General features: G+C 38.1%; 3 protein-coding genes across 4 annotated transcripts; 2 read left to right on the top strand and 1 right to left on the bottom strand.

Moving 5' to 3' along the window:
* Positions 1-20,659: 20,659 nt before the first annotated feature.
* Positions 20,660-37,889, top strand: LOC140541736 (protein sidekick-2). Of its 2 annotated transcripts, none has more exons than XM_072664497.1 (20): positions 20,660-20,729; positions 26,381-26,559; positions 28,267-28,530; positions 28,735-28,886; positions 29,658-29,811; positions 29,914-30,103; positions 30,279-30,373; positions 31,240-31,426; positions 31,507-31,604; positions 31,941-32,094; positions 32,854-32,972; positions 33,074-33,235; positions 33,947-34,063; positions 34,186-34,214; positions 34,460-34,565; positions 34,666-35,230; positions 35,525-35,685; positions 35,763-35,832; positions 36,333-36,531; positions 37,042-37,889. In XM_072664497.1, exons 2-20 carry the CDS (start codon positions 26,460-26,462, stop codon positions 37,465-37,467), a joined length of 3,348 nt encoding a protein of 1,115 aa, XP_072520598.1. In that variant the 5' UTR covers positions 20,660-20,729; positions 26,381-26,459; the 3' UTR covers positions 37,468-37,889. The 2 variants fall into 2 exon arrangements, with proteins under 2 accessions (XP_072520598.1, XP_072520597.1); XM_072664496.1 differs by having other exon boundaries at positions 33,071-33,235.
* Positions 37,890-38,838: 949 nt separating this feature from the next.
* On the bottom strand, positions 38,839-59,004 carry ptgs1 (prostaglandin-endoperoxide synthase 1). Its single transcript, XM_072664498.1, has 11 exons — positions 58,777-59,004; positions 58,579-58,665; positions 55,738-55,854; positions 51,903-52,043; positions 45,214-45,357; positions 44,851-45,032; positions 44,143-44,226; positions 42,359-42,605; positions 41,262-41,548; positions 40,361-40,508; positions 38,839-39,829 (listed from the first exon to the last, which is right to left on the bottom strand). The coding sequence occupies exons 1-11, from the start codon at positions 58,781-58,783 to the stop codon at positions 39,474-39,476; spliced, it is 1,800 nt and encodes a 599-aa protein (XP_072520599.1). The 5' UTR covers positions 58,784-59,004; the 3' UTR covers positions 38,839-39,473.
* Positions 59,005-61,850: 2,846 nt separating this feature from the next.
* lhx6b (LIM homeobox 6b) lies at positions 61,851-66,641 on the top strand. Its single transcript, XM_072665310.1, has 8 exons — positions 61,851-61,862; positions 61,998-62,120; positions 62,702-62,823; positions 63,144-63,358; positions 64,683-64,765; positions 64,880-64,975; positions 65,308-65,422; positions 66,544-66,641. The coding sequence occupies exons 1-8, from the start codon at positions 61,851-61,853 to the stop codon at positions 66,639-66,641; spliced, it is 864 nt and encodes a 287-aa protein (XP_072521411.1).
* Positions 66,642-72,089: the final 5,448 nt, after the last annotated feature.

The raw sequence follows: 72,089 nt of genomic DNA, 5'->3' as shown, positions 1-72,089 counted from the left end.
ATGCTAACGTGTGAAAGCAATTAGCACAGTTGCAAGGTGTATAAAAAAAAATCCCGGTACACGTTTATTACCAGAAGTTTATTTTTTGAAGGAGTTAATCATGCTAGCATAAAGGGGTTCATTGAAATACTGCGGTTAAAGCTACACGGTAGTCGAAGTGAACGCAAACACTTACCAAAGAGTGTCAGGTCTCATATTTTCTTACAGCTCTTCCCACTCTACCAGTTCTAAGCCACACAAAGCATGTGGCTGAGGGCCAACAACAATTCAGCAAATCTTTTTTTAAACTGTTGATGGGGTTCATTTTTAAATGCCCAGAAAAGACACTAAGCTAGAAAGACTGACAGAGCGTTTCCCACCCAGACACAAAAATTAGATTCTCCTAAATAGTCAAGACAGAAATATGATCATCAGGCAACTAAAATCCTAAAAAACTTTGATTTTTTTTTTTTTTTTATGAGATCATTTTATATTATTTAATACTGTTATGCTGTATGTTCATTAGACATATGCTACCTAAATTAAGCTATTTTATTTCTTCTAAATTCTCATTTATTTTTACTAAAAATATTTACTGGAATTTCAACATGAAAAACACTCTATGCCTAGAACCACCATGGAGAAAGGGCATAAATTACCATGTCAGTACACTTATTTGATTATGTTTGCTAATTTTGTGACCTTGTCAAACAATTACCAGGCAATCTTACCTTTTTCTTCAGTTACTTGGTTCACTGAGTAAGTAATGGCACTTTAACTTGGCCAAATTAACTATTTTTTTCCTGCAGTCCCCGCCATGCAATTGATTCAATATGTGCGGTGGTTACCATTTTTACTTGGTAAAAATAACAACCTGCGCTAAAAGAATGAAGCCTCAAACAGGCCTCTATGTTAAAAGGATTTACCTCTAAAATGTTTTATACATGAACAGGTTCACACTTTTGCTCAGTTCATGTTTGACTTCGATCATAGACCCCCCCCCTCCACACACACCCTCCCTGACAGATGACTAACAATCATCATTATGGCTGAAACGGTTACCTGCGAGTCAGGCCATAAATCTTGTTAAAATAACTAAAACCGTCTCGCTGCTTTTTCCCCGTCAGAAGCAACCTGTCTTGAGTGCGGCCCATCTGTACATAGTTAGCGCCGTGCTCACACAGATGGCCGCCAAACGCTTTCAAAGTTGCACCGTCCGCACGTCTAACCTTACAAAGCAAACTAATTAACAGTAAACGCATCACAGAGGAAGACGCCGTTTGAAAGGATTTTTTTTTTTTTTGCTTTTTTCGCCAGGGCTCTAATGAGGAGAGCGAGCGAGTGGGGTGCCCAGGGTGCCCGAGGTTGTTCCTGCAGCTCAAGGTTTACGGTCCCCTTAAAGACCCCAAATAAAAAGTAGAGGCTACCTAGTGCTTCGGCCTCTGTTATTGCAGCCCAAACTTTTAACAACCAGCTTTGAAAGGCACAAGGTGGAGTGGGTGGGACCCTAAGGTGGGGGTGTTAAAGACGTGCGAGTGAGGGTGATGGTCTAAGTCACATGTTTTAGTAACTGAATGGTTGATGGGAGGTTTTAAGACAAGCTGCGATTTAACGTCCTAATGAAATGCTCTAGCGAACCGCATCCCAGCACCAAAGCCAAATAACAAAAAAAAAGAGCTACAATCAGAAACAACAATAATGCATATTACACAAAAGGTCTAAAAATCATGGGCTAAAATGTCCTTAAGGAAAAGATCCAACATGTAGACTGTGGGCCTTACACCACCACTACGCACCAAGAAACAAGAAAATCGTGTTATTTCACTGTCCGTTGAAGTTAAAAATGTTAGAAAACAGTGACCGTTTTAGACATATTAGGTTTGACATGTTGACAGCGTCAATATGTTTGCTGCTTTGTCAATCAATAAGACAGCACTCAGAGAACCTCCGGAAACTCAATTCACAAGAAGAGAACTCCTCAGACAGCTAATCAGACAGAACCTGCACAGGCCAATAGGAAATGTAAAACATACTTGCTGCCAAAAGTAATCATATTCCCACTGTTTATTTCATTATTTAAAAAATATGTTCAGACAGGTATAAGCCTAATAATAGCAATCCCAGGAAAAACGACTAGCTTATCAGTGGCATTTACCCAAAATGCACAGCTCCTCGACTAAACAAAATAATTAATGTTCAACTAAATTTAATTGAATTGACCTTAATTAAGTCAGAGAAAAACAATACACAGAGATTCTGTGCTCTTCATAAATGGGGGCACTTGTATTAATTTCTTTTCAGCACTGTTTAGTATGCACCATTCAGTGTTTATTAGAATTTATTTATATTTACATTTCATTCAAGAATAAAGTTCTTTATTTGAGGTATTGAAGAAGATTTGTTTTAATAAAACAACTAAAAACAGACAAAAAAACAGTAGCACCACAATCAGTCAATTACAGGATTTTTTGTAGGACTTCTTTACTGCAGGTATTACAGGTTTCTATAAAACACCACAACAGGGATATATAGGGATTATAAATCATTCTATTACATTAATACAATTTATTATTATTATTATTATTATTATTATTGACATTGTCACTATCTCACTGAAGTACCACAGCTCTTTGTTGTAAGGGGTTATTTCATATCCAGATCTTAGTCACAATTATCTGATAAAAGCATCCCAAAGGCCTAGGCCACAAGGAGTGCTGCTTATTCTCTTGACATATTATTTTTCAGTTATTATATATTTTCCCCTCTCGCCACACAGAGAAAATTGAGAGCGTATGCTGTGGAACTTTGTTTCCCTTTCGCCTCTTTCATTGAGTGCCACTTTTGGAAGAGGGAGGTGAAGAGGAGGGGGTGCTGCAGAAGGATAGAAAAACAGAAAGAAGCGGTCTCCGCGTGTCAGTTTGCCGGTTTTACATTGACCATAAGTAAGGCGTTCCTTCCTGTTCACCTCTCAAGAGCGAGAGCCCCGCGGCCATGTGTAAGCAATCATGACAGAGACATTCTTTTAGCATGTTTCCGTAGCAGCTCTACGGCGGGAGTGAGGGAGAGGCGAGGTAAACGTTAACACGTTGTGGGCTTGGAAATCCTCATGAGCTTGTCTCATTAGCAGCTAATTGGCACGACTTTCCTCTGTCTTTTGTTCCACGTTACGTTTGTCTGTCTTTCTTCTTCAGACCCCCCCTTCCCCTTCAGGACGATTGGGAGTTGGGGGTTTAGAGCACATATTTCAGAGCCTGCTAGATGCAGCAGGGGAGTAGAGTCCATATTACTGTAACATAAACACTGCTGTCCCACGATTAACCTCGGAAAGCAACTGAGTGCAAAATTGAGCACTCAACCTGCACGACCAAATTAGCTTGAAGATAGGAGAGAGACGGAAAGAGAGAAAGGCCTTTCCCCTCCGTGCTCATTCACTGACTTCTCCCAAATGGCTAATACTAGAAAAAGAAAAACATCAACATTGCTAAATGGTGAACCATTACTACAATTTCCCTACCAGTTTGACAGAGGGTATGAATGGCCCACTGAAGCCTCTACTCTGCCTGCCAGGCTGATTACCACTCACTGCAATCAGGCTAATTCCAAAAAAAAAAAAAAAAAAAAAAAAGACATTTTAGCAACTACATATAAACCTTCAGTAGGTTCCTGTGTTGTTTTGAAGGAATATTTGGAATGTCTTTGTCACAAGATTATTAACCGAGAGAGTAGGCCTTTAGCCCCTGAGTACCTATAGACCTGTACTAGAGTTCAGCTACACCACGTCTGACAAACGCTAACACACTTATTTTTAGACAAGTGTCCATTTTCACTGACATGAAAGCACATCATCTGTGTTCATCACTTATTACAACATAATCATAAAAGGCAGACTCATCGTGTTCTTCAGTGGTTTCAGTAACCAACCAACGACCGACAAAAACTATGTGGTGGTGGTGTTGTATTACTACCATTTCCATTTAATTCCTAGCTATTCACAGTGGATGTTAACTTGCCTTAGGAGCCAGACTCAGGACTATGTTGTCTGCATCTCGTTTTGTACTTTGCTCAGTAGAAAACCCTAGTTTTGCGATGTTTATGGAGTGCATCAATTTCCTTCCCCTCTCATGATGTTGACTTAACACGCACTTAAAATACACACACTTAGCAATTTAGCATACATAAAGGAAAGTGCACTACACAATGACTTACACAGACTACAATGACAGCACACTGAAAGTGCTTGTTTTCAATAGGAAGAGAGAAGAGAGAGTGGAACGATGGTTACAATTACCTATGTGCTCTTGAGAAAAACGGCATTGTGCGAGGAAACGTGGAAAAGAAAGGAAGCTGAGGTCAGAACCTCTGGCTGCAAGGTTTTCTCTGCTTTGAAACACCTGAAACGAGAACCAAACCTGAGCTCAGGGGCCTTAGGTTAAAGAAAAAAAAACTGAAATAAGAGGAAAAAGCTAGGTCTTACCGTGTCAGTGCCTCACCTTTTCCTTTATCAAAAGGGGCGGCCCCCATCTGAGTAATCGCATGTGACCGGGAATACATTTTTTGATGCGTCCGGAGAACTCAAAAAGCATAAAAAGGGTAAGGAGGGCCCTGGGGAGGTATGGAAAGGTAGAGGTTGCACATGTCCATGGGCTCTAGCTCACCACATCAAGACCCTGCATTTAAGTGGTATTGACATTGACCTCTCCAAGACGGAGCAAGTGAAACAGCTCTAACAAGGTTTTAACACTGTAAATGCTTCCCTACAAGGATGTGCTAGTACGGTTAGTGTGTCCCAAACCGAGTTCTTCTGCCCTCACTCTGCACTAGAAGGTAGGGTTGGGTATTTGTAACAATTTTACAACACGGCTATACAAGCTTCACGACATGTTTAACAAATTTGGCTAAAGTTATCCCTAAATAAGTAATACCTAAACACATTAGTCTTAAGGTTTGTTGGAATGCTGAGGAATTGAAGTATTTTCCTTGTTGAACTTCCACTTATGTTGCACTTTGCACTGTATTTACATAGAAAAGAGTGAGACAAAAAACAGTTTCTGTCATGAATACATCTCCCATCACTTAACTGATAACTATACTACCAAGAGCTCCTTCGCAATATATCAGCTGTACTGAATAGCCAATCAAAACACACCAGGTGCAAATACTCCAAGGTATTTAAAGTTGTTTTGAATATAATTTTAGTCATTATTGATAGGCAGATACTTTATAAAAAAAAATTTAAAAAGGGGGTAAAAAGACTGGCCATACGGTTTGGCATAGCCTGCGAGGAAGGACATATGGAGGAACAATGGCTCATAATGTGTAGACTAATACATCTAGCCTGAGGCAGAACATATGCATTGCCGTTAAAAACATTACATCACAGCTAAACCAAAAATTGCCACACATGATACACAGATCGTCAAGGCTCTCTCTCAATCTCTGCCTGAAAAAGTAGCCTTATTTATACCTAAGGGTGACAACATGACAATTTGTTATTGTTTTATGATGAATTACAATAAGATAATACACATATTTGGGCATATCATGGATATTACAGAGCCTGTACATAACAGCAATCAGTGTATAATAATGGCTTATAATAACTGCACAGTCCATTTCATATATACACATATTTATATATTGTGTCACACATCACAGTTATACAGAACATGCTGAACTCTTAAAATACTAAGAACTATTAGAACAAGAAAATTAGAACACTAAGTCATTTTGATAATAGTACTTAAAAAGATGTGTGTGTGTTCAGATTGTGTTGAGTGTGTGTGTTTGCAGATTGTGTTGCGTTTGCAGGGTGCGCGCAAGGAGCCTCATCTGTTCAGCAGCGTCTGCGGGGCTCATGCCGCTGAGGGCGGACGACAGGGTGTCACAACAGCAGACAGTGATGGATGCGCCACATTCCACAAGCAACTCGGCCAATTGGACACATTAACAAGAGGCACCTGCTTTCCTCCCCATACAAATCTATTAAAAGATAACAGCAATGGCGGCTCCCGATGTATTAGTAAATTATAGCACTGCCTTCACCGCCCAGAGAAGGGTTCTACTGCGTATTCCATGAGCAAACAGTGGCATCTAGTGTTCAAACAGGTTCTTATTTCATGATGGATTATAAAAGTGCTCAGATTTGATTGAAATTATATTCCCAGGATGATAAGAAATGCATCATTGTTTCATGCTGAACCTTTTTTTCTGCAACACATTTAACAAGTTATTTAGGTTCCTTTAGTTTTATTTCTATTTCTAATTTTGTTTCTAATTCTAATTTGTTTAGGAGAACAAAATGCGCACTTAAACATAATGGCAGGTAAAATATGTATATGCGACATGAAAGAATCAACTTGCCTCATGAGACAAGTACGAGACTGGTATGACAAAGCCCCAGGCAAATTTTAATGATAAGACTGAAAATCATTATCCCTCTGATGGTGATATGACTGGCAAAAGGCATATGTGGTGGACACATGTGGTATGTTGTCCCTGAGAATCAGAAAAAATTAGGCTAATAGGTTTTTAAAATGCATTGCCTTCTCTGTGTTCTTCTATGGCACTGCTTGCTGAAAAAAAAAAACAAGACTCAGCTGTTGCGCAGGCTGAATTTCCTAAAAATTCAATTTCCTTCCCAATTTCTTCTGCTGCAGCAATCAGGCTAGATTTCATAAAAGAAATATCAAAAACATTCAGCAGAAGTTGAATAGTAAGAGCTACGATATGAATCAGCTCACAGATAAAATGAACATTTGTAGCTTTGTCCTCAAAATGTGATCCTCTAATGCTTAAAATCATATAAGAAAACAATCATAAAAAATGATCAAACAATCTAAACAACAGTCAATGATAATGTAATCAATGTTAATGATATATATTTACAAAGACCAAAACACCACAGTACTGCACTGGCAGTCACAGCTGAGCATTGTTTCAAGTCCCATATTAACACCATCCTGAAGAGAGACACTTCCTGATTAATGTGGTGGGTTACGTTAACCCCTGCGGAGCTGGCCAGATTACATTTGCACATTCAGATGAGGCACACCCACACCCAGCTCCCACTCCTTCATCACTGCACGCTCGACAGAGAGTTCACACAGACACCTGCCTGACTTAATCATAGAAATATTGTGGAAAGCTACACCATGATTTTTGACTTATGGCTGGCTGCAAGTCCCAGACAGCATAACTGGCCTTGACCCTCCCTCTTTCCCTATCTTTCAGTGCAACATTAGCCAGTTTTGGGCAGATTTGGGCAGTTAGTATTCTCCTACACTCTACCTAATCGCTGTCCAGTGAAGTCCTCTGATGATGTGACTCCGGGCAAACACATGGTGAGAAAATTGTTAAAACTCCCCAAAGGTTAAAAGAACGTCTGTCTTGTCCTGTAAGTTGGTGCAACGCATGCCTCGGATATGACTGTGCTCTTTTAGACGACAGGGTAGTTTGTCTAGTTCATCAAAAATCGAACAAAACTGTGACAACAATCGAAAGGCAAATATCCTTAGTTGCTTCATATGGTAGCTTCATTTACTTCTCCTACGCTATTGATCTGGTTTGGGGAAAAATGAATTACAGACTATTTGGAACTACTCAGTACAGTAACACTCACGCTACCGCAAACTTAATAAAGGCATATAAAACTACAGGTTTATCACAGCTGTCTGTCCAGGCCTCTCTGCAGTGACGCTGTAAATCCTACGGCTCATGCTGTAAGTAATGAAAAGTAAATGATATGAGTGCACCCTCAAATAAAAAAAGTTAATACAAGGCTAATCTACCATTTAAACGAGTCAAGCATTGCACCGCCTGAGCACTGTCCAATGTAGTAGAAGGTGACGGACCCAGCAGGAGTGGTAAATACCTTCACAGTTGGCAGCGAGCTTAAATGTCCTCCTTAATGAAATTTACGGTCGTTTGAAAAGTGACAATGCGCAAAAAGCCACCTTTTTTTAAAACGCTCCCCCTTTGCGGTCCACTAAAACCCAGCAGTAAATCTGGTCTTGTATTGCGGCAGATGGCTTGTGTTGTCAGATATCATGCAGTGACAACGCTTTTTACCATCATTGTCCTGACAGAAATATGATATGGGGAACTGCAGTGTCACATCACTTAGTATGATTTACCTCACGCCGCCCAGCGCCATTTTAATCAATCACATTTGTCACTTTTTTACTGTAATGATCTTAAGGCAGAGGGATCCAGCATTAAGTGGATGAAGAAAGGCTTATCTGCAACTTGATTTATGATGCCCCTCCCAAAATGTACTGGAGGTTCAGTATTCTACCTAGAAACTGCAACTCTGTCAAAGCGGCTAATAAGTAATGTAGTAAATCAGCCAGGCCAAAGAAGGAAGGGACACTTTTCTCTTCATGTAATTGATCTCCAAAGCAATGCCAAACCTATATAGCAACAGGGACTTCCACTTTTAAAAATAGATTTTCATCAAAGGTCTGTAGATGTTTCTTGATTCTAGGGATCTTAGTATATGTCCTTTACATTAAACCATTTATTTATAGAAACAGTTCTGTGACAAACCATTTACTAAAAGGTGGTTAAAGGGACTAAAACTATGGTTTTCTATGGCATCACTCAAAAGGGTTTACGTCCTTAAACATTTAAATAGTGAGGTGAGGCTATGATCCTGTGATGACAGACTACACCGACTAGGGACAAAAAACATTAGCTTGATCCTGTCTGGTGAAAGCTGAAGTGCATCAGTTTCCATCAGTTTGGTTTTAATGCTATATATATGGACTGCCCAATGCTAGATGGACAACTATTTCTTGACTAACACGTTTACTCATACAATTCAAAATGTAATAAATATGGTTATTTGCCAGTGCTAGGAGTGCAACCATACAGTATGCTGCTGTATCGTGTGCTGTATCATTCAACAGTGGGCCTCTCAACTCAATGCAAACAGGTACCAAAAAACACATTTGGCAACTTTAAGCAAATAAGGGTTAATTTTAGTACTATTGCATGAATTAAATAAAAGGTTCACAGTGATGGTAGTGAATCCATAGACTTTCTCTTTACCTTGAAATCAGGAGCACCAATTAAAAGCATTTCTGCTTGTAGTTTTTAATACTGAAAGATAAGATAATCCATTATTAGTCCCACAGTGGGGAAATTGTCAATAAAGCTCTAATAATCTAATGTAACTATTCACCATTTCATATTATATAAGGTCTATTTGAGTACTTCCTTTTGTAGCTTTGAGTAAGTTGCTCTGCATAAGAGCATCTGCTAAATGAATGAATGTAAATATAAACATTAATGGAACAAGAAAGTCTAACGTATATCAAAAATATGGAAATAACAGTAGAGTCCAATTGCTCGTAAAGCACTTAATGAACTTTGTGTCTCATTCAAGGTTCATCAATATTTGTTTGCCCTATGTACATGCCCTCTATACTAATTACAGCTTGACCCCAGTAGCCCCGCTGGCCTCTGCGTTCACTGCCTCATTCATAGCCAGACAGAGTTATTATGCTTTTATTCCCACAGAGGGTGCATCGGAATTTTCTGAAAGAGCAAACCCATAGGTTACCTATTACAGAACTATACACAATCAATAGCTAATTTCTCTGCATTGATTACCATTTGGACGTTTAACATGCACCCTCTGGCCAGTCTGTGTGTTTGCTCTATGCGTGTATATGTGTGTGTGTGATGCTCCCTATTGGTCCCTGTGAGTATTACATTTATCGATCTCATGCAGAGGACTAAAAATGTCAAGCTGTTCATTAATCTTAATAAAGACTGCTCTTGACCACAGTGGGGTCTATCTCTGTTTTTCCTTTGGCAAGGATGTAAGAACAAACACATTTCATCAATGTGCATGTTTTCCATTCACAGACTTGATTACTTTTTCAATTAAGATAACAGGTTTAGTGATGGTGTAATAATTTGGTGGAAATGTTTTGACATTAAGGAAAGACTTGACCATAGAGGTCTACTTTTCACTTTATGAATAATTGATCAGGATGAAGTACAGGCTACATGATCGATCTAGCTGCAATACATTTCTTTTGCTGCATTTAATGCTTTCTACAAAGACTCAATACTGATAGCACAGAATTAAGTTAAGTAAAGAATTAAGTAAAACAATCATTTGAATGCTGGGAATATTAATGCCTACCTTGTGTTAAAGGAGCACAATAATAAACCCCCATTCAAAAAAACTTGTCTCTGCATCCTACATCCAAACCATCTATGATTTAGACTTTTTTGACATAATTTATATCTGGCAGTTGTCCTTTATATTGGGCCAAAATGATAAATGGGCCAACAGTAGTATAAAATGACCTGGAATAAAATCTTTTTACCTTGACTTAATTGGAAATTAAATGAAATATGCAGTTGATCAGTGTTTAAGCACCAACAACATCCTCAATATGCTTAGAAAAGCATAGCGTGTCATGATATTGTCCACCTATTTGGTATTGTATAGATTTGCCCACCTCTTATTTCTTTGGGTTTCCTAAAATCTTAGCACAAAGATGCTTTTGGAACAGAACAGTTTTACACTGTAGTCAGCATTACACTGAACACTCTCTCTACCCGCTTAAAAAAAAAAAAAAAAAAAAAAAAAAGCATAATTGTCATTACTGTAAGAAACCCTCACATCTCTAAAACAAGAACGTCACTGCCCATGTAGTTAAACTAGTGCTACAAACTGGACATTCCCAAACATAAAGCTGCTGTTTACACAAAGAGACAGACAAGTCTGTGTAGGGGTGAATGTTGACCACTAGATGGAGACACTGCCTCAATCTTTTAGCCCATCACTCTGGCAGATCATCTTCTGTAGAGTAGGTGCACCTTTTTAAAGGCCCTCTCTGCTATAATAACTTGTGATACTGATCAGAATGTACTGGGGGAGCACTAGCCTATTTTATTAATATATATATATATATATATCAATTTTATTCATAGTCAATACATACTGAAATGTAGTATCATGAAAATCATATATTGAAATCATATTTCTTATCATTTTGCAGTATTTCTTATATTAAAATAATGCAGCAGATTTATTTGCAACTAAGGGGCCTGATCTTATGTGTACTAAGCACAACCCCTGGCAAAAATGATGGAATCACCACTCTTGAAGGAAGATCTTTCAATTGTTTAATTTTGTAGAAAAAAAGTTCATTACAGAGACATGCCACAAAAACTTTTCCAATCTTCTAGCATTAAGAAAACAATAAATCAAAAATTGAAAAAATGAAAATATTATGGAATTGCTCTGTAATTTGCCGTTCTAAAAAAAAAACCTGAAACAGATTAAATCTGCTAAATTAAAAAAATAAATAAATAAATAAAAAGAGTGAGAGAATTATTTCTTCAAGAAGGTAAAACATCACAAATGGTGCAAAAGGTCTTGGTTGTTCCCAGTAAGCTGTGTCTAAAATCTGGACCAAGTACAAACAATATGGAAAGGATAAGGTAGAGAGGCATACATGTGGAACAAGGAAAACATCAACCCATCAAGATAGAAAACTTAAAGCAATATCCATCTTGAAATCAGAAAAGGGCACAACAAAACAAATGAAAAAACGGGCTGAAACAGGAGTCAATGTCTGTCCGAACTGTAGGAAATGGCCTAAAAGAAATGGGATTTACATACAGAAAAGCCAAACAAAAGCAATCATTAACACAGACAGACAATAACAATCTCCAGTAATGAATCACAAATTTGCATTGGGCAAGGTGATTATGCTGGAACTTTTGTTTGGTCTAATAAAATTTACAAAGACGACTGAAGAATGTGCCTAAAGAAAACATGTACATTTCCACAGTCAATGAGGATGTGGGGCTGTTTGTCAGGTAAAGGCAAGGGGGGATGACAGTCATCACATCTTCAATAAATCCCAAAGTCTACACTGAAATTTTAAAACATTTTCATTTATTATCTTTTTTGTTGTTCTTTTTTGTTATTCCATCAGCTGAAAGGATGTTTGGCGATGACTTTCAAGATGATAATGCATCTTGCCATAAGGCAAAGGACGTGAAAACTTTCCTTCAAGAAAGACATATATGTCAATGGCATGACCTGCACACAGATCTCAATGCAGCTGGAAATTGAAGATTTTGTGATTAACTTTTTTCTACAAAATTAAACAACCGAGACCTTCCTCAAAGCGTAGTGATTCCATCACATTTGCCAGGGGAGGTAGAATATGTCCTGAATGGGAAGAGGAGTATCTGATGACATCTGGGATAATGCATTGAGAAGAATCAGTGGAACATCATCTTAAGCCTGGATGAGCTTAATTCAGTTTAACGTGATTCGTGTGATCGCCGTCATGCTGCCAGGGCCGATCTGACTTGCACGTCCTGCACATGTCCCAGACTCTGGACAACAATTTTTACATTTCTGTCTGAACCATCTGATGTTGATGTCGGGGTTCCAGAAAGCGGTGCTTCAGTGAATTATACAAAGACAGACACTTTGGCCTTTGCTACTCTCTTGGCACAGGGAACAACTTAGCTGGGCTGGAAATCAGCATATGCGCCTAAAGTTTCACACTGGTTCAGTGACTTCTTACTACTTCTTAAATTAGAAAGGCCAAAGTAATCACTTAGAGGTTCAGCAAAATTAAAATAAAAATGCAAACCATCACTTTAGATGAAGATAAACTTTTAATAATTAAAAAAATAATATCAGGAGCAGCTGTTTCATATTTTCCACAGTGTTTTAATTGCCATTTAGTTTTCTTATTTGATCATTATTGTAGCTGTATCTATTGTTGTAGCCTAAAGGTAGTTTTGGAGGAGTACTGAAGGCTGAAGGGAGGGGTGTAAGGGTTTGTTTGATGGGTAAATAAATAAATAAGCAAGCAAGCAGGAAAGTCTAGGGCTTAAGTGCTGATTTTTCTAGCCAAATAGAAAACTATTACACACAAAAAAAAAAAAAAGACAAGGCTTCAGAAATATTTCCAAAAGCTTCGGAAAGACTCACAGTCAAACGAAGTGCGACCTTAACCCAAGCTAAACCTGCTAAACTGGGGTCATCTTACTTACCAGCTTCTTCTACAGCTGAACTGCCCCAAACCGCTGCGCCGTTTTAAGGAGCAATGACAACAAGCGCTCATCTTCAGCCTTTCCTGAACACACGAAACTGTGAATAAATAACAGTACTGAAGTGTGTCCGTGTAGAAACAGCAGTGAACTGTGTGTTTTAGTGGTAAAGAGGGGGCGGCAGGGGGGTCGAGTGTCTCTACACCGTCAATGTTGCTGGCGCTAGCACTAGCTGAGTAGCTAGCTATGCGAGAAGCACTCACCTGCCCAACTGTCCTCTATGTCCATTATCCTCTGCCGCTAGAACTGTAAACTCAGTTCTGTGGAGATATGCCAAATGTTTGTGGACACTCCTGTTAATTATCTATATCAGGTACTTTAAACTGCGCCCGTTACTGACACGCGCAAATGCCCTCGCGCACAGCACGTCTAGTACCTGCAGAGGCGTCAACAGAATAGGCCCATCTAGGCCTTTTAGGGCACATTTTGGCACAAGGCCCAAGGCCAGGTGTGGGCTAGAGGGGTATGAAGCAATGAATGAGCAGGTGTCCAAGTACTTTTGTCCATAAGTGTATGTGAAGTAGTCAGTACAAATACTGCAGAAATGTTGGCTATCTATACTTACTGGAGTACTTATTTTTTTTTTTACTTCTACTCCTTACATTTTCACACAATTATCTGTACTTTCTACTCCTTAAATAAAAAAAGCTATTACTCCTATTTCATCCCGGCTTGTCATTGTGCAAAAAACAAACAAAAGAAATCCTATGCAGATAAATCGCGCCATCCGGAAAGAGTGAATTTGATTGGTTGGATGATGATGATGTCAGAATGGTGGTAAACATACGTCATTCTGACACCCTATTGGTTTGTAAGCGATCCATCGCACCTGCACACGTCACGTCACACTCCAGCAGGGACAGCAGACGTATGTAGCCTAGTGTGAAGATGTCTGTGGCAGAGACTCAAGAGAACTCGAGAGAAACGTCCCGACTAAGCCCCACATTTTTCATTCCAATAAAGCTTATTGATCACATGCCTCTGAAGTTTGACTTTTTGCACCATTACAATACTTCTAGGCAACTTCTCATCATATTTTCCCCTCCATGAAACACATGTTAATGCTCAGTAGTGCACATAGATGCTCCTTTAATATATTTGATATTACTAAAATGTGTTGAAACAGGCAGCCCAGTCATCCCAACATTTCTCAACATTAACATTATAGTCAATATGGCTTTTAGGGGAGGTGGAGTAGTGCACTATGGGCACTATAGGTTTTTGTTCTTTGTTTTCCTTACATTACTTTTACTTTTATGCTTTTAGTATTTTTGAAACCAGTACTTTTACACTTTTACTTGAGTAAAAAGCTTAAGTTGATACTCCACCTTCTATAGAAGTCTTTTTAAACCCTAGTATCGACACTTCTACCTGAGTAATGAATAGGAATCTGAATACATTGGCATGTTTGAAAGTAGTAAAGTGTTGTGGTAAATCTGCACAAGCTGTCTGTGTTTTAAGAATACTTACTAATAAAAGTCAGAAATATTATTTGGATAGTACATTTGAGATGCCCTTACTTACCTTTAACTTAAATTTAACTAAATATTTATTAAGTTTACATATGACATTTCATCTAAGCCTACATTTCACCCTAACCTTTGCCTTTACCTCAACTAAAAACCTAAACCTAATCTTACTCTAGTTCTAAACTTAGACCTGATCCTAACCCTAACCCTAATTCACTAATCATCTCACCCCTTACTTTAACCTAGAACTCATAACTGCATGATCACACTTTCCTCTAACCACTGTTACTCCACGTTTACCAGTTTACACCCACAGTCTAATTGTAATGCTTTAGGTTTAATGTCAATTAATGGTGCATGAAATCTGAATTGATTTATAAATGTAGGTCCTAGCACAAGGGACACCCACCGCTGGAGGGCCTAAAAATTGACCTGCGCTACACAAAGTGCTTGATAAACAGAGAGCATTGGCCTTGACATGTTTTGGAGATCCCACTGTAGCTCGTTGAAACTAATACTGCATTTCAGGGTACAATGTTCTCCGCACAATTGATTGTCACAGCGCTGACCACATCCTTTATAGCACAAACGGCTTTTACTTATGACCTGCAGGACACAATTCAGAAACTAAGAGATGAAAGTGCCTACCTTCACCACAGACTGGAAAACCTCACCCAGGCACTGCGTGAGCTGAGGAATCTGATCCTGGATCATTCGGAAGGTGGGTACCCACAGAATTCGTGCTGAGGTTATCACTGTATCCTCTCTGTTACTGTCAGAAAAAGGTACCATACAGGTTCATTTGTTGCCCTTCATGGGATAAATAATGTAAATGTACATGTACAATCTACATTAGGTCTTTAAGGTCCAGTTGTGAGAGATGTACTTTCGAGGACATTTAAGAATTCACTGCATTCATTTTTCAGAGTGACATTTTTAATAGAATAATATTTAATAATAATAAGTGTCAAAAAGGGGTGTCCAGCTGTTCAGCTTAGCTTAAAGTTCATGCTTTCTTGTTGTGTTTTATTTTATTGTCTTGGTTTACTTGACAATAATTTACACTGTTTATTTTTTGTGTTATTTATCTTTTATTACTGACACCAAAAATACTCAAGCACATTGTTTTATTACTGCTGAACTTTATTAATTTAACTGTAAGAAGGTGCTCCTTGTGTACAAATTACTGTATAAATAATGCTCTATAATCTCTATTATCAGCATTAGCAGTGGTAGTAACTGTGGTAGAGTGTAATGTCTCCCTCTGCTGGCCTCAGTGGAGAGCCCATGCACAAGGGCTGGGCTCCGGCTCTCACCTGATGCTCTGCTCCAGGCACACAGGTGCAGTTGATCAATGCACTGATTAAGACTCTGCTTAAGCTCCTTCGTTTGGTGCGCTGCTGTTGACTCCCCTTCTGTCTTGTAGGCCTCCTCCAGGGCACTTGGTGGAGCTGTGGTATCCCCATTCCCCAGCTATCTCCCTGATGACCCAGGGACTGGCCTGAGAGTGTTATATTTAATGTACCTGCCTGCCTGTGATTTGACCCCTGCCTGTCCTGATGTTGAGTTTTGCCTTAGCCCTAATAAAGAACATCTGCACATGCAGTCTGCCTCAACCTGACACATAGGTTAGTCTGTCACATAGAGTTAGTGACAGTAGTAGGGGTAGTAACAGTAGTAGAGGGTTTTTGGTATAAGGGTGCCTGTGTGTTTAGCAGATGTTTTACTCTGCATATGATGTTTTACATTCATGTGCAACAGTTGGAACACCCCATGTAAACCTTTTTTAATATATTGAAACATCTGGACATTTGATCTTTACTTGAACAGTTTGTAAATGTACTATAAAAATACAGTTTTTCTGTGAGAAAAACGTTAGGACACCACAACTAACCACATTTATTACTACTTTAAATACCTAAAATTAGTATTAGGTGCAGCACATCACCTGCAGATGATTCTGGAAGAGCCTGGCTTATTTAGACCCCAGACATTTAGTTAGGTTGCTCTTGATTGGTAAAATGGGTGTTACTATCATGGTGAGATTACCATGGTACTGCATTTCTGCAGTAGGGCCCGGAGAGCCAATATAGAATCCACTAGGAATTCGTTATTAGATCAGAGGAGCTTGAGGAAAATGTGAGACCATCTGTCCAAAGCTGTCATATAGCTGAAAGAATTTTGAATGTCAGAGACTGGTAGAGACTGGTAGATTATTATAGGAGCCTCCAACTCCAGTTAGCTATGAGGGCATAGGGTGTCCTAGCTTTTTCCCCACAATAAAATTGCATTTTTATTAATTGCATTTTACAAATGATTTTTGAAGACGTTTCTTCAATTTAATGTGTTGAGATATATTACCTCCATCTCTTAATATTGTGAAGTGAAGATCAAATGCCCATATGATTAAACATGTTATAATAGTAGGGTGTCCTGATTTTCACATGACTGTAAATTGGGAATACAAGTGCTATGTAATGGTCTCTTTGGTTTTGTTAACTACAGATCAAGAATTTTCAGAGGCCATTGTGGACCAGAACAGCGACCAGTTGCATGCCTGGAACGAATGGGTTCGAAATGGTACAATGTTGCTTCTTAAATCTGCTTACCTGCAAGTCTCAAATGCGTGCTCAGTGAAACACTAAACTCTGGCTGAAATGTTCCTAAATGTTTCTTAACTTTAACATATAGTTCTAGGGGGGGAAAAAAACTTTAATTGGTTCTTAAAATAATATCTTAATATCTTCTTTCATATCTTTAATATCCTCCACATTCATCTTGCATCTTGCATACCATTTTACCAAAACAAAAGGTTATCTGAATTGAGAATCAACTTAGTTTTACTAAGAAAGTTTGAATATGTGTATAAAATCTTAAACTTAACACTACTTCTATTGTTTTTATATCTTTTATATCTGTACACTATGCTATAATACTATATACTACTGTATGTATAGTCATTTGACAGTAGTGACAACATATTGTAAGACATTTGACCCTAGAACTGAAATAACTGCATAGTTACGTTTAGTCAAACTCTTAATGGAATTCAGTGTCCAAAGAGTTGACAAGATTTTAAGTAATTTTTAAGTTATATTGGTCCATTTATCTTAAAGCTTTTATACAACAAAGAAACAACTGCCAGTTTCCAGTGCAAAAGTAGACCCATCAGTTACAAAATGAAAAGTGGTTCTTCTATGGTAGTGCACCAATGAGCCAATTTTAGCTCTAAATCTTGGCATAAAATGCTTGATTTTCGAAATCCTAAAGTACAATCTTGCATGTTGTTTCCACAGGTATCAGTGCTGAAACGCACTTCTTGTTAGAGCAGACATTCTGTTGGAATGATCTTCATAGTTCTGCCGGTCTATGTCTGTCAACACACTTTCTTATTCTTCTGTTTTGCCTCACCTTGTGTGCGACACTCTAGCAGTTCCAGATAATGATATTTGAAACAGTTCCAGATAATGATATTTAACTACAGCAACTTTGGGTTGCGCCCATGACAAATTTGCCAAATCTTCTATGCCATTGCTAAACAGCTTATTTTGCTGTTACTATTGACACTTTTTTTGGGCTTCTGGTACCCCCAGGTGCCTGATTGTCCCAAGAAAACGACATCCCAAGAAGATTGTTTCCTCACCCTGACCTCAACCTAATTGAACGCTTGTGGGATCAGCTTGGGCGGGCTGTTTGTACCAGAGTGACCAACACAACCACATTGGCTGACTTGCTGGTTAAAGAAGGGGATGCCATTCCACAGCAGCGTATGGCCAGGCTGTTGTGGCTGTGTATGATTCTTCCACACGCTACTGAGGCTCCTGTTTGTTAAATGAAGAAATTATTAAATTGCCAATATGTCTTCTTTCTTCAAACTTCAACTATTCAGTCCTCCAAACGAGTTCATGGCAGAATAAGCTGTTTGGCATTGGCAGAGAGAATTTGGCAAATTTTTCATGGGCGCAACCCACATATATATATGTTTATAATCAGTGTAAAAGTATGTTCAGCAGTGTTGTAGAATTTGAGGTAAATTCTGATCTTTGTACATTATTGTTACATTTGTAACAAAACATACATTAAATACATTAAAAAAACGTATGTTCTTCTGTGGTGCTTGTGTTGACTGCTTTATTAATGCCTGCACTTTCATAAGTGTCAAGGGCCTGTTGTTACTGTTGACTTCACTTGTAGTAATTTGCCTCATTTAAAAAGTCTAGGCTAAAAAACTCCCTAACCCCTTAAAAAGTCTATGGCCCGCCAGCAAACAAAGTCTATTACCAAAGAATAGCCAAACCAGTTTGTACAGACATCCCTGTAGTTACTGAATAAGTGCCTTAGTGTGTAATAAGCCTTTCTGCGTTTAGGGGTTTAATGTCTTAGGTCCTCAGTATGAAACTAAACTGCTGAAGAGGCAGATATACAGAAAGGTAAATGTACTGTTTTTTATGACATCCCAAAACCAGTGTTTTCAGGATGAGCTGTTTTTCAGCTTAAAATGTGCCCTCCCCAAAATGTAGGCTAAAGGCTGGCTTGTTTTCATGTCTTTATTGTTAGATTATTTGTGATCATCACAGTCTGGTGATGAACCAGGCTGTGTACCAGATAACGACTGCAGCAACATGAAATGGTTCTGGGCCATTTCTCTTTCGCCGAGTTTGGTTGTTTGATGTTCCACACTGCAAACATCACATTAGCCAGCAGAATCAGTCTTTGTTCAGTTAATTAAAACCACCATCTTGCATAGATTAGAAATTGGGCTATTTGTACTTTAATTTACATTTGATTGTGCTGAATTGATGGGGGAAAAGAAGTCAATTTACATTTGCAAAGACACACAACAGGTGCTAAAAAGTGCTATTATAAACACCTGGTATAGCAAAAATATTTTCATTGTTTGGTGGAATATGTTTACTTATATTTGGTGGAATATATTTATTGCATTATTGCACACATTTATCATTTTATGAAGCTAAACAGAATCAGTGAGCACTCAGACATTTTCAGGAGAATAAATCCCGTAGACCCTGTATGTAGGTCCTCTATTTCTTTACTCTTCACGTTACTGCTATAATTAACATCAGATTCATAGACCCCAAAAAACAGAACTTTGTGGGAGTCCACAAGATATGCTAAACCAAATGGTTACCAAGTACTTCACAATAGTTTTGGCATTAGGATTAATAGCTGAAGAACGGGTTAAAGGGTTAATAAAACTTCTCTGTCAGCTGAAGGCTGATAAATCTAAATGGGTCTGATAATCAGCCAGACATCAGAATATTCACATATTCCTGAACTCGGTATTACTGATATCTGGGCATTTTAATCATATAACTTTCCCTACTCCACATTGAGTGGCTGTGTCTCAGTCTGAGTTTAATGAGGCATATTTAAATCAATTAGTGGTGAGGGTACCAAATGTGTCCTCTGTAGAACTAAAAAGCTTAGTGATGCATGTGTGTTTGGTTGTGCTGAAACAGATGCTACATAATTTCTTGCACATTTGCATGTTAGTTTTGACTCACACTGCAAAAAGTGAAATCTTTTCGAATGGAGATACTTTGAGATTGTATAACTATATAATAATATTACTGAACCTTTTTTCATGCAAACCTTTTTTAAAATAATTAAAGTCATTTTATCAAGACAAATTATGTCACTGCACTGAAAAAAAATCATTCAAGCTTTTTTCTATTTTTAAGGTGTTTCTTTACCTGGCAGGATGTCATTTTGCAGTGTTAATCAGAACTAAGAAGCAAATCAGCAAAAACAGACGTCAATGTTTTTATTTTTTTAGCCTTAAAGCATTACAGTAAGTGCTAAACCTAAACATGCAAGCTGATGTCGTGAATTGAAATACTCTAATCCATGCTCTCTTACTTGTGATGGGTTTGAATGAGCGATTTATTTGTGGACTCATCATTTTGTGCAGTGTGGAAATCAGGCCTGAGCACATGCAGAGAGCTGCTTTAGAACGCTCATATTGTTCCAAGCCTTTTGAGGCTCTCCAGGCTGTGAGATGCACACGTCTCTTGCGCGTGCATGTGTGTGTGTGCGTGTGTGTGTGCGCACGCGTGCCCTATGAGATTAACCCGACACACCAGTGATGAGGAGGGACAGAATGAAAGAATGAGCTTGCTTGCAGAGATGCTACACTGAAGCTGAGTGGGATTTCACTCGCAGGTAAGCACACTCCATTTCTAACTGCATCCTGTACATTTATTTATATTATCTACTTTTTGTCCTTTTTATGCATTAATTTAAATGAAAGATCAATATCATGCAGAATAATACATTTCAGTTGTCCGTAATTTTCATAAATCAGTTTAGAAGAGCTATTTAATCATTGTCCATCAGCATCTTATAAAATATGCAGAATATAAACAAATATCACATTTAGGGTTTTTTTCAGTGTTTCTTTTGAATGCTCAAACGATTAATTCCAGAACTAAATGGTTCTGCACTAATAAAGAAACTTTTGTTTACGGTTCTTTAAGGAACCTTTTTTGTAATATAGTCCTAAATAATGTTAAGAAACGTTCCACTGTTGTTAAAAGTCAAATAACTTAATTTGATACTATATAAAAATTACAAATGGCAAGAGTGATATGTGTGGAATTACCTGCAGTTGTTATATGCTTGATCATGGTTTCATTTAAGTACCAGTTTCATTATGGACAAGGATTAAGATTAGTATTGGGCTAAACAGTGTTTTAGTGGGCTAAATAGTGTTTCACTTGTAAATGCCATTTAGTCAGGATTAAAGCCTAAAGTCTGGGAAGACTGGTCCTATGTGTTGAGGACTTAAATATATATAACTGTAGCTGTTTGGAAGATCTGCAAAGGATATGTGGCTTTGAATATGTGGCCTTGATATTATTAACTATAGTTTGCTGATATGATACAAATGTACTGTTTCAAGTGTCTTTCTTTGCCTAAAAATGTTAATCTGTAATCTGTTTCTTATGACCACGTTTTGAACAAGACTTATGCATCAAGAGCAAATTTTAGGCAATTGAAACTGTGGTCAAAGATACTGTTCAATGTCATGTGAGGTAACACATCACAGTGTATTATTATGATTCAAAGCTGAGTTACAATGTGCATCTGGCTATTTGTGATTATGCACATACAATGAAGTGCTCTGCTACAAAGAACACACTAATATTACCATTTACAATTAGCCAAATACTATAAATAGGACCCTACAGAGGGAGCCTATGAATATGATCAACCACCATGTGAAATATTAGCAGCAATGTTAATGCAGAATTGTATTAGTAGTAGGATGGTAGTAGTAATTGCATTCAACACCATATTTAATTGTATCTTTACAAAGCCACAAGCAGGGATATGACCCTCTGAGATTAGTTATTTTCTTAATGTGAACCCATAGATGATGAAGCAACCAAGGAAAATAAAGATTTTTAAGTGCTCTTTTTTTACCACTGTGTGCTTTCAGTTTCAACATGACCAGATTCACTTCACTAGGGTTCAGCAATATAGTCCTAGAAAAGGGTAACAATAGTAGAATCCATTTTGGTACCATATAAAACCATTTTCTTGTTCTAACCATCAAGCAATCCAAATTACAGATTAACCAGACAACAAATTTACACTTAAGCATTCAAATGTATATATATAAAAAAAACATATTTTGCAAAAACAATTGTTCTATTGGTCTTGTCCTGATGTTGGATGATTAGCTCTGGATCACAAACTTCTCTTCAACACATCCTTTAGGCATTGGCAGTTCCACTGCTCCATAGCTCGGTGCTGAGGGTGTTTTATACCCCTCTAACCAATGCTTGGCACTGGCCATGGTGACCTTCCACTACATTGGCAGTGTATTATATCTGCAGTTAGTGCTCCTTATTCTCTGTAACCTTTATAACACATTATGGACTACTAATTAGTAACTAAATGAAAAGCAATGCAAACTGGTTGAGTTAACCCTAAGATATAAGTGGGGGAAAAAAGCCCCAGGAGGAGTTTAAAGCCCCATTCGGACAGAATTAGTTTTACATGGGAAGGTGGGGTAATGTAATAATTGCAGTGCATAAATCGAGTAGCCACTCTCATCCTGTGCAAATCCGATGTTGAGATGAAAATCCCATCCCAATAAGTGTTAAGAGGTTAGGATAGCTAAAATGACAAATTAGAAGGGATGTCTTCATATTTTTGAACATTTTAATGTATCATGGTCACAGTGAAAGGTTATTTTATTAGGGTTCTGGAGGGCCAGCACAGTTGGTGACATCCCTGCTCAAACCCAACTCAACTGGTCTGTTAAATGCCATGAAACATTCACAGTTTATGAAACATGTTTGAAAATGTAAATATACAAATTGTGCCATCCCTAGAAATCTTCGTTCCTCTCAGTGCTAGTTAATGGAAACATCTCTTAGAAAAGAGAATGCCATGAATGCCTCGGGATATGTTTTTCGTCAAAAACTAGACTAGACTAGCATGCAAACTCCAAAGTCCAAAGTCCAAAATTCAATGGTTGAAGTATTCAAAGCCTGCATAATAGGCTATAATGTTGCCACCATTAAATGGCTCACCATCCCAGGAGTGCTAAATTGTATTGCTGACGAGAGAAATTAATTAAAACCTTAATGAACTGACAACAGCTTAGTCATTTAATGGGGTGTTGTGAAACCAAAGCAAACACACACCCCCGTGCTCTTGGCATTAAGTCCCGTTAGCTCACCCACCCGCTGTCCCTGCCTCATGCCAGATGAGTCATAGCCCTCAAGTACTCATTCATGACAGTACTGTCAGCCATCATCGAGATTAGCACTCACCTAAGAGTGACCGATTGACTGCTAGATATTCAGAGCGTTCACAGCAATCAAAGCTATGGTCTGCAATTTTTTAAACAACAAAATGATGACTGCACCAAGTTAATTCAACATACAGGTCTCGGATTAACGCGCCAATACACCTCAGCTGTAGAATATACAGGCAGTGGCCCATAAAAGAATGTTTTTAGGGTGAATTTACAGGAATTTTAAATGAATAAATCAAAAACGCAATTGCTCCAGGTACTATGAATATAAAACAATAACCCATGAATATTAAAGTCTCAAATCAAGATATTCAAGTCAAAATCAGATATTATTTTAGGTAGACAGCCATAGACAACCTTTAAATCTAAATGCATGTGAGTGGATACTTCACCATCAAGTCTCTTGAGATAAACAATCTGGAGTTAGTCTGTTCAACATTAAGAGAAGATACTTATATTATACTGTATGTTTTTAAATTCAGCCTTGATTAATAAGCTAGCCTTATTCATTTGTCTGTACCAGAATAAAACTTGTTAACTATCCTACATCACTTGGTTACGTTACTACTAGTAACGTAACCAAGTACAGATAAGTACAGATATTCAAGTATGTTAACTATCCTACATCATTTTAGAGGTAAAAATGTAAAGAAAATATGCCACTAGTAACGTAACCAAGTACAGATATTGCTAGCTAGCAATAAACAACTAGCGACTAACACTAGCAAGCTGGACCCAGCTTGTGGTAGACGACCTGTAAAGACACAGAGACATTAGTGAAAGAATAAGTCGATCTAAAGAGTTCACTGAATTGCAATGTGGTTTTGTTCCCTCCTAGACATTCCACAATAAACTGAGCGTGGTATTATTTGGGAACCACAGCAACTCCACAAAGTGACCACATCAAGTTACAGAGCAGGGTCTGCGAGTGCCAAGGCACATAGTAACTGATCCAATAACGGCAAGTTTCAAACCTCCTCTGTCATTAACATTAACACAGAAACTGTGTTAACACCTTTGGGCTAAACTAGAATGGAGATTGCGAGTCAGGCCATCTCATCCAGCATCAGTGTCTGACCTTAGAATGGAGATTGCAAGCCAAGCCCTCTAGTCCAACATCAGTGACCCTGACCTTACAAATGCTCTTCTGGATGAATGGCCAAAACTTCCCACAGACACACTCAATCTCAAATCTTGTAGAAAGCCTTCCCAGATGAGTAGAACCTGTTATAGCTGCCAACAGGGAACCAACTCCATATTAATGCCTATGGATTAAGAATGGAATGTCATAAAAGCCCCTGTAGGTGTGTAGGTGTCCCAATACTTTTGTCCATACAGTGTTAGCCATTAAAAACTAAGCTATCAGTCCTTTAAAAAACACTGTACTTGTTGCTTTCATGTATTTCTGCTGTAGGCTAAAATGATAAACTTGCACCTTGCTACGTACTTAATGTGGGATTAAAGGATGGATGGAAGGGGTGAATGTAGAGCATGTGTTTGTCTTTTTATTTATTTATATATATATGTTATATATATATATGTTTTTGCCATCATGTTATTTTATCTGTTCAAATCAACACTGCCTGTAAACACTGTAAAGTTAATTATGTATTAATGAGAAGCAGCAAGGTTTTGGTCACTTATCTTCAGTGGTTTTTTAAAGCACGTAGTACAGTCCTGTGGCATTGGTCAAATTAGGCAAGCATTAAGTCTGTGAGCACCTTACATGGACACAGAGCTATGAAAGCTCATATGATCAGACAGGGAGCGTTTCTTAACAGGCTTGCTAACTGATCCTCTGGGTACAAAGCAGCCCTGTTCTTTTCATGTCACAATCGGCGAGTGGAGGGGGTGCTGCTGAGCGGCATAAAGTGGCCAGTCCATTGAAGGGACTAAAGAGGCTTGTAGTGTACAAAGCATTGGCCGTGATAATAGTGGCAGCGAAGCACAACCAAAATAGGAATATGCTGTGAGACAGAGAGGAAAAGGCAAACTGCCTGTGCTCTCTGCTGCGAAGACAAATACACTTGTTTGGAGAAGACATCATGTGTTCGTGGTCAGCTGTGTAATTTTCATGATTTACAGTATCTTTCATCTTTGGAAATGTGGAAAGCTAGACAGTGAAAAAAGGAGGCTTGAAGACTACCTACATAGGGACCTTATGACCTGCAACATTGGATACTTGAGTAATTAAGTGAATAGCATATCATTGCTGATACGCAAATCACTGTTTTTTGCAGTTGCAGTGAATCTGGCAGTTTTTACATTGGATCAGAAATTCATGATGAATGGACCAACAGGAATGCTCCAAAATAACATCTTTTTCCATTGACTTTTTATTACTTAAATTTCTATTTTGGATATACAAGTTTTTGTATGACAGTGACAATATGTTAGCCTCTGCAAAATGATATAGGATGTTTTATGAAGTAATTCAAATTTTTGACATAAAGATGTGCATGTTTATTACCATCAACACAAATACTGTGCCACAGAAGCTTAATGGCATGGGTTTCCATGGTTGAGCAGCTGCATGCAAACCTTACATCAAAAAGCCTAATGCTGAGGGTCGGTTGGAGTGGTGTAAAGCACACCACCATTAAAACACTTTTAGGATAAATTACAACGGCAATTGCAAACCAGACACTCTTGTCCAACATCAGTTTCAGACCTCACAAATACAAAACTTCCCCAAAAAACTTTGGACACACTCCAAAATCTTGTAAAAAGCCTTCCCAAACAAGAAGAACCTTTCATAGCTGCCAAGAGGAGAACAACTCCATATTAATGCCTATGGATTCAGAATGTGCCCCATGAAAGCTATTAAAAGCTCCTTTAGATGTAATATATATGCCCTTATAGTCCATATAGTGTTGTAGAAGAACAGTGTATGCCATTAGTCATTAAAAAAAACACTGCACTCAACCTTTTCATGGATTTTTACTGTAAGCTGCTAAAGTGATTCAGTTCTACCTGTACTTGATGTTGGATGAAGCTTAAGGATAGGGATGCATGGATTATGCATGTGAATTTTTTTTTTCAGTGCAATGCTGCTGGCCAGATGAGGAGCCATGCTATGGACCAGCATATTCATGTAACAGGTACACAGGGAGAGGGCTAGTATGGTGTCTCCTTTCTGGATCTCTGCCCAGATGTCCTGTCCAGTCTGGCTGCTACTGTTTTCCTATTCTATACGGATTACTCCTTCTGAATCTGAACTAGGTGTGTATGCTATAAATGACAACATACAGTTTATTCAATAAGCACATAAAATATTGGACAGTGTTGCCAGATGTTTTATCCTGTGACAGTATCTAGTAATCTGTTTCATCTGTATTTCATGTTTTTGACTCCTAACTGATTCTAGTAACGCCGCCACCCCTTTGCAGGTGCTTCTGTATATTGTAATTGTATTCAGAAGCTGTTGATACTGAACATGTAGAAACAAAGCCGTTTCTGATCCACACAACGTGGACTGCATTGAATGCTGAACTCTGTTGTTATCTGTCCCTCGTTTAACGTGCAGAGAGTTTTACTTCATTTGTAATGATAAAGACCCTGATAACTGAATGTGTCATATGCTAATTCCTCATTCGCTTGCATAATTTGACAGTGGGCTCGCCAAAACATTGTGCCGCTCCACCTGTAACCTAGCAACACTGGACTTCAAACTCTCCGTTTCCTCAAAGTGTGATGTCTGTTCACCCTTTCACTTTGAGGGAAATATAGAGAATTTGCAGGATTTATATGACAAATAATCTTTATTAATACATACAAGTTTTACATTTCTATATGCAGTTTAGGGAAAAAGTACCTGTCGCTTGTGTGTATTTGTGAATATAGAGTAGATTGTAGTAATACATGTAATAGATATAGTCTGGCAAGAAAATTGATACAAATGTTTAAGACTTCATTCTTGTCTTTGGTGCAAGGTACCCATTAAGCAATCTGAAGGTGTAAAAAGGTGTTTGTACTATTAATTAGAATCAGTGATCAATATCCATTGAGACCATTTATCCATTTAGTTCACAACCAGCCTTGATTTGGGCCAGATCTGTTCAATCTGAAAATGACTTTGGGCCTTAAAATAATAATGCACTTGGCACAGAGAGCTTTCTGAAGATTTTAGAAAAAAAGGTTTTGGACACCTTTCAGAATCAGAATCAGATTTATTGGCCAAGTATGTTCACACACACAATTAATTTGTTAGAGGACTGTTAGTGTCTCTCTAGTGTTAACAATATACAGCTACTCTACATATAATTTACAGACAATACACAACATACAGAAAATGATAGTATACTAGTATATACAGTATACATAGACTTTACAAGGACATTTCTATACAGTGTGCTTTACAGTCAGTGTTCAGGACTGTGTTCAGTGAAAGTTCTAGGTGTGAGTTCTAGGACAATATGCTGTCGACAGATTAATCTAAAGGTGAGCTTTTTGGATGGGGCATACACCCCATTATGTGTGGCAAAAACCTAATGCCTAAGTAAAGATCCTATACAAACTGTATCATAGTGGTGGTAGTGTGAAGGTTTAGGGATGCTTTGCTAGGTCAGGATCTGGATGATTGGAGATATAAATATTTATCTGAATCAGGGAATCCTTAAGGAGAATGTCAGGTCATCTGTCTGTAAACTAAAGCACAGTTGGGTCATGCAACAAGACAATGATCCAAATCACACGTCACAAGTCTCCCTCACAATGGTTTAAAATTAAGGTTTAAGGTGTGCAGTTTGCACAATTTTAACTGGTGGCTACATTCATCTCACAGCTACACTACCAAGCTAAGAAAACAACATTTAAGAAACTGAACTGAACTGATCTTGACTGATCAAGAGGATTGTGAAAAATAGATTTTCCATTGAATCATTTCTTCAACACAATGCAATTACTCCTGATCTGTCTTTTTTCCCATAGTGTTCTCAACCCTACCCAAGGATAATGTTGGTATTCTGAACAGCCCGTTGATGTTGCATTGTGCAGTCTATGACTCCAGTCCTCAAAGGGTGCTACCCGTAAAGTGGGAGAAAGACCATGGTGGCCTGGGTGCCGGAGTTATTCAGATGTCCAATGGCTCATTGTTCTTTGCCCAGCTACAAGAGGGAGACCTGGGAGGGTACATCTGCAGTGCCAAGAAAGGAAACAAGCAGATCAGAACCACTGTCACAGTCAACAAAGCGTGTACGTCATCTATTCTATACAAATTTGCTTGAAAGATTTTTACATGTTGACTGTCATTTTTGTATCAGCTCAAACTGAATTCATGAAATAAAAAAAAATCACGCTTTACACTGTAAAGTCAGTCTTATGTCACAGATCAAATTGGGGAAAATACATCACATGGGATGTTTGCTGTGTGTGTGAGTTTCCGTTTTCTGCCCACAGATTTGGAGAATGTCTTCTTCAATCCTCAGTCTCAGAGCACCAAGGAGGGACAGGATGTGTTTTTCCAGTGTGTGTCAGGGGATAGCTCTCCACCTGCAAACATATCATGGCTGAAGAATGGCAAAGCTGTCACCAAAGGAACTCAGATTCAGGTAAGAGCTGAGAGCACATACGTCCGGGATGATGTTCACACTTGATATGGGTGTAAAGCTCAAATTTTAATTCAATTTCTAAACTGAAACTTGTTTTGAAAAAAAAAAGAGAATACACTGACTGCATAAATGTGACTGTAAGAGCTGTTGGGGCAGTGGTGGCTCAGTGGTTAGGGTACCAGGTTAGGGTTGTGGGTTCAGCAATGGCTGCCCACTGCTCCTGGCATGTGTGCTAACTGGCTCACTGTCACTAGTGTGTTTGTGTGTGTTCTGTATTTCTCACCTCCAACTCCAATTTTTACACCACTAGCATTTTGGAAAACATTATTTCTTGATTTTTTAAATTCTGTAGATCAAGTTGTCCACGTGTGAAAATTTCTTTATTAATCCACTAGATGTCAGTATGTGCTTTCTTTAAAGTTCATTACTTGGTCTGTTCATAGATGAGGTTTGTTAAAATTACATGTAGTGTCTAGCATTTTCTAACATATTCTAACCTAGCATAATAGCACAAAAGTAATGATATTCAAGTAATACAAGTCAGTATGTTTATAAATATTGTATTTGCAGTTTATTTCCCATGACAAAGTAAACTTGTGCTCATGCTAAAATAAAGGAAGTGAGAATAAACTGAGGTACCCTCTAAAAAAAGATTCTGCACTTTTCTGATATTTCCTCAACAACTAAACTGTGTCCCTATAATCTGTTTGTCTCCCTTTTGAACAGAAGAGCCATAAAGTCTGTCTGCATGCATGCTTTTTTTATTGCCAGGGTCAGTACGGAGGAGGCAGCCAGAGAAAGACCTCAGGCACTTTGCACCTGGTCAATACCACCAAAGCAGACCGAGGCATTTATGTCTGTCTGACCAACAATCCTTTACTGAACATAAGCAAAGAGAGCACCGCTGCCACTCTAACAGTCCGCGGTATGTGGTTGTTTGTTCCTGTCAGTGTACATGTTCACACAAGACCAATGCTTCTCGTTTCTCAGTGGTCTGAGGTTTCTTATGGTTGCTGTTGACTTGCAGGGGTCAGTGTGGGTCTTGAGATCACTCAGAGCCCCAAGAATCTCACGGTTCCTGCAGAAACAGAGGCTGCTCTGCACTGCATAGTTCAAGGCTTCCCTGCTCCTGCAGTGCAGTGGTTCAAAGATGACCAAATGTTACCCAATACCTCTCGATGGGACCTGCAAGATGATGGACAATTGCTTGTGTTTGAGTGAGAACAGAATACAAGCAATTTCACCATGATTCAAATTAATTAAATTATTTTGGGGCAATTAATAATAACTTTTTTTAATAAATACCCTGAATATACATATACATAAGCATAAATCGCTTTCTGGTCTTGCTTGTCTCACAAAATAAAAAAAATGAATGAAAATGTTCTTTAGGAAAGTTTTGCCAGAAGATGAAGGCTTCTATCACTGTGAGGCTAACAATGAGATGGAAAGACTGAGATCACAGCCAGCGTACCTCCTTCCTGCAGGTATATCTGGATTTGAACTGAAACATACACATACATGCATAGGGCTGGGTGGTATGAAAATGTGTTATGATGATACCAGTGATTGAAACTGTCATGTTTTCTGTTCTTTAAGGGGACAACAAATTTCCAAAATTTAATCGCAGCTTTTATATTGATAGACCTTTTCTGACAAACTGTTGCAATATATTAAATGTTATTTACATCAACAATTTACATCAACAATCAGAATTATTTGAATTTGAATTGGTATGATAAGCACTGCATTTTCTACCACAGTAACTCACATGGCAAATAAGTTATGGTCCAGCTCTGGATACACTTACTACTTTTATTCAGGACAAAAACCACTGTGGAATGATGTAGATGTTCAGCTGCTCACTCTCATAATGCACATATATAGTATTAGTATCACTGTAATTTTATAATTGTAGTTATACTGTGGCTAGAAGTTGTCTAGTGGAAGAGTGGATTGGCGGCAAAGCAGGTAGTGTTGCATAACTCTTAAGGGGCCTGGGGTTGTGGGTGTGTGGGTTTCCTCCCGCCTCCCAAAAATGCACATGGTAGGTGATTTGGCTATGCTAATACAGGTAGTAATCCTGCCTTGCGTCCAGTGATTATGGGTGGGCTTCGGACCCACTATGACCATGAAGAAGCAAATAAGACTGATGAATGGATGTCTATTAGTTTAAGTATGAGTGCTTGAATACAGCCACGGCTGGGTATAGCTGGGCTAGTTCTCCCCCATAACACCACAATTTGCCATTATCATAACCAACCTGTATTTGACCCAGAATTGTCCACTCTTGTCTACTACCATCGTCTCCATATTACACAAAACATTCTTTTCCTGTGCCTCTATCTTATAGTGATGGACTGGACGTTTATTCTCCAGCCAGTCAATAAAACTGTAAGGAAGGGAGACTCAGTGACCCTGTCTTGCAGACCTCCACACAGCAGACCCCCTGCACAGGTCTCCTGGTTTAGGAACAATCGGCTCCTCCGGCCCAGGCCGCACCTCAGCATGGAGCTTGCCGGAGACCTGCTCTTCCACAGGTGTGCATGAGTGTAGTGTAGTTTAAGGCTGTTTTTAGTTTGTAGAAGTTTGCTTTCACAGTAAATCTTGTCTTTTACAGTGTACAAGAGACAGACAGGGGATATTATTTTTGTCGGGCATCTAATTCTCATCTACAAAGGGCTGTAACCTCGAGAAAAATCTTCCTGGATGTTCTAGGTATGTTATTATCACACTCATGGTAGAATATTGCAGCACTACAGGTGTATATTTCAATGAACATAAGTAGCTAAGAGCAAATTTAATGCCAGTATTTGATTCATATGTGTATCCATTTTTAGTCAGAATTTAGTAAATTCGAATTTGATCTAATACTTTAACACTTACTCTTAAATCCTTAACATGTGATAAGCTTTGGATTTATAGGGGTTAACTGGTCATTTAAAAGCAAAATTAATAATTATTAATAATATTCTGCATTACTTCTTAAAGATAAGGAGTAGCATATATCATGTTAGGCTCATTGTTTCTGGTTCTGTTACTTTGCTTTGACAGCTCCTCCATCTGTGACTATCTGGCCCCTGGTAGTGACTTCCACGGTGGGAGCAGAGGTGCTGATCCAATGCCAAGTGTCAGGGCACCCTGTTCCTTCAATAGAGTGGACCAAGCAGGGCCGTTCACTGAGAACAGGAGGCAAAGTTACTATAGGGTAAATTTTAGACACTGACATTATAAATTAGGTCATTGTAAACATATGCATTACAGAGGCACACAATACACTATATGCACAAAAGTACTGGGACACCTACTTATTAATTGTTTCTTTCAAAATCAAAGGTATTTTTAATAAACGAACAAAATTAGTTTATTCAGTTTTTTGGAGTAAGTGTTCCCTACTATCTATGGAAGGCTTTCTACTAGATATAGGAGCATTGCTGTGAGGATTTGAGCGACAAGAGCATTGGATGATCACTATCCCACCTCATCTCCAACTTCCCAACTCATCCCAAAAGTATTGGATGGAGCACCAGTTCTTCTACTGCTCCACAGCTTAATGCTGGGGGGCTTTATAACCATTTGGCAGTACTTCTACAGGGACTAAACAAGCTGTGTGTGTGTGTCAGCAATTGGTGCAACATAAAATAGCTGAATGCATTCATTACAAGGGGTGTCCACAAACATTTGGACATATTGTGTATCATTTGTTAATCATCATTGTGATTCTGGCTTCTACGTTTTCTCTGCTAAGCACTTTTTTTATTTAATTGAACACTTACAATCACAATGTTAATATAACACAAACAGTGATAACCTAATAATTTAAAACATTAGATTAGACACTGCAGAGGTTCCCAGGTATTGCAAGGCATACCACAAGGCAGCATTAGTTCATAGTCCCAATATAGATTTTGTCCATATTGTGCAGCCCTGTTATGTATGATGTTCAATGTCATTGCTTCGTTCACAGAGTAAGAAACTCAACTCTTTACATCGCCTCAGTGAGAATCTATGATGAAGGTTTTTACACATGTGCAGCCTCCAATTCTGTGGGACAGGACAAGAAAACCACTACCCTGCATTTAGCTGGTAAACACTTTTTTAGCCCTTTTAGACAGTGCCATGTAAGGTTGGCATTTATTCCTTGTTAATCTGCATCTGAATCATTACATATTTTTTTCTGTCAGCAGCAAAGCCAGTCATTGTGTCATTCATGGGGTCAGTGAACATGTCTGAGGGAGCCACGATTATCCTCCCGTGCCGAGCTGTAGGAAATTTACCACTAAAGTACACCTGGAGCAAAAGTGCCCTTCACACTCCTCTCACACTTTCATCACGGATACACACTGATGGTGAGTCAGAGATTGGATCATTAGGATCACAGTTAGGATCAGTGTTTTTCTGAATGGAAGTCTTTTGAAAGTCACTTTAGTATTTCAAATGTTTGGAATCACCTCACGTATTATTTTTTGTAGCTTATATTTAATAATAATTAATTAAAATAAATAAATGGATAAAATAATGTATTAAAATTAGATTAAAATATTATAAACTACACACCTAATGTCAGTTTCATAAAGTGTACTGTCAGAGTTACTATGATGTTGAGAGGAAATCTTGGCATCATGGTAATACTTGTGTTTAATATAACCAGGGATTACCAGGGGGATTGTGTAAAAGGTGCAACTGCCACAATTCATCCTTGCTTGATGGTCTCTGATTCTCAGATTTTCCATTCATTTGCCCAAACCCAAACTTAATATGTGTGTTCTCATTAACATATAGTTTTGTTTGGCTGTTACTGAGGTCATGTTAAAAAAAAACCTAAACAAACAGGGCAGCAGCAAAGCTTTGTAATTCTGCCAATTATTTGTATTAAACAGTTTTACTAGTGTTAATTAACAGCACATCTTACCTAAGTTGCTAGGTGCTTGGATTGGATCAAGTGGCCAAAAAATTCATCTGGCATCCCTAACTGTAGGTACATCCAACAAAAAGGGTGTGAAAGCATTTATTCCAAACCATACTGAATGGTTTTACTAATAATAACATTTGGTCCACAGACAATGGAACCCTACACATCTCAAGTGCCCTCCAGTCAGATGCAGGAGAGTATTACTGCACAGCTGAAAATAACGTTGGTCAGGATAGTCGAAAAGCCTTTATCACAGTGTTGTCTGGTAAGTAAGATGTATGACTGAGAAAACACTGGTACCAGGCAAACACACCATCAAGCCTAATCTATTGTCAGAGTGAAAATTAATTTAATTGAATCTAATCAATTGAATCCTCTAACCTGAAGCTGATCCTGGAGAGGACGTGTCATCTGCAGTGAGTAGCATGTGGAAGTCAGTGTTGTACTCTCATCTCAACATCAGTGCTGCTGTTTAAATGATTCCAGCTATTGTTCATCTTTGTATACAAAGTGGCAAACATCATCAAGCTCCTTCTCCGCAGCATTATTCTGACTGGCTTTCAGTGGTTCTGTGTACTCCACAAGGCAGTGGTATTTTTGTTTATTGCAGACTCTGTGTAATGTAATGTGTAAAGTTTTGTTTTTCCCACACATCTTCTAGTCTCCAGGACTCAGGCCAGACGAACCAGCAAATCCCACCACTTACAAAAGTTTGAGGCTTTCTACAGATAAAGAGAAACCTATTCACCAGTTGCCAAATACCACAAGTATGCCATATCCAGCTTCTTAATAAAAAGGCTTAAATGTCAGTGTGTAGATGCCAACAAGTGTTGTGGTCTCATTAGGTTTCCCTCCTCTTTTTCACAGCTGTAGATGTTTATGTGAAGGATTCGCCAACACATTCCATCAATGTGTCTACCCCTTTAATCGCCTATACAACCAGAACTGACCAAGAAGGAATGGGCATAAGAGAAAAACTGCAAGTTAGACCACACAAACCTGTAGGCTCTTACTCCAAACCCCCAGAAACAAATATGCAAAACAGACAGCCTGCCAAAACAGCCAGTACAGATGCGCCTGCTAATCCAATCGCACAACATCCGGATCAGCCAACTCTGGATCCAAGCCTAAACGTACAGGCACAGACTGCATACACCCAGTCCTCCGAGAAAATTAGTCAACTTCCAGACCATTTGTCCTCCAGTTCAGTGGCTCAGGCCCTTCACGGTCTTACTCAGACACATATTTTTACAGGTCATAGTATAAACACTATCACTACCACATCCCCTCTGGAAGTATACCAGAACTGGAGTCATCCCACTAAACAACTTACTGCCACCAAAGCATCACAGACAAATAATACAGAACTGGTTGAAACAGTTAAGAAAAACACCTCAAAGGCTCCTATGAAGACCACTGACAATAATGCCAGGTAGTGTTTTATGCATTATTAGATTTATTGTCAATCTGCTTATTAGAAATCTTTGATTTTTGCTGATTGCTGATTGTTGGTGTACCACAGGGTTATATATTTAGACCTCTTCTATTTATCAATTTCTTTTTTAATCATCCTGCATCTTGCTTTTATCGTTATATTACTAGTTGTTATTTTTAGTTGTTATATTATTAGTTATCATTATATTATTAAAGACTGTTATGGGATCATTCATCTCTAAGTTTACATCATCCTAAAATGTGGTGTGGTTTCTTAATGTCTGCTTTTCAGGATAAAGAAGAAAACTCATAGTTGGTTGCCTGTGCTTGAAAAACATGACATTCCTATTGTGGTAGGGGTGGGAGTTTCCTTGGCATTTATTTTCATCACTATGGCTTTCTATTCTTTGTTTCGGAAAAACGACCCAGAAACTAAACCCACAGGACGAGCAGGTGAGACACTGACAAAAGCTCTGAAGCACTTTGTTCCTTGTATGTGTGTAACATAATTACACTTTTTATTATTACAGCTTTAAGAGGCCTGGGTGGTCCTTGCAGACATGGTGAACGTCTTGCAATTGAAAGAACATATGATAACAAGTGAGTTTTGATTGTACTGTAAATGAAGACAATACACTGACAATAATGAAAGTCTTATGCTATACACAGTACACATACACCAGTCAGCCATAACGTTAGCACCGCCCTGCAAGTTGTGAGGTGGGGCCTCCATAGATCACATCAATGAGTCTTTTTCGCAGGTTGACCTTTTTACTCGGAGCACTGAATACCTGAAAAGCTTCAGAAGGCCTGCTTGATGTTTTGGAGATGTTCTGACCCAGTTGCGTATCCATCACAAAGTGGCTCAGATTTAGATGCTTGCCTGTTCATCCTGCCTTTAACACATGACCTTCAAGAAATGACTGTCCAACCTTTGGCCGGTGCCACTGCACACATAAAATCAATGTTTCCATCTTACTAGTCAGTGGTGCTAATGTTATGGCTGATCGGTTCATACTCATATACAGTATTTATACCACATAGAAGGTCCATGCGTATACCTAATTATTTTCTAACACTTAATCTGCTGTTTCTTACAGGGCTTTTGAGGATGACAATATGGTTGCAGTTATTGAGCAGAGTCCAAACACTTCTGAGACAAGAGCCCATCCCCCTGCATCCAGTCCATCCACCTTGTTGATGGAGCCCTCTTACGATGATGTTCATGAGGATGTACAGCCCAACCAGGATCTGCCAGTGATAGTAGAGACACACCCCGAGCCCTCTGAGGAGGACCAGGTCAGTGACATTTAATTTTACGAGTGTTTTAGTAAGTCTGGCAGCGTGAGGATGAACTCACTACCCAAGAATGTGACTAAACTTTGGTAGAATGAGACTTTTTTTTCATTCTCAGAGTCCTCCCTTTTTACTGTAATTTACTTTATAGCACACATTATAAACAGATGTGGTGAAAAAACAACACATTGTGTCTTTCACTATACACTATATATGTGTCTAGTTAGGGACAACACATTCAGTATGGCAGAAAATGTGTTAAAATACAGGCCGGTGTTTTTTTGATAAACTGTGTCAGTTTACCAGCAAACCATTGTTATAGTAGTAGCAGTAAATAGTTTTGGAATTGCTGTTCTTGGCTGGAAATGCACATTTTACATCACGTTATCCAACAACTATTCCCACTTTTATTGCGTAGTTGCTCCACACGGTGTTCTTGGAACAAATTCTGTCATGTTGGATGTCATGTTAAAACATCAAGCAATAATCCATGCCGTCTCCTCCCTGCCTCAGTTTGAAACTTCATTTGATGAAGGCAAGGTCACCCCCTCCCCCCAATCAGACATCCAACTCCATTGCATGGAAGACTGGAGGAGTCGGGATTTTGGACAGTGTCAGGATGCCCCTTCTCCACCCCCACCCAACCCTCCAGCCACTCAGGAGGAGGGCCTCCGCTCCTCGCTGACCCTGCAGACCAGCGAGCCATGCGCCACCCCAGTGCATCACAGCATCAACATCTCCCACGGCTCCTCCCCTCTCCTCCTGTCCCACTGTGTGTCCCTGGGCATGACCTCTGTGGCTGTGGACGTTCACTTCTACCCCTCAGCGTCCTCCTCTGGGGGTCCCAATGGCAGCTCTGCTTTTGGGGCTCCTGGGCCTCAGGGCAGCTCTAGATTCGAGCGTGATCAAATGGCTCCTTCTGCTCATCATGGGAAATGAGAAGGACTTTTGATGACCCAGCAGAATGCTTCTTTGGGAAGATATCGTTGTCATATCAACATTTAATCATAAGAAAATGGTTTAAAATTGCTACATTATTAATATTATTAAAGTGTATTAAAGTAAATGTACTATTTTGGCAATATGAGGTTTTGTTAGGACACCAACAACATGTAGATCATTTCAGTGGGAAGGAACTTAAGAATTCATGGTTTTCAAAAAAAAGGTGCTGTTGCTATTTCCTTGTTTTGCTCTGTCTGTTGTTTTTATCACTCTCAAGTTTCTTTTAACATTAGTTCATGAAAGTTTCTTCTGAAGAGGAAACAGTCTAATCAGGTTTGATGGGACCAGTTGCTGTTGACCTTCTGCTAATTCTAAGAATATTATATCGCTTATAAAACGTATTAAAAATCTTTAAATTTGTTGTGTGTAAATGTCTATTTCAGAAATTACCATGACATGTAGCACTTTCACTTTGATTTATGAATAATTGATTTAAGAGTTGATTTAAGAGTAATAGAACATGAAGGAAATGTCTGCTTTTAGAGAACAAGTGCCACAGACCTAGCCAGACTGGTCTGCAGCTACACTACTCTTATTAAAGGCGGTTGTGCGGAGAAGGATAACTTGAATCTTGTAGTAAAAAAAATAGTAGTTGAAAATCAACACGACTGTTAATATTTGCATTTACCAAAGGCTATGCTACATAATTGCTCATTAGTTCTGTGATGTTTATTTATTAGAATTGCACATCAGTCTTTATGTAATGGTAATGCATGTCAATGCCAGCAAACTCGCCTGTGTTCATTTGTAATAAAGATAAACAATTAATAAAACTTTGTTTTGACATCTTTTTGTTCACACACTATTTTTGTTCCACATACCAGATTCCATTACATATAAACATCTGTTTGGATTATTGGATGAGCACCACCCTACCTTATCCCCAACTCCCCTACTCATCCCAAAAGCGAAGCACCACCATCATTCCAGAGAACAACAGTTCCACTGCTCCACAGCTCAATGCTGGGGGCTTTATACCCCTCTAGTCCAAGCTAGGCATTAAGCATGTACTGGCAGTATTTCTCTACAGGGACTAGACAAGCTGTGTTTGTGAGTATTTGCACATCTCTGTCAGCAATGGGTGCAACTTAAAGTAGTTGAATGCATTCATTAGAAAGGGGTGTCAACAAACATTTGGACATATACTGTAGTGTACTTTTTCTTGGTGAATGACATCAGTCATATCAATGTATTTGTTTCAGTGAATGCAAGCATAAGTACTCGTAGTACTATTTACAGGTTGGAGTTGGAATTATTGGAGGTAGATGCAACAAAGAAAGAAAAAAGGATTCAAAAGTCACCATGAAATAATTTTCCAAGCCATATATTTAATGTCTACACACCTCTAAACTTCTTGCTTTTTGGTTTTTATGTGCAGTTGCAGACTGCTTAGAAAGAGAATTCAAGGGACTAACAATTTACAACAGACCATCCTTAACCCTTAAGTTAACTAGTGCATCCTCAGAATCCAACAGATGTGATTCAGTGGCAGCCATTACTCATCAAAGACTTCCAACATCTCACATGCTAATATTTTTGACATCATTGAAAAATACTGCTGCTTATTTGGACGGAATACTGTCTGAATACTGTACTTTCATGTCTTGGCTGCTTCACGGTGGTCGCAGCTTTCTTCCAAAATATGACAATCATACTTCTACAGTGCTTTGGGGACGCTGATCCCAAGACTGGCCTTTTCTTGTATGTTAGTAACTGGCTTTAATCTCAATACATTCATCACTGTTACACTTACCTCTACACAAATAAGCTGTGCTAAGCTCATTTACTGCTTACTGGAGATATCAATAGGCTAGTTTATTACATCAATAATTTTTGTCTGCAGACGTGTAAACAATCTTTGGGTGAAGTCTGACAGAGCAGTACTGACAGCTTAGTTCTCTCACAGTCCAATCACACGGGGCATTTCCTGTCGTCCACTTTGGCTACAATTCAGCATGAGAATCGCTTGATTTGTCTTGTTGATGAGATCCTGGTGGAGGAACATGGAAGGACACATATGGGCACCATTTGGTATTGAGGCAAACCAGCCTCTCCAGTGTCGCAGAGTTGACTATATCAAATCCTGTTTTACCCCCGAATGTACTGGGCTTCCAGTACTCCGGTGAACATATAGGATTTCCCAGAAGGCCTTTCAAGGAAAACGGCGCTCCCATTTCCACCATGCTCTCTCCAAATATAGAGCCAGGTCGGGTCTTCTCCAGTAACAGAGCGGGATAGAACTCCAAGGCATCGATATCTCCATAGAGCTCCTCCAACTCGCGTGCAATTTCTTTCTCACCTGGTAAAAAATGTAACATTTTCAGTGTTGTTAAAGCTGCGTCTCCATGCCAGGTAGGTAAAGTGCTGAAAAATAACTGCCAGCAACTGGTACAAGACTTTTTTTGTAAGGTCAGGCGTTCAGCCCTTTGTGGGCCTTCTTGCTCTTGACTATGAGGTTGATGTTAAGATTGATGTAGATCTATGACAACATATACTATATGTCCATATGTTTGTGGAGATTCCTGACACAGATGTGCCAAAACTCCAAATCTCTGTAGATAAGTATTGCCAATAGAATAGTACTAAACATGAACCTATTGGCACCAGGCATGGGCTAGAAAGAATGAACAGGCGGGCCAGTACTTTTGTCCATGTGGTGTATGATAAATTCTGAATTTGTGAATTAATATTTTAGGTGTTATATATTTTGACATATCTCTCCCCTCTACTACTTCAATAATTATGTTCAGCTGTAACTGTCACAACAGTCATACAAAAGAAGCAAAATCACTACACTTGAAGTATGATTAATGTATGTGTATGTGAATACCTGTGAACTGAGAGAATGATGTATATGGTTTCAGGTTGAATCTCTTGCGATACTCATTGAATGGCCTCAATCGCAGTTCTCTGGATTCTTTAATAACTCCTTCAGCCACTCTGGCCACTACCCGCGGGATATTATGACCACCTCCAATCTGGAAAGAACAAAAATCAAATGTTTTGATAAAATAAAAGTATCTAGTGTGTTGCTTGACTGAGAACAAGATTGAGGACTCTGCACATCACTAATGAATGCCCATGTGAACTTTGTTTGTCAGTGGGTTAAAGGGGAAGTCACACCAATAAGAATATTCTAAACCATGGGTGGGGTCCACAGTTTAAGTGAAAGGTGATGAGCAAGTAGCACATCAGACTGCACACAAGCTCTATTCAAAATGTGCATTAATGTTGCAATTGCTGTGCAACTGGCTACAGGACACAACAGTTTGGAGGTGGGTCCTGCAGGCATTGTGCAAGACTTGTTGTTCAGTTCTTAGGGTTGTTTCAAGTTCTGCAAACAACAATCTTTTAATATTACACTATTGATTTTTTATGTACTTAAATTAAACATTTACAAGAGAACTATTTCACATTTGCTAATAAGATACCACTTCCTGACTAGGCAGCATCATATCTCTCCCACTGGAAATCTACCTCAAGGCTACTGAGTGTCTGCAGCAATTTACCAGATGGGGCTCTGCTAAAGTCATTTAAAAGGCTTATTCTTTAAAGTATTGCAAGAAGCCAGACCTTCACCACAGTAGCTTAACACGGAATGGAACCGTACATTTCTTTCTTTTTGTACAGATCTATCCAAATCCAATCCACTGAAACTGAGTGTGGAAACTTTTATACAATAAATGATAAAGATTATAACTAAAAAAAAACTCCTTCAAATATATTATTACCTGTCCTGCAGGCTGGGTTGAGAAAGCCTGGACCAGTTTCTCCACGCCGTAGTGTGTGAGGATGGAGGTGTTGAAGATGAACTGAGAGTAAGAGATCTCAGCTCCGTCGATAAAGAAATGCTCAGGCATGAGTGGGTGCCAGTGGTACAGCTGGTTAAACTCCACAGAGATGCGATTCTGGTACTGGAACTGTGCGCGGAAGAGCAGGGACGGGTCAAATTTCAGCTTCAGGTAATAGCCACTCAGATGCTGTACGTAGTCTTCGATCACAATTCGAATAGTCTCACCTGGAAAACATTGATGAACATTCAAACATGTGAAATGATGTAGAAGAACAGTTTTTTTGCTTTAACATCATTTGTAAGTGCCAGCTGTCATTTACATAAAAAATGAACCAATAAAAATCCTCTAAAATCTTGCTAAATTACATTGAAGTTACTCGTTTCAAACAGTCCAAGATATTCCCATTTATGTTGATAAATGCAAACACATGTCAAATTCCACATATTGTTGATTTCCATGTTTACATCCTAATTCAAGTCCTTTATAGAGAAAACACTTCAGCATATTTAATGTTCAATTACTGTTTAGTTGATTAATTTAATGTAGTTTAATGTTCAATTACTGTTTATTTGTTTGTTTTAATATATATTAATGTATGATTACTGTTTGTTTATTTATTATAATATGTGTTAATGTATGATTACTGTTTGTTTGCTTAATGAAATGTGTTTTAATGTTCAATACCTGTTTATTTTAATAAATGTTAATATTCATTTACTGTTTATTTTCTTAATATAACATACTGGGAAAAAAGAAAACATAAAACGACACACACAAAGATTATGTTTTTTGCTTTTAGAAAGCAATTTGGACAGAGATGCCCAAGCTTTTACTGTACTTACTCTACTACACTAGTGGTCTGAAGCCAGAGAATCTACAACATGTGTTGCTATTTTTGCTTGCTTCCATTATTACTATGTTCATTCTATGCCTTCTTGAATTACAATATACATCACAAATACTCCACAGAATAGCCAGGTAGAGAACTGAGAGGCAATGATGAAAAGGTATATGCTATAGTACAGAACATTCACCTATAATAATAAGTCTGGTGGTCTGAAACAGCTGCTCGTCTCCCCAGGTAGGGTGCTCTTTCTTTAGGATGTCACAAACGCGATTGTGCTCGCGCAGCCATAGGGTGGCGTACATGCTAAGGCCTGGCAGCAGGCCAAACACCTCCTGGCCTATGGCCATCTGCTGTTCTGGAGGGACTGACTGAGGGTAACTCATGTTCACGTTTGCCTCTGCCACTGTAGGGGGGTACACCTCTCCCTTTATGATCTGTGGAAACATGCAGAACACATGGTGATGAAATCTACAAAGCAGTGATGGCACAGCAGACTCTGAAACAGCAAAGCTGAAATTTCAAGATTTTTGGGCCACATTTTGACCCAAATCAGTAACTTTCCCTACTCAGGTTCAAACAACAAACCCCATTATCCTTCCTTATGTTGCAAACCATGAAATGAGCCCCTGTGAACTAACAGAAAAATGAAGGCATTTACACCATCCCTCTTATCTCTTGATTTATTTGTGTGAGATTTTACAATTTAATCACTGAGGTTTAACAGAAAACCCAGTCTTTCTACACAATCCAAAAAGGAGTTTAAGTCTAGTCCAAAAAGAAAACGTACTTTACACTTTTTTCACAGGATGTAACTGCAGTCTAATGCACAGGATTGGGAACCATCAGCCAAATTACACATTTTGTCATTTTTATAAATTGGAAAGAAGTAAATACAGTCTCTGTAGCTAAGCAAACATGAAAAACATCACCAGTTTGGCCTGAGCAAACGTTTGGACCTTACAGTCTTAGAACTTAACACATACTTAACACAACCTTTGGCACATATCATACTTTTTGTAGCTGAAAAAGGCATTTCAATTGTTGGAGTTGGATTTTTTCCCACTCTGCTTTGCAGAAGGCTTTGAGTTCTGAGATGTTCTTGAGTCATCTTGCATGCACAGGTTGTTTAAGGTCTATCCACAAATTGTCTACGAGAACATTCTAGCTCAGGGGACTGTGAGGCCCATTCCAAGATCATGTCTTTTCATGTAGGCCATGGTGGTTTCTGTGGTATATTCTTGTACAAGACTTGGATTCAGGAATTAGATTCGGAACTTGCCACTGGTGGTAACACAACCACAAAACATGGTACACAGTTGATAAGGAGTTCTTTTCATGAAATCCATAGTCCCTTTTTTCTTTTCATACACCTTTGCTGACTGTTACCAGAGAGTTCTATCAGTCCACAGCACTTATTATCAAAACTCACTTGGCTTCTTGCCATGTTCTGTAGCATAGTTCAAAAGTTTTCTGATGAGGCAGCAGGTTATGGTTTCCATCTTATCATCATTAAGATTATGTTTGTGTAAGCATTGCTGCACATCTAAATGGTGCATCCCCTTCTTGACTCAGCTAAACTTTCAAGCAGGTTGTTGGCATTTACATGGGGGGTTAATCTGTCTTTAGTTTATAGTATATATAGATCAGATGACCAAATATTTGCATATCTGTATGTGATTAGGCAGTTTACAGGGTTTGGAATGGCTGATAAGCTGTATCTTTATTACCAAAGAAAAGCCCTAGATTTTACAGAGGGATTAACCTGATGTAATCAAACATGTTGTACATCTGATGCAAGTATATCCATGCCAGATCATTTCTCATCGGTATGTTTTGCCACTTCAATGGATGTTTGAGAATTTATGAGTATTGGCTGACGTATACTAACACAGATTCTGAGGCATGGTGAGCTTAGCACTGTAGACAATGATGATTTATAGCAAGCCAGGCATTTCACAACAGCAGTCGTACCTGGTACTTCAGCTTCCCATCTTTGTGCAGTCTAAGGCTTAGCTGTCGTTCAAGGTTATCTCCATATATATGTCCAGCATCCACCTGTGTATAAAATCAGATATCAGAGCTGTTCTTAATGTGCTCGTGTTGTTCAAAACAGTGGTTCCAAACAACTCTACAGAGACAAAGGATTAAATTGAGGTGAAATTGAAATTTCTACATTTCAAGAGAAACCTAATTGATAAATGTAAATAAAGGAATGAATAAACAGCCTTGTGGTTGATATAATATTGCAGTTATATAATAAAGAATCTGGATGCTGAAAATGAACATATAGATAATATAAAATTCACTGAATATATTGGGGTATTGCAATATCTGAAGATTGGCATAGCTTTGACAGGACAGCTTTCTTAAAATGACACCAAAGAGAATTTTACACAGTACTATAGACATTAATCAGAAAGCATGTTTCCAAAAAAGGAAACTTACTATTCACCTATAGATTAATACACATCTCAGTCACTAAATGATATACATTTTAGTTAATAATTTGGTCTCAGATTCCATTAATAAACCCCAGAGCTAGAATTAATGAACTTTTACTCATGGGCACTAAATCATGGTATGTCAATGGCACAGTATACCATTAAAAAATATATTTTTTGCCTAGTCCTATCAATAGTTTCCCCTGCTGTTATCCAGTGATCTTAAAAAGGTACTCACCCCGTGACTAAGAGCTTTGGTAAAGCCAAGCCCCACCCGATTGTGTGTCTTGAAGAACTGGTGGGTGAAATGCTGAGCAAAAAAGGCAAACATTAAATTAGTTCCCTGAGGGTCTGGCCTGAATTTCCGCCTCAACATGAACTTCTCCACCATCAGCTTGGGGTCTGGAAGCTCAATTTTTCCTGCAGAGGATTGAAATATCAGTTACAGCAGCTGCACGGGAAATAAGACTAAAGGTATTCAGACAGAATCTGTCCACATTACAGGTCTTTAGAGAGAAAATATTCATTCCTTTAAAGTGTTGTAATAACTAATTGTAGGACTTGTATACTCCATCACGTTTTTTTAGAACTCAAAGCCTACCTTTTGCCCCCATTGGAGTTGGGCAGTCCAGTGGAACTGGGGGCAGGATTCGGGTGTAGTAGGTGTTATTGGAATATGTCTCCCAGTTCAAGTAGTCATATTTGGAGTTGTAGGTGGGAGGGCTGGGAATTAGATTGGATCGCACTGTGAAAGGACAGAGGCAAAAATGTTACAGTTGAATAACTGTAATGTTTCTGAATGACTTTGAGAACAGGTTTCTCTCTGTGATTTTCTAATGGACAGAAACGAAACATAACAATAACAAACATATAGAAAAGCCTAAACTAGGTCTATCTAAACTAGGTGTACTTCTCAGTTTATACTTCAGTCCTACACCTAAAAAGGGTTCTTTAAGAAACATTTAGGAAAGACAGTGGTTCTGTACAGAACTCGGGAAATCATTTAGATGTATAAATTGTTCCTTGCCTGGTTAAAGTGTTTTTTCTGTTATATGTTTTACTAGACTCTATTCTTCTTATTCTTTGGAGAAATATTTGTGTGAACGAGTGAATGTGAAGAATCTTAAATCAAGAATGGTGTCATTTGTAAGGTAAAAATGTTACATACTGTTGAAAGTGTAAAAACTAAAGTTTCTAGAAAGAGCTTGTAGTTTTTCAATACCCTTTTGTTCCCTAAAGGTTAGTTGGAAAGAGAGTTTTGTGAGTGTGAAGAACAGTCACAAACTGCTTTGTCAAACATGATTCTTTAGGGGACCAAAAGTGGGTCCTCAAAGAATCCTTTGTGGAACCTCTTTTAAAGAGCGCATCAACTGATGTTCAAACACATTTCTAATACCTTAAAATCAGTATCACATTTCCAATACACAATACTCTTTGCTGTACACTGTTGTTCTTTTTTTGGTTGAATACATTCTTGTCTGCATATTGCATATTGCTAGGTGTCTTATTTACAGTGCTCCCAAAGGAGGCGCTTTGGTGATGCAGTTATAAATTCAATGCACTGTTGAAAATTATATTATCAGATACACCCTAAAATCATCAAACTCATAGTAAGCACTGCTGCCGGGACAGGAGAGAGGAACAAAGCGCTTATTCCCACTCAGAAAGAAGAAGGACCAGTTACAATGTGAAACGATACTACTTATTTGTCAGATCGCCCTGCAGTTTTTGGTTTATCTTAAGTAATTTCACTCCAAATCCAAAAATGAACACACAAACACACAGAAGCACCAATGATATAACAATACACCACAACCACAGATATAATTATACACCATGTGGATTCAACTCTCCTCACTTTACAAAAGCCTAATCATATTACAGTGGGGAAAAAAAGTATTTAGTCAGTCACCAATTGTGCACGTTCTCCCACTTAAAAAGATGAGAGAGGCCTGTAATTGACATCATAGGTAGACCTCAACTATGAGAGGGAATGAGGGAAAAAAAAATCAGAAAATCACACTTGATTTTTAAAGAATTTATTTGCAAATAATGGTGGAAAATAAGTATTTGGTCAATAACAAAAGTTACTCATCTCAATACTTTGTTATATATCTTTTGTTGGCAATGACAGAGGTCAAACGTTTTCTGTAAGTCTTCACAAGGTTGGCACACATCGTTGCTGGTATGTTGGCCCATTCCTCCATGCAGATCTCCTCTAGAGCAGTGATGTTTTGGGGCTTTTGGCGAGCAACACGGACTTTCAACTCCCTCCAAAGGTTTTCTATGGGGTTGAGATCTGGAAACTGGCTGGGCCACTCCAGGACCTTGAAATGCTTCTTACGAAGCCACTCCTTTGTTGCCCTGGCAGTGTGCTTGGGATCATTGTCATGCTGAAAGACCCAGCCACGTTTCGTCTTCAATGCCCTTGCTGATTTAAGGAGGTTTGCACTCAAAATCTCACAATACATGGCCCCATTCATTCTTTCATGTACACGGACCAGTTGTCCTAGTCCCTTTGCAGAGAAACAGCCCCCAAGCATGATGTTGCCACCCCCATGCTTCACAGTTGGTATGGTGTTCTTTGGATGCAACTCAGCATTCACTCTCCTCCAAACACGAGTTGTGCTCTACTTTGCTTTCATCTGACCATAAGACATTCTCCCAATACTCTTCTGGAACATCCAAATGCTCTCTAGCAAACTTCAGACGCGCCCGGATATGTACTGGCTTAAGCAGGGGAACACGTCTGGCACTGCAAGATCTGAGTCCCTGGCGGCGTAGTGTGTTACTGACGGTAGCCTTTGTAACGTTGGTCCCAGCTTTCTGCAGGGCATTCACTAGGTCCCCCCGTGTGGTTCTGGGATTTTTGCTCATTGTTCTTGTGATCATTTTGACCCCACGGGCTGAGATCTTGCGTGGGGTCCCTGATCGAGGGAGATTAGCAGTGGTCTTGTAGGTCTCCCATTTTCTGATTATTGCTCCCACAGTAGATTTCTTCACACCAAGCTGCTTGCCTATTGCAGATTCAGTCTTCCCAGCCTGGTGCAGGTCTACAATTTTGTTTCTGGCGTCCTTCGACAGCTCTTTGGTCTTCACCATAGTGGAGTTTGGAGTGTGACTGTTTGAGGTTGTGGGCAGGTGTCTTTTATACTGTTAACAAGTTCATACAGGTGCCATTAATACAGGTAATGAGTGGAGGACAGAGACGCCTCTTAAAGAAGAAGTTACAGGTCTGTGACAGCCAGAAATCTTGCTTGTTTGTAGGTGACCAAATTTTTTCCCACCATTATTTGCAAATAAATTCTTTAAGAATCAGACACTGTGATTTTCAGATTTTTTTATGATGTCAATTACAGGCCTCTCTCATTTTTTAAGTGGGAGAACTTGCACAATTGGTGACTGACTAAATACTTTTTTCCCCCACTGTAACAGATCCATTCATGCTGATTGACCAACTGACTCACAAGTGAAGATCTGCTTGGACCTGATGAACCACTGACACGTATTTCTGTTGAATACCAAGTAAATTACTTTGCTTTCTTGGTCTCCTGACCCTGAATGGGTGTGGTATCACTGGAATTCAAACTTGTGTCTGGTGATAGGAGAAAACCCTAGATTAACTAGATGTGCCACCTGGGAGCCCATATTTTCTTCAGCTTGTCAAATAATTTACTGCCATACAAACAGACTGAACTGTTGGCTTGTCTTTCCCATTGTTAAGTTTTAAACATGTATTCCTTTACTCCACAATTCTCTCATATCTCTAAGTATAGTCTATACATACCTAAAGACATACTCCAAAATTCTCCTACATCTGTATATATCTGCTTGCAGTGCAGTCAAGTGCTTATGTGCTTACACTTACAGCTTACAGCTTTTTTTTGTTCTGTAACCTTGTTATTTTAAGTTTTTAGACTTTTTGGCTTGCTTTCTGGAACCAAAAGTGTTTTTTTTATGGCATCGCTCCAAAAACAAAAACTGTGTAGCACTTTTTTTTAAGATTTTGAAATAGAATCATATTTTTTTTAGCTTCAGAAAGGAATAAAACACTCCTAACACCCTCTAGGTGATCAGGATAATGTGTGTCTGAATTGCAGGTTTGGTTGTGAGTGTTTCTTTTCTCAATAGTTGATCAGTTATAGGCCCAGTCCCAACTTACAAACTTTTGAGAATTATTTATTTTGTATGTGTTCATTTTATTTTATTTTATTTTATTTCATTTAAGCAGTCCAGGACACACAGACCAATTGCATGCATTGTACATATCACACGTGGCATAACTCACATGCTAAGTGCTGCGACTGAAGTCAGTGAAAACACACACAACAAAAAAACTGAGCACAAAGTGCATGACTACAAATTACAACTAATTATCAACTAATTACATAAAGGCCTATTATTATTATATCATTATTTCATAATGGACATTACACAATGTCCTTTCATTTGGGCTGCTTTCCCTGCTCCCCTGTGCCAAGGTTATGTAATCTCTTGAGCACAGCTCTGGAGGGTTAACCGGGGAGATAGCAGAGAGGGCTCTCGCGCCAATAACTCTTGGCAGCAGCCGAGGGATGTGAGGAATTTGAAGGCTTACTGTGGAGTACATGAATTACCATAGCAACTCAGGGGCCCGACTGACACTGGAGTGAACACAGCCATAAAAAAGGAGGTAAAATGTGACAGGGTGATATCATCCTTCATTCTAACACACACTGCTGCGGCAAATGCACAAACGTTACAGAGACTATGGTGAATTCTCACGCCATATCATGTTCAAAAAGAGGAAAGAGACTCTTTAACAGAATTATGTGAGGAAGTGATAAAGTAGTAAATCAACACTCGCTCCGGCCCCAACCCACAGGCAGAGGCTGGGTAAATATGGGCAGGATGTTATGTCAATGGAGGTTGTTTTAGTCACTTTAAAGGAACACAAGAGTGCCGAAAAGCCTAAAGTACAAGGCAGCAGGAGCCAGGAGCCAGAAGTCAGAATGAGCACTAGCAGACTAACATCTAAGTGTGGTGACTGTGCATCTTCAGGATAAGTCAAGAGGCGCATTAGATTCAAAATTCTATTTAGAAATAGAGTAAATAGAGAAAATGTCGTCGACATTTAAAAGAGTTTTGTTTTCACTGCTATCTAAAGGCCAGTCTAAACACCAGTCCGTGCCATGTTGATGATTGAGGCTTTCATGCCTTAAGTACTTAAGTGCACTTGTGTGGTCTTCTGCTTTGTACAAGATGTTACATGCATTTGTTTATGTACATTTCTGGAAAGCTTGCCCTCTATAAAAGTGATTTACAGATACAGTATTCTGCATGAATGGCAAAATGTCTCTTTTGATGTACCTCAGCACACAGGAGCCACAAACACGACCAACAGAACAAGCAGATTATCTGGAAGCAAACGCTGAACATGTCTTTCCTTGTTTCAGTGTGCCGAGCCCGTATTGGTGCAGATTTTTAGATTGTGTTAGATTGCAGATACAGAAGAGTGCACAGCTGAATCTGAGAACAAGCCAACACCCAGTAAATAGCACACTCCCAACCCCCTACCCTAGCCCGTTTTTCAAAGCAAACAGTAACTGATAAACTTGCTAACTTTTTCTAGTTACGTGGAAAACCTTAACAGAAGACTTCAAAATACTGATATTGCCAAATAAAACAGGCGCTGTACAATCACTGAAATTAAATTAACCATTGAATTTACTTACTGAATGTACTTAGTTTTTTTTTTTTTTTTTAAAGTGTGCTAATATATATACTGTCCTTACTAAAACAAATCCACATACAGGTGTACTTTATAACCTAATATAGTTTGTTGTATAGTTTGTTGTTTAACTAATGAAAGTAGAAGAAGCAACTCTAGCTACATGTTGGATCTGTTGTGATTCAGTTAAGTTGTAGATCGTGACTAACTCACAGGGCACATGATAACTTGCTCTAATAACCAACAACAAGGCAAGGCAGTTAACCAAAGAGTATATCATAACAAAAAGGGCAAAGCAAGCAAAACAGGTAAAAGATCTCTTATTCTCATGCATTTCTGCGAGGCATGGTTTTATTTGCAGAAATGCTAAAACAACTGCTCAAATAATGCAAAGAAATTATTATAATAATTATAATGCAAAGAGGTCATTATTCAAATTGAAACAACACAGTACTAACATTTGGACATTCACAAATCACTATGGTGAAATAACCCTGTCTCTCTTTCACATTGCTGTTGGGTGACTTTATGCCATTAATAGCCTGCAATTTTAGGTAACTCAGCTTTGTTTGATGAAATGCCTGGAATAAAGTGGCTGCCATAAATGTAGAGATATTATATAGATATATATATGTGTGTGTGTGTGTGTTTTTGACCAGGCTGATCATTAACACCTGTGGTGCGGGTGTTTATATATCTTTACCCCTATGACCTACATCCAGTCTTGGTCACTTTGATTTTGAATCATAAACAGTTTATTGAAAGTATGATTTATCTTTCTGTAAGGGGGAATGCTAATTCTGAAACACAATCTTTATGTCATCAAAGACCTTGCTTTACAGAACGCCAAAGTGTGGTATTTTTGCGCCTATCTCGAACGTCCACATTGCAGATGTAGGGCCACATAAAGACATGGCGCATACCAGATTCTGATTTAAACAAAGTGATTCAGTGAGGCAAGAGATGATGACTAAATCCCAAACCAATGTGCGCTCTGCAAATATTTATATTGGAAACTGCGTTGAGGTCTGGACTGATGTCCATCAGCTGTGAAGGATCTGTTTAAGGGATGTTTGATGGTGTATACGGCCTTGTGTTTATATACCACAGGACAAGCTTCTATGCTACACCGAGGGCCAGATGTACATATGTAAGAAGGTGTAGTGCAAAATGTGCCTTGACCACTTTTTACCTGTGCCATGCTAAAGAACCATTGAAGAACCCATGAAAAGCAATACCGTGGCCAGCTTGGATCTTTTCAAATCAGATCTTACCCACTTTCATGTGTGGTCCTAGATTGGATCCGTAGCTAATTCTTGACCACACACCCTAATAAGAACAATCAAGGTACTCTTTGCACCTTCTCATATCTTAAAAATTGTTTTGTATTTTTTTAGCTTGAGCTTGCATTTTAATATATTTGTTATGCCATATAAAAATATCTTTATTCATAATTTAAGATGCAACACATGCTTCCTGTAACTAATACATATATTCCAAGGGATACTTTGTTAGAATAAAATTAAGAGCATTAAATGACACTGTTGTCTTGCATACTTTTACCTCTGTAGACCACTGACCTGTAAGAACTATGCGCATGAGCCATTCCCTCACGAAGGTTTTATTGATGATATCCCAAAACCAGTGGAAGTGAGTCAAGATGTAGTGGGTGAAATCAGGACTGGGCCTTACGAGCTCATAGACTCTGGACCAGAACTCCGCTATGAGGATAGGAAATAGAAAAAAAACATATTCTTAAGGCTGCAATGTGACACTGAGTGAATTTATGTCTTAATGTTTTTGTGTATCAGCATTTGTCAAAATGTTCTTTAAACGGCAAGTATATCTAGGTTCAATGGTCCAAAAGTTGACATCTCCGCTGTTGTGTGAACATTTTGTGATGAATTGACCAACAGAAATACTCCAAATTTATTTAAAATATGATATTGTTAAATGAACATACAGTAAAAGTTCAAATTTCCCTCTCTTTCTTGAAATAAAGAAGAAAAAATGATCAGTTTATTCTGATGTCACCAGAACAAACTTATTTGCATATATCCACCGATTCAGCCTATCACAGTTCAGCCCTGCCCATTCATACTCCAGTTCTCAATCCATTTTAAAGGTGCAGCAAAGTAAATCTAATGGATTATTGGATAAAGAGAGGTTGGAAAATGTCAGTGTAAAAATATTTTCAATAATTTTTGAAACACAAAACCAACAAACATTATATGTCCACCTCATATTTTGGCCTTTAATGTTTTTAGAGATTTTAGAACATCAACTTCAAAACAAATTTGTAAGGATGAAGGATTGTAAGGATCAAACTGATTTGTCCAAAGTTTGGCTGATAGTGTGTATCTACATTGACCTGAGCTCAAATTTGGGAAAGTTGGATGGCTGGTCAGTGTTTCATTAGCATACAGCATATGTGAAAAAATGCTGATCTAAGTGCAGGTCTAAATGTTCAAAAAAGAAAATCTATGTTCTTTAGGTAATGCAATAGGAATCTTGATTATGTGCCTGAGTTACGGACCATTTATTTAATGGTGCCTCCCAAAGACATTGTGTGACTTTGCTTTTTTCCTTCTTTCTTCTTTTTCATTTTATAGTGGTCACTGTGTCACATCAGGCCACGCCACTGCATGTCTGGGCACGCCATGGGTGCATCTGTGGAAGACATGTGAGCAGGATAAAAACCCTAACCAATTACAGTACATGTCTAAGAATTCTGTGCTTACTACACTCTTCAAAATGAAGGTGCTTCAAATGATTGTTTGGGTGATGCTACAGAAGAGCCTATTTTAGTTCACTGAAAAATCTTGTTTGTAAAAGGTGATATCGATTAAAGGAATTTTTAATTTGAGCTTTAAAATGTCTTACCAATTTAAAGGTTCTTCTCACACATTTTTTATAAAAGTGGTTCTTCTATGGCATTGCTCAAAGAACCTTTGGTAGCATCTTTATTTGAAAAAGTTTAGGTTTAGTTTGTATTCATGAGTAAATGAACACTGGTGCTAAACTGCAGTCGTAAGTTTATGAGGTTGTGTGCTTCTGGGAAAGACTCGATAATCTAAAGTAATGCATCAAAGCAGTGCTATCTGCCCTTAATCTCTTCATAGAAACATTGCTAAATATCCTCTGTCACACTGACTGACACTGATAATATTTTCAATCTTCATGGCTGTATTACTTTCACATGAAGAACGGTAAAATTACGTATCCATTTTAGTTCACACTTTAGGGCACTGCTTTGTTTAATGGCCTGTCCTACATACCATTAATTAATTGATTAATTGACTGTCCATTCACTGTCCATATATGCTCAAAGCTGGATCATCATCACAGGAACCTTTATGTTGAAGGGGTGTCTATATTCGGTAATTTAGGTTATTTCTTGTATTTTCCACAATCAACTGTGAGTGGTATTATTGGAAATTGGAGGTGTTAAGAAATCACAGTAATTCAGCCAGAAAGTATCAGATCAAGCAATGTTGGAAGCCTGGGTGGCCGAGTGCTGATTAGCATAGTGCATAAAAGTCTCCAGCGCTCTGCTGACTCAAAATCTCCAAACCTGCTGTAAGAGCTACAAAGGGGGATCAACTCCATATTAATGCATATGGATTTAGAATGAGATGTAATAAAAGCTCCTGTAGGTGTAAAGTGGAGGCATCCCAATACTTTTGTCCATATAGTGTGTATACTAGTATGTGTATGTTGGGTATTTTATTTTGAATGTGGCTCAGCCAATCACCTTTTAGACACAGAACAATAATTTTTTTAATCATCTGGTAGCAGCCTTTCACTGATTATCAGTTACTCATCATTAGTCTACTGCCCTGGAACATCATCAGTTCATTCTACTATATACTATATATACTATATATTTTTCCTCCTCTTACATAGCCCCCCTTGTGGTAAGGCTTGAGAATTTTGCATTACTGCCTGAAGAGTCTCATGAATTTCAGTTGAATGTCCAATGCTTACTGAGTACAGAGTTAATTGTCTTTATCTCCAACACTCCTGCATAACACCTCTGGCTGATATGAATACTCAGTATAGGAGGAATTGTTCAAAATAAATGTACCTAAACAAAGTTATGAGCAAAGACTTAAAGAGCAAATATCTTAGTACTTCAGAAAAGCTCTGTATTTAGTATGTAATCTCATCTAATAGCTACAATTAGTAATGTATATACACTGCTCACCACAGTCTCTGTATGATTCTGTAAAATTATATTCAGAAAAAGGCACATTTTTGCTAATTCGGTTTTACAAAACTGAATCATAACACAAGCTTTCACTAAACCTACATTCACCACATTAACTCCTACCAGGCACAGTGCTGCTGTGGGCTGAACCCAGAGAGGTCTGCCAGGTATGTGCAATCATTTTAATGAAAACAGTGTGTGTGAGCTTTTGCTCTCCTTGTTTATTTATATTACTGTTTAGCCAGATGAGTTTGCAGACATCTGGTGCTAGAAAGTAAATGCTGTACTTTAGAAAAGATTAAACACCCATTATCACACATTATATTTCTTAGTATTTACAGAGGGAGTCGAGATAAAGTGGTTGTGGAATAGGTGACTAGCTGGAATTTTATTTGGATTATAAATGTAATGTAAAACAGTGCCCAAAAGGGTCCTTCAAAAAATGCCACAGAAGAACAACTTTTGGTTCCCTAAAACCATTTCAATGGATGGTTTCTTAAAGACTCATGTCTGGGCAGACATGTATGAGTGTGAAGATCCTTTTTATCTTGCTAAAGGTTCTAGGAAGAAACTTGGGCGAAGTGTAGTGTTGAGTTTTGTGGTTTCTATACTGAATTGTGTATTTAGTAGTGTCTAAGAGGTATCTTTTAATAGACTAGGATAATATTTGAGTAAACAGTGAAGTACTTTTGTAAGTCACTCTGGATAAGAGCCAAATACCTCCAATGTAAATGTAAAAATTTCAGGGAGCCAAAAGTGGTTTGTCTATAGCAACAACTCTTTGTTTGATGCCTGCGTTTTTTGTGTCTTTGTCCATTTACGACATTTGAAGTTTTACATATAAAAAAAAAAGCCCAAATTAATGTGATTCACCATTTTCCAACCTTTCTTTGTGCCATACAATTAAATAGGCTGTTTACATTATTGCGCCTTTAAAGCAAAAGTATGGAAAATTGCATTTGTTGCTCCTCCAACAGTCAGAAAGTGTAATTCATGCTTTGAGCCGTCACTAAACAACATGTTTTTTTCTGAATGAGCTGAGAGATACAGAAGCTTCACTGAAAGTGAAAGAAGCATGTGGACTGAGGCAGTAAAGTAATATTCATACATGGATTTCTCATATATGAACAGAGAAAAGGTCATTGCACTACAAACAGGAGCACATACGAAAGAAAAGAAATTAAACAAAAAACACTTTCACTTACGGATAGTGCAATTTTGTCCATAGTAACCGGTTCTTGTGCAATCGCATTCATATCGATCCAGCCCATACCTTACGCAAATGCCCCAGTTCTGGCAAGGGTAGTAGCAACATGGATTCACTGGAAACAAAAGACACAATATAATAATAGTCAGCTCCAAAAAACAACAATATTGTCTATGCATCACATTTCATTTGAAGAGCCCTAATAAAAAAACATGGATTTCCAGGGCACAATGAGCCTTTACATCCCCCACCATGAAATGTAAATTAGGTATAATGGTAATATAAGGCTAAAGAACCAGGCTCAGGCCTGATAAACCCTAATGCATGAGAGGGATGACTGTTCCTTACTGTTTCATGACTTTCTCTCTCTGCTTTTATGATTGACATTACCCAAATATAGCTCAACTTCTGAATGAAATGTGGTCACATGCATTATGTGAAAGATAACCAGACTCTCCAGCAATATTTCTAAGCAGTTCCTGTCACACATTCCCCAGCGGCTTTCTTGCTTAAACGCAGATGGTCAGGGAGAATGCTGTGTAAAGCTACAGAGAATGTGAAGCATGAGTATGAGTCTAGTAGCTGCAGGTAAAGTCATTTCAAGTCGATTCTCAGGAGGGAGCCATGTCCCATGGCCTTATGCCAGATTTCCAGCAGCGATTTGATTAAATTACTGAGACAATCCAAGGGAAATGTTTTTGTTGTAACAAGAACAAGGTCCCTGCTGAATCCTGGTTTCCTGGGCTGTACAACAAACGTGTTTGGACAGATGAAACCAAGATTATTGAGTATGGAGGTGGAAAAGAAGGGTTTGAAAATCTAAAGCATACCACATCATCTGTGAAACATGGTGGAGGCACTGCTATGGCATAAGCATGTATGGCTGCCAATGGAATAGCAACATTGCTGTTTATTAATGATATTACTGTAAGCAGAAGTAGTAGAATGAATTCTGAAATGTATAGAGCAATACTATCAGCTCAGATTCAGGCAGAAATTATATGATGGCACTTTAGAGCACAGATGGATAAAGACCCAAAACATGCAGTGAAAGCAACCCAAGAGCTCCTTAACTCTGCAGAACCACCAAGGTTTTTTCCCCACTGTTAAACAATATGAACAACTCAGTTTGCACTGTTTTGCATGTAGCTACCAAATAGAAATCAGTGGCAGAATCAGTCTACTGCAGACAAAACGCAAGTAGAAAGATCTAAAAAAAAAAAGCAAGTTACTGAAGGTGGCTGCTGTAAATGCCTGGCAAATCATCTCAACAGACACTAAGCATTTGGTGATGACCATGTGTTCCAGACCTCAGGCAGTCATTAATTATAAATGATTTGCATTAAAAAAATATTATATTTTTAAAAATATGTTAGTATGCCCAATTATGCTTAGCCCTCTGTAAATGGAGGGACTGTGTAAAATGGCAGTAATTCTTAAACAGTTAATTTAACATTTTTGTTAAACCCCTTAAATTAAAGCAGAAAGTCTAAACTTCAGTCTCATGGTCCATTAAGGTGATGTACAGAGGCAGAATTACAATGTACAAATGTAAGACTGTTCAATTAGTTATAGTTCTGTCTATATGTGAAGAAAACTGTAAAAAAAAACTATACAGTCGCCTACAATTGAATAGCTTTTTGACTTTTTTACTTGTGATTCTTTTAGGGTCTTTACTAAATTATGAAGCTCTGAGGAAAAAAAATACATATACTGTAGTACTTGAGCTGCACAAAAGCATTGTCATCACAATGTGGGCATGTGCAACAGTCATACTGCATGATGTGCCTTGTCACAATTACCACCATAATTTGCAATCATTTTATATCTGCCCAATATTATTCATTTTACTCCAATCCTGAATACACAGGGTGCATTATTATTATCTTGGCATGCAGGATCACTGACTTCGGGTGAAAATAGTGCAATATATGTTGCAAGGAAAAAATGCAGTGTGAGTTTTTTCCCTATATAGTTCAGCGCTATATAGTACCATATTGATTGTGAGAAAAGTAAACAGCACAGCTGCATTATATTAGTCAAAATATATTAACATTAACATTAGTCCATTTATTTTATTTTTCATTGTATTACAATGTTCCTGACATCTGCACTGCTTTTGTGACTGCAGGTGTAGCATTTTCTAGAAAAGATTTAAGCTGGGTGTACTAAACATTAGCTGCAGCTACTCATAGAGCTGCTATTTATTTTTGCCTTGTAACTTAAGCTATTTCAAAAAAAGTGCTGTTATTTTACATCAGTAACACTGCATATACTTAAGCATGCACTCTTACAAAAATGGATTCTTCAAGAGCTCTTTAGTAGAGACAGCAGCTTTGAATGTTTAAAAGGTTCTTCTTGGTTAAACAATGGCTAACCTCTTTGGCACTGAATCCCTTTTTGCAGAGTGTGAGTTTATATCACTCTGCCAACCTCTGCCAACACATTACCATCTACCATGATAACACATCTACCATTAATCCACATAAAGATCTTCTAAACTGAAAGCAGGCATGGATACTGATAATGTGGACTCATCCCATTCAAGCCTAGACACGCTCTTCACTCCTCACACATACCTCCAGGGGTAGATAAACTCTGATGGGAATGAAATCCTCATGTTTTTCCCTTTGGAATGGAACATCTGACTTCCTAACCTTTCTGAGCAGCACAGATACAACAAAAGCTTATTCAAATGTTTTTTTTCAAGGAGCAAACCGACCATCACTGCAAAAAATCCAGGCAAATGCAGAAGGATTCGCATGGACTTTAGCAAATCTTAGCTCAGGTTCCCCAAGTGAATGTTTGACAAAGTTCTTTCCAGTGTTTTTCTCCTTACCAGTTGTGGCTGGTGCTGAGTTTTCTTCTTCACCCAGGCATAATGTCCATTCTTGCAGCAGAGTAAACAGGAGAAGAACACAGTTCACTGCAGGAGACAGAACTACTGAGCTTACACAAAGACCAGGGAACAAATATTCAACTGAATCAAAGCCATTTCTGGTGTTCTGGTGTTTAGAAGCAGACCCCCATAACTTACCTTTCATTGTAAGAAACTTCAGAAACTCCAGAAAACTGTAGAAGGTTAAGATGGAAGGTCCAGAGAAAGCAGCTCAAAAAACAGTAGTGCCAATCCAAGACCCCCTCCCCGTGCCTTAGTTAGACTCGGCTCTGCAAGTCTCGGCTCTGCAAGTACGGGAAAGTGGATTACGTTATGCGTTACTTATGAGGGTGAGGTGTACACGACCACCCACACCAGACGAGAACCCAGCTGTCAAAGAGAAAACCTTTTCTTCAACAGCGGATATGAATGGACAGCCCCCCCGCCCTCTCGCCCTCTCATCAACCCCCTCCCGTCCCCTCCCCTCCCTGCTGCAAGCATGACCGCACTAACTGCATGCTCAAGTCACACACGATTAAACAGCAAGCCCTGTATCATATTACAAGCAGGATCAGCTCGTCTGGACTTGTAAGTAAGCATTGTAACCAGCGCCACCGTGCGTCTGATTTTTCCTCTTAGTGTTGACCTTTCATCAACACATCAACTGATGTAAATACGTGCAAACATCTAACATCTAACTGACCCTGTTATCCTCATAATTAGCCCTGCAACTTCAACAACTTCATATTCTTATTATATATATATATATATATATATATATATATATATATATATATATATATATATATATATATATAGAGAGAGAGAGAGAGAGAGAGAGAGAGAGAGAGAGAGAGCCTGAAGTGACCCCTGCTGGACTAGTTACAAAAAGCAGGAATAATATTTTTGGGTTAGAACTGCTATAGGAATAGGGCTCTCTGGAACAGATAAACATGAATCTATTGGCACCATTTCTAAAGCCAGTTGTGGACTAGAGGGGTATAAATCCCCCTGCCACTGATCTGTGGAACTGTGTTCTCTGGAATGATGGCACTCCATCCAATACTATTGGGAAGAGTTAGGGAGTTGAGGATGATCTGGGGTGGTGATCATCCAACATCCTGACCTTACCAATGCTCTTGTTGCTGAATGCAATCAATTTCTTACAGAAATGCTCCAAAATGACAGTAAAGACTGCTACTCCAACACAAACAGGATAAACTCCATATAGCCCATAGCCATAAAAAAACCATATAGTCCATATCTATCAATGAATTTCAATATATGCTGATTTTCCTGTCTGTGTGTAGACAGGGAAAAAAAAAATGATATTTGGCCCCCTTGCGTTAATACTTTGTAGCGTCACCTTTTGCTGCGATTACAGCTGCAAGTCGCTTGGGGTATGTCTCTATCAGTTTTGCACATCGAGAGACAAAACAGCTCGAACTCAGTGAGATTGGATGGAGAGCGTTTGTGAACAGCAGTTTTCAGCTCTTTCCACAGATTCTCGATTGGATTCAGGTCTGGACTTTGACTTGGCCATTCTAACACCTGGATATGTTTATTTGTAAACCATTCCATTGTAGATTTTGCTTTATGTTTTGGATCTTTGTCTTGCTGGAAGATAAATCTCCGTCCCAGTCTCAGGTCTTTTGGAGACTCCAACAGGTTTGCTTCCAGAACGGTCCTGTATTTGGCTCCATCCATCTTCCCATTAATTTTAAACATCTTCCCTGTCCCTGCTGAAGAAAAGCAGGCCCAAACCATGATGCTGCCACCACCATGTTTGACAGTGGGGATAGTGTGTTCAGGGTGATGAGCTGTGTTGCTTTTACGCCAAACATAACGTTTTACATTGTAGCCAAAAAGTTCGATTTTGGTTGCACTGAAAGTAACGGGGGCCAAATTATATTGCACGCCCCACTTTTCAGTTTTTTTATTTCTAAAAAAAGTTTAAAATATTCAATAAATTTCATTCCACTTCACAATTGTGTCCCACTTGATGTTGATTCTTCACAAAAAATTACAATTTCATATCTTTCTGTTTGAAGTCTGAAATGTGGCAAAAGGTTGAAAGGTTCAAGGGGGCCGAGTACTTTTACAAGGCACTGTATATAAACTATACAGATTACTGCCACTGATATGGAATGTGCATGTGTACTGAAACACTGTTAAATAAATATTATAAAATATATTACATCTCAATATATAACAATATAATTCTGTTGGAAAGCAGCAACAATTTGAATACTATAAAATATATTTATAATATATTATACATATAACACATATTTGCACCACAAAATATATTATATTATATATTATACGTTTAAAAAATATAATATATTATATAACTGAGATGCATAAATACAATATAGCCTAAACTTCATCACAGTGTGTTTTTCAAAACAAATGCAAAATGGATTATTTTGAGTACCTTGTAGATTCTCCAAAATAAAGGTTCTAGGGAATTAAATAGCTTTGATTGGTTCACAGCTTTACATTCCTTTACATCATTTTACAAAATCCTGGATTAGGAGTAAAGATTAAAAGCACCTGTAGATGGATGTCACATAAAAAAAGCAATAAAAGGTAACCAAACATTTGAATCTGTTACTATTGTAGAATTACCAGTAGTGTTAAGGTAATGATCTGTGTTTAAAGTCACTGAAACTTGTAAAAATGGAGAAAAGTTCATTTAAATGTGTTGACAGTGTTCTTATAATGAATGAGAAATCATTCTTCTTTCTTAAAAGTCCTTAAAAGTCCTTCGTCTGGCAGAGGTCATACACTTTGCATACTCAGTGAAGGCCAGACCGTTATATAGGTTCTTAGTCCTCAGTCTTGTATGATGGACAGCTGAAATTGACACTCTCACTCCATCCTTACCGTGGACCTTTAAGTCATTACTAATTGCAGGGAGAAGGCAGGTTTTTAGGTTTGGAATGGTGTAAGATAATTATTTTCAAGGGTTCCAGGTTAAGAGCGTGAGTTAATCGATTCCAGTTCAGCCATAATTGGGGTCCACTGATGTAGCTGTGCAGTTATTGTTAGCGCCCTATAAAACAGGGCAGGAGTAAGGTGAGGCCAGAGAGCACCCAGCTGCTGCACTGACGGTTACCCTCAGAAATGGTAAGTTTAAACTGGACTGTCTTGTTATTTCAGAATCGGGTCAAATGTAAGATGAAGTGGAGGTTTTTTCATTTATTGCTGCTATTCTAGTCTGTGCCTGGATGGTCATGGTCGTGAGTATTCAAAGGCTAAAAAGACAATGAGACATATTGAATAATTCAAGCAATCAATGGCAGAATGCTTTTTATAAATCTCATCATAATAAAAAAAAATATATATATATTGTTGTATTTATGTTTTATGTCTAGTCAGTATCAAATGGAACAGATGAGGATTCGAAGGGTGAATTATCTCCAGTATTTTCAGCAAATGAGGAGACTTACATCTGCGCACGATGCACACGGGAAATTCAGGACAGATACTTACTGAAGGTGCTTATTATATTTACATATATCAGGCAACAACCTTGTATCTCAAAAATGATCAAATTTACAGGAAGAAGAAAAAATCTTCTTTATTTTCAATGGACGTTAATGTAAAAAAAATACTGCTACTAATATAATAAATATGAATATAAAGTATTATATAATTGATGTGTATGCTTAAAAATAATATAAACCAAATAATATAATTATTAAATAAATGTATAATAATAAATATTCATTTTATTTCAGGTCTTAGAGCATTTTGGAGCATTTCTATTGGTCCATTGATTATGAAACTTGATAAAATATAAGGAACAACTGTCAGACTCACAGAATATCAAAGCAAAGAATGTTGGAGATACAAGGTCTTTGCATGGCAGTAATGAAATATATACACTTACTTATTACTTATTTCATACTATAACAGGAGTAACATACCTATCTATACACACATAGTGTCGGTATGTTACTCCTGTTATTGTATGAAATCTTAACTATGTAAGTGCTTTTTAGTACAACAGCTGTATTTCTGACATTGATTAGTAGCTGCTTTCTGAAACAGATCACAGATAAAGGCTGTTTTTCAGGTGAATGATTTAACTTGGCATACAAACTGTCTGGAGTGCTCCGTGTGCAGAACGTCTTTACATCAGCACAGCAGCTGCTACTTCAGGAATCAGGAGATATTCTGTAAAATGGATTATAACAGGTGGGCTTTGTTTGAATTACTGACTGAAAGGTTTATTTGCCTGGATTGCAGTGAAAAAAAATGATAAACAGCTGAATTATCAGTGAAGACAGTTAAGCAATGGTTGTTCTTCTGACTCAGACTCTGAGGAGCACTGAGCTGTAGTCTGTTCCTTTTCACTTCATGTGTCTGATAACAGGACCACACAACATTTGTTAATACATTCTTCTAGTCATCTGTACAATCAAAGAGATTGTGTTCTTACTTTGAACTTGATGCAGTATAGTATAAAAATGAGGTAATAACAGCATCTCAGCTGTGGTTTTACTTTCATCTTTCAGCATCTTTGGTATAAAGTGTGCTTGGTGTGGTCATCACGTCAGCTCTACTGACTGGGTCCGCAAGGCCAAAAACCACACATATCACCTGGCCTGCTTTGCCTGCTTCTCCTGCAAAAGACAGCTGTCAACAGGAGAGGAGTTTGGCTTGGTGGACAGCAGAGTCCTGTGCCGTGTTCATTATGACATTGTGGTGGAGAGTATGGCAGCCAAGCAAGGTCAGTGGATGTTTGTACAGCAAATAATGAATAGTGTATTCTTACATTACAGTCATTTGAACCGGTTGGTGGTTTTACCCCTTTCTTACCAGCCCAGAGGCTGAAAATGTCAATAAAAAGTAAATAAAGTGAAGTAAATAGGCAGATTAAGAAGATTAGACAGATGTGTTTGCGGTTTATGTACACTAGAGGTGGCAGAAGTACAACAAAAGGTCCATACGTAGTCTTGTTAACACATTTATGAGAAAAGAAGTATGGTGTACATTTCAAGTACTGTCTACAAGTACACTCTCTTAAATGTACTAATTTGAACTTTACATACAGTTGTTTATTTAGTGACTGATGTACACAACCTATTGGTTAAGTGTACAATAATGTATATAATTTACATCTATATAGAATTACGTATATAAACTTTAAAATGATGTGTTTAAAATATGTATAGTGTATGTATAGTGTCAGTTAATATATATAACGTGTATATACTCTGTAGTTCTATTTTGCATATGCTTTTCACTCACCTTTTTTGATTTGATAAAAGATTACTGTACTGTAAAATTAATGTACTGTACAATGACAAATTATGTTATGTTATATATAATATACCAATAATTTGTACAGCAAAAATGTAAAAATAATATCACTTAAATTAGATAGAGTTTTCCATTTTCTTATTTAGTTCACGGACGGTAGATGTGGTACTATATAACTTATAAGCACAGCTTAGATGTCTTTGACATGTGAATATGATTATTTCTGTATTTTCATTTATGTCTGTTTTAGCAAAAACACCTAAATACTTTTTTTCCTGTTCTGAAAATTTACAAAGTGTTTCTTCAAAATGTAGGGAGTGGAAATAAAATGGGTTAAGTGACATACTCAAGTAAAGTACATACACCTAAAAAATGACTTTAGTACAGTAAACCTTTGCTACTTCTCAGCTCTTATGTAACCTATCACATTTGGGGAGAACTTGCCTTCTTTTCAATTTAGTATAAAAAAATAAAAATAAAATAACATCAACAAGAACAAAAACATCTGCAAATATTTTGCTTCCATAAAACTACTACTTGAAAAAAACTATATTTATATAAAATATATAAAAATATATAATTTGACTTCTTTCAACTAAAAACCTTAAAAAGTAAAAGCATATATATATATATATATATATATATATATATATACATATACCGTATATATATATATATATACCGTTTTTAATATAATGCATAACACACATATTATTGTAGCAATATTAAATGCATAAATGTATAAAATGATTCATTATAATTATTGTATAAATTTATTTCTCTCTGATAAGGCTTGGATGGAGCTTTACCTTCAGACTGTTTGTTGAAGCCTTCCAAAAGAACTCGCACCTCCTTTACCCCAGAGCAGCTACAGGTATCTGACCTTTTCTACAGTACAGAACAACAGAACAAATCATTGTGCTTTGCAGAAAGATTAGAAGTCAGCAATCAGTTTACATGTCGATTTTTCCTATGAACTGCTCCTCAGGTCATGCAGACACAGTTCACCCAGGACAACAACCCTGACACTCAGACTCTGCAGAAACTGTCAGACCTGACGGGACTAAGCCGAAGAGTGATACAGGTAAGGAAACACCACACTGTGATGAAAATGTGTATGTGCATACCGTAGAGAGTTACTAAACAGTTTATTATGCCGTATTTAAGATTAGTTAGTTAATTAAGTAGTTCTGAATATTAAAAGAACCTGAAAATCTGCGGCCACACCGGCCCTTTGCAGAAACGGCTGGATAGGCCTGTTATAAGCAAAGGTAGAGAAGTGAGTCACCTGGGTGCCCCAGGATTGTAGGCTCACTAAACTCTATTGGGTCTAGGTTTGCACAACATATTGCCTTAAGCTTAATAACTAAATAATCTCTGGAGCAGTAGGAGTTTAAAGATTGACACATTTCATAGGTTTGGTTTCAGAACTGCCGGGCAAGACACAAGAAGCACCCTGGCACGATGTTGAATGAACTACACTGTTTACCTGAGACAGCACAGCTCTCAGTTGAGCATCAGTACATCACAGGTGAGCTGCAGAGCACTACGCCAACTCCACCACATGATTTACACTGCATCACATCTCTCAGCTACACTCCATGTACTACAGACTACATATAATTACAATCTAAGATGTTGGCACTATGGGCCAAGGTTAGTGTTGTGAGCGTTGCTGGGGAGTGCTGGGGAAGTACTAGTGAGTGGATGGGTTCATTGGCTCAGCTAAAGTGGGTTAATTGGCTCAGGTAAATCCACACTAATTTTACTTCTTTGAAATTGCCATCTGACCATTACCTGGAGTGAATATTTCATGATGAATAAACTGAAAGAACTAGTCCAAAATTACATAGAATAAAATTATATTATAGAAATATACATTTTTTATTATTATTTAATTTAATTCAACTTTATTGTCATTATACTCATACAGGGTTGTACTGTACAACAAAACACTGTTAGGCTCTGGTGCAGAATTGGTAGGACATGGTACAATAGTGCTAGGACAATAGACAAAACACGAGACTGGGTGCACAGACAATAAGTACAATGACAATAAATCATTAGATGTACAAAAATGTACAAATACAAATATGTACATGTGCAACTGTGTGCATAAAGGCTGGGTGAGTAAGTTACTATACTACTACGTAAATATCCTAATGGTACTAAAGGTAAAATGGAATAAATATGTAGACCAGAGGTGTGTTGTACAGTACTTTACTGCTAGGATTTCTGGACAATAGTGATGATAGAAACCTGGGGTTGTGATGTTTATGAGCCCAGTGAACATTTATGTGTTTTCATATGTATAGATATCAAAGTGATTCAATAGAAAAGTACTATCTTTAAAATATTAATGTTCAGGCCAAAATCCTTAAGTACCTTAATTATATCTTTATATCATATAACAGTGTCTCAGACATCAATTGATGTAATAACTTGAAGAGGTGGCTTAAAGAGGCATTAAATGTTATAGATGTCTTGTTTCCCCACTGCGAACAGTTTGGAAAGGGGCATTTCACATCAAACTCTTAATTACTTTTCATATCTTAATTTTTCTCATAAAAAAATGAAAGTTTAAATTATTTTTTTGTAATACATAGTCTGTGTTAAAAAAAAAATACTGTGTTTTTTTTGTCTCCGTCGCAGATCAATCACCCCCTTTGACAGCTGCTCAGAGCCTGGCCATGTCACCTTTCAGTTACCTGCAGGAAATTTGGAGTAGCAGCACAGAGGCAACAACATGATTAATGCACCGTCTATTTAAATCTGATTGTTGTGAGTCTCAGTCTGATCATATCTACTCCTCTCAAGCTAAATGTCTATCATAAGACCAAAGATAATTACATTAAGAGGATGCTAATATTATACACAATAAATGATTGACATGAAACTTATAGCAATATTTAAACAATAATAAACTAATTACACACAGTATTAATAATGATGTGGCATCGTTTTGCATGCATACACAAAGCATATTCAAGTATAAAACAAACATGGATGTAGATGCTTATAAAAACTGCTTAACCTGCCACAGATCATTTCCAAGCCCTTGCAATATTCTTTGGTATGTAATGATGGAGCTTTAGGTTGGAGGTCCTTAATTTCAGCTTTGTGTGTTTAATAGATACCACAATTCATCCAACGGGCGATCTAACGATGACCATTATACACTTCACCCATTGACCAATTTAATGGTGATCATAACAGGCACTGAACTCTGCATGCATTATTGATCACTTATAGATCTGTCCATTCTTAAGGCTGTTTCTTGAATATTCTCAAAGTGCTGTATTGATCAGCCTGCACTTAAGCCTGCTGAGCGGATTGCGAATTTGTAAAAAGGCAAGGCGATACAAAAGTGACCACACGCTCCCACTCATTTATGGGTAATTTGTGAACTATGCCTTTTTTTAAATGCTCAAATCTGTACCATCGCAACACTCTGTCATGAACAGAATGACTGGGAGAAATGAATGAAGTACATAGATTTTATGAGAAGCTAATTCATAACCCTGCTGATGAAAACAGCCTAGACAAGTGCTTGAAGTGGGGAAAAGTGCCCATGCTGCCCTTATTCACATGTTTGGGTGGGTATCCGCCGGTATCAGAAAATCGTAAAGACATACATTCTGGATTTCCACAGTGAATAAAAGATACAAGGACAAATGATGTCTATGACTATTAATTTTATCATATCTAAAAATTTATATGAATAATGAAATAAATCATTTAATAATGTAATATCTATGTGATACTACATACACTATATGTCCAAATATGTGTGGACTGCCCTTCTGCCATTGCTGACACAGATGTGCAAATCTAAACACGCAGCGTTAAGTCTAATCCTTGTATTGCCAATAGAATAGGACTTTCTCATTTTAAACATGAATCTATTGGCACCATGTCTAATGCCAGACGTTGGTATAGAGGGGTATAAGGGGCAGTGGTGGTTCAGCGGTTAGAGCGCCGGGATATCGATAACAGGGTTATGGGTTCGATTCCCGGGCTTGGCAAGCTGCCACTGTAAGGCCCTTTACCCTCTCTGCTCCCTGGGCGCTGGAGTTGGCTGCCCACCGCTCTGTGTGTGTACTCACTGCTCCTAACACACGTGTGTGTGAGTGTGTGTTCACTACCAGATGGGTTAAATGCAGAGGACACATTTCGCTATTTCGCTGTCACTGCACATTTCGCTGTCACTGTACAGTGACAAATATGTGCACCTTTATAAAGACCTTAGACCTTTATAAAGCCCGTCCAGCATTGAGCTGATGGGTGTTCTCTGGAACGATAATGGTGCTCCATTCAGTATTTTTGGGATGAACTTTGAATGAGGTGAGACTTAATTGGTGAGTGGCATGCAGTGCCCCAGTATGTCTTTTTTGGGGGTTGGACTCCTGCACCATATTAATCCTGGGTATATCAGAAAAGAAAAAAAATTGATGACATAATCACTGTATCAGAGGTTAAATATAAGGTAATTCAGATGATAAGAAATTGTTTAATGTGTTATTATTAGTAACAGTATTTTTTTTTTATTTGAACACAAAAGCAAATAATACAATAACGCACCATTGAGTATGAGCATTGGGTAGCTCATTGTGATGTGATGTGTGCGGTAATAATGATGAAGGCTCTGTTGCCGTGGTTACAGCGCACACACCTTCTTCCTAGTGTGAGTTCATGGAGAACAAGCAAAACAGCTCAAAAACAATACTACCATATATTTACTTTATTTACGCTGTATTCAGCACTGTGCCCATTTTTAAGGTACAGTAGCACCTTCAGCGGCTAATATTTGAATATTAGCGCTAATTTAGTAACTTCCTCAGGTTCAGTTTTCCGCAGACTTCCTTCTGTAGAGCTGAGCAGTCTGTCTCATGTCCGGTTTGTGGAAACTGGCGCCCCCAGCCCCAGTCCCTAAAAGGGAGTCTGGAAGGTCTCTTGATTTGCTGAAGTGTGTTGGAAAGGCTCTGTTAGACCAGAAGGCTGAGCTGCCTTCAAATAAAACAGAGAGACAAGCAACACAGACTGTCAGAAGAGATCAGGTAACCTAATCTGATTAAAAATAAGCATTTTTTTTTGAAGTACTTATTAAGTAAGGCCTTACTTGAACATTTTACACATTACTACATTATTATCAGTCAGTACTATGTTCTTGTAGGTTGTCAATGCTGATATTTTAGATGTCTTAAATATGGCCTCCTAATATTGATGGGTGTATTTCAGCACAAAAGGCTGGTTCAGAAATTAGAGGGAAAAGTAAAGAGTCCAGTCTGATCCTGTGACAGATGCTAAAATGGCATATCTAACATGCAACTGTCGTTAAGTAAGGCCTGTATTTACTGCTACAATACAACGCCTAGTTTATCTAATCAGCCCTTCATTAAAGTAGCTATATTAGGAGAGCTGCTAGTGGAACTGAGCAAATTCATAGAGTGTCTGGTGTTCACAGAGAAGTTAGGCACCAAAACTGTGTTCTTCCAACCACCATATCAGTACCATTACTGTATACATTTAGTGAGATATATATAATAAGATATATTTAAAAATGAACCAACTGGATTGTTCGACTTTGAATATTGGATTTTGTTATTTTTAATGTAATACGGACAAGAATTAATAAAAACACACCTCAAAGAACTAAATCTGTTCTTTAAGACCCAAACACAATTCAGTTCAATCAATAATTCAATCAATTGCTTAAAATATTTAACTTTTGTTCCAGCATTACTTGTAGCAAAGGGTAAATTTCCCATTCTGATCTGCTATTTCTTCAGATCAATTAATTACATTTCAGATGTATGAGCTGTGTCATTCAGTACAAAATGCCTTAATTTGTCCTTTTGCTGAAGTAATTACTTAACTGACAAGGTTTCCTGATGGATTCTTTAAGCAGTATTATCATCAAGCAAAATGTCTCTTTACATATAATACAGGCAAAACACTCTGCTGAAACACTTCCCTTGCTGAGGTCCCGGCCCAGAAACAAGAACATAGTTCTTCTCTTTTCTGGTCTAAGGTATCATTACTGTTAGGTTTTATTTCTTCACTTTTTAAGGAGTACAAAATCTATCAGAGATCAGAACCAGCCAGCTTCATCATCAGTCATATCTACTAGTCATATCACTATCAACTTTTTCTAACTTAAAGGACAGGCAGTGGAGACACTAGGCAGGGAAGTGGAAGTGGAGCTCCAGAGTTGGACGTAATCACTTGTAGAGGCTCTGCTCTGTTGCGGGACTCAACTCAACAACTCAGTACTCCAATCAGAGTGAGGGAACTTGTAAAGCTGACTTGTAAAGCTGACCTGCTGTCTTTGATATATTAATTCACTATTAAAGAACACTTTACATTTACATTTAAACAGTAAACAGACAACAGAGGTTCATCCAAATGACTGTAAAGGAACTGAAAGATGAATGGCTTGGTTTTTCAGGGTGATAATGCATCACAGGCCAGCAGGGAAAATGAAGGTCTCAGACTGCAGGGAGACAAACACAACACACACATCCTTCTCAGAAACAGGACCAGAGGGTATATAATTTTTTGTTTGATATTTTTTTGTTTGGCCTGCTTTGGAGAAATATGAAGATCAATGCAGTGGTAAAACCTCAAAATCAATTTCACTTTCCAGCACTGAGTAAAAACCATCACTGACCACAGTCAAACACTCAAACAGTCATCTAGTAGAAATGATGTCAACTTTTCCTAGTTTATACAAACACTAGAATGTAGATCAGTGTGAGCATTTGATAAAATAATGCCCTGCTGAATATTCCCTCAATAACGTCTCTCTGTCAGTATCCTGAAGCCTCTGAATCCAGTTACCCAACAAGAGCCAAGCATTCCGCAGTGTGTCCGCATTACCTCAGGTAAGCCAGTCAAACCATGGACTTACCTACACTGTCAGACCTTTTATATGTAATGTGAATGTACAGTATGTAAACAGTGGCCCCTGTTGACAATGTGGCCAAGGGTTGCTAACAGTACAACTGAACTGAATGAATTGAACACAAGCTTTACATACATATGAAACAAACACTGTGTATTTTTTTACGTCCAGTAAGCCAGCCTAATTTTTCTAAGGTAATTATATTCTCCATACTGTGTTTGGTTTATTAATAAGAGCAAGGCAGTGGTGTGAAGACCAGAGATCAGCAGGAGGAACGCAGGCCTTCTTTGTTCATACGCAACAATGGGGTGCTCCTCCAGGAGTCACAGCGGAGGTGTTCAGAGGATCGGCACAGGTGAGAACTTTGTTAAACATTAATAGGGACTTTTTCTTTTTTTCATCATGCCAATAGAGAGAGTAGGAGAGTCCTATTCTGGCAGTATTTCTCTACAGGGACTAGCATTTGGTTTATCGCTGATGTTCATTTCTCTATTTTTGTCGGTTTTTGTTTTTCTCGTTTCTTTGAACCCTGTAGCTGCCTTGTACCCTGTATAAATAATTCTGAATGAATGGTAGATAGAATAGAAGAAGAGAAATGCTAATAATTGATATACAATAAGATCTAAATGTGTACTAGCATTCTTCTCCACATGATGGTGGTAGTGGTTCTTGCTGCAAAGAGCTGCTAATGTGACAGGTGACTGATTAATCGAAGATAACAGGTAGTATCTGTTTTTTTTATTCACTTATAAACACCAATAATCAACTTAATAAAACTAAAAAACAAGCCAAAAATGATATTGGTATGTATAACATTTTTCATAAAATAATTTTCCCCACACATTCCTCAATGCTCTCCATGCACCTATTATAGTGGTTGGAGTGCTTTTCTTCTCCACACATTTCCAAACACATCCCCACAAACTCTCAGTACTGTTGAAATCTGGTGCACTCTTAAGGGTGCTTGAGCAATGTCAAAGAAGAACCATTGTTGGTTCTATAAAGAATGTTTGTAATAGAGACGCAGGGGTATTTAAATTGGTAAGGAAACCTTTAATCAAGACCTTTCAAATGTTCTTATGGAACCAAAAGTTGTTCTTCTATGGCATCACTCAAAGAACCATTTGAAGCACCTTTATTTCTTGTGTTACTCATGACATTACGCAAACTTGGGGTCTTGCATTGTCTTGCTGGCATGGTGCTAAACATCAATGTAAACTATATGTCGAAATGCAAATGTTTTGTGGAAGCTATGTGCAAATGCATACACACACAGCTTGTCTAGTCCCTGTAG

Source organism: Salminus brasiliensis, chromosome 20, assembly GCF_030463535.1.
Source record: "Salminus brasiliensis chromosome 20, fSalBra1.hap2, whole genome shotgun sequence".
In the NCBI taxonomy this organism is placed as follows: Eukaryota; Metazoa; Chordata; class Actinopteri; order Characiformes; family Bryconidae; genus Salminus; species Salminus brasiliensis.
The sequence above is the reverse complement of the archived record's forward strand: the minus strand, read 5'-3'. Positions and strand labels throughout refer to the sequence as shown.

Excerpts from the sequence above, each read along its gene's own strand:
- LOC140541736 (XM_072664496.1), top strand. The coding sequence starts at position 26,460 with ATGGTGTCTCCTTTCTGGATCTCTGCCCAGATGTCCTGTCCAGTCTGG. Across the intron at positions 31,427-31,506 it reads GGAGACCTGCTCTTCCACAG|TGTACAAGAGACAGACAGGG; the intron begins GTGTGCATGAGT and ends TGTCTTTTACAG. Across the intron at positions 35,231-35,524 it reads ACCACTGACAATAATGCCAG|GATAAAGAAGAAAACTCATA; the intron begins GTAGTGTTTTAT and ends TCTGCTTTTCAG.
- ptgs1 (XM_072664498.1), bottom strand. Across the intron at positions 42,606-44,142 it reads ATGGGAAGCTGAAGTACCAG|ATCATAAAGGGAGAGGTGTA; the intron begins GTACGACTGCTG and ends ATGTTTCCACAG. Across the intron at positions 41,549-42,358 it reads CACCAGACTTATTATTATAG|GTGAGACTATTCGAATTGTG; the intron begins GTGAATGTTCTG and ends AATGTTTTCCAG.
- lhx6b (XM_072665310.1), top strand. Across the intron at positions 63,359-64,682 it reads GAGTATGGCAGCCAAGCAAG|GCTTGGATGGAGCTTTACCT; the intron begins GTCAGTGGATGT and ends CTCTCTGATAAG. Across the intron at positions 64,766-64,879 it reads TTACCCCAGAGCAGCTACAG|GTCATGCAGACACAGTTCAC; the intron begins GTATCTGACCTT and ends ACTGCTCCTCAG.